Below are 63,697 nucleotides of genomic sequence, written 5' to 3' on the forward strand. Positions count from 1 at the left end.
ATCATGTTTTTTTTTGTTTTTTTTTAGAAAAAACAGCCCCTTATTTTATTCTTGCTTGGTGTTCAGTGCACCTAAATAAGCAAAACGCCCTCACTCCTGTTCATTTACCAAAGATTTGTCGCAGCAGCAAAAGGCCAATTGGACATGCTAAATTGCCCCTAGGTGTGAGTGTGTGTGGATGTATGTCCAGATGTGTATGTCCAGATGTCTGTCTGTTCACCCTGCAATGGACCGGTGACCTGTCCAGGGTGTTTCTTGCCTTATAGCACCCTGCGACTCAGAAGAATAAGTGGTTTAGAAAGTGTGTGTGTGTGTGTGTGTGTGTGTGTGTGTGTGTGTGTGTGTGTGTGTGTGTGTGGACATCATGTCATCCACCCTAATTTAGAAACTCGGGCAGCCTGCTTGCTGAAGCTCTCTGTCAGTATAGTTTGATGTCAGCTATTCGTTTTTAAGTTTGAATGTAAGGGCACATTTCAGGACAAATGAATCCTAGTCAAGACAAAATCACAGGAAAAAAGAATGCAAAACTTCTTATAATGGCCTTAATAAAAGCATTTCCCCTTCCTCTTCCCTCTCAATTTCTTGCAGGAATCCATGAAAAGCTGTTATTGAAACCTAAAGCTGCAGACTCACTGCGCACTGAAAAGGTCCCTCGAAGTAGCGGTGAGTACATTCCCATTTCTCACTGCATTTGACCCCCGATGTCTGTTTAATCCCACATTTCACGCTGTGAGTTGAGGGTGAGATACAGTATAGGGTTGAGTGCAAGCTCACGTCCCTAATCAATAGCCACGTTTCCATGCAGCCTGATAATCTGTTAATGATCCAACTAATAGCTCAATACATCCATGTATACACTACATTCAGAATAGACTAGTCCGATTGAGGCCATTTGGAATATCATTTCTATGCCATTGATTGAGGCGGGTAATTCTGTAAATAATCTCTTAAATAGAATAATAACCGTGTAAACGCCTCTATCTGATTACATTCCCTATCAGAAAGTTTAAGTCTGTTCTGCATGTGCGACGCGTCATAGTGAACGTTTATGACGTTCAACATGGTGGGAGTAGAAACTGGTCTACAGAGGAGACGAAGTTCATGCTCTGATCTTTAGAAGTCTATCGTATGTGTCTCAGGAAACGACGTCTTCATGTTTCCATGTTTCTGAGTCTTACATCATTTTAAAGCAATTAAAAACTCCAGCGTGCCAACTGGAAACTCCTCTCGCTCTGACTGGACCTCACATGATGTTTACTCTAAGTGGTTCTCCAGGCATGTGCGTCAGTTTGCATTGGATTACTTGCAGTGCGCATGTAAACAAAGATTTTCCATCGATTGTTGAATAGAATAAACATATAAACACCTCCGTTTTAATCTATAATGGGAATGTATTCAATCGGATTGGCAAAAATCTTTGCATGTGAACAGCCATGGTTTCGCTACTTGAAGAATTACAAGAATTTGTACATGAACTGAACAGGCTGTTTTTAATTTATTCACATTTTGTAAACAGTTATTTAAATGATCAAAAGCATGTATGAGAGCATGCAAAAGAGGGCGAACATCCTTCATAGAGCCTCGTTAAAATAATTTCCTTGTAAGAGCCAGGACATTGGTTATATCTGATAGTTCTTCTGTCTTCTGTTGTTCTTCTTTAATCTCTTGCTTGCCATGCTGTGAGTTTGTTCATTGACACTGAATCAAGCTCAATATTTGACCTGTTTACTGTTCCTAGCATGATTGTCCATTATATGCTTCACGTCTCTTACTCTCTGTGCGTGTGTATGTTTGTGTGTGTGTTAGTCCTCGACAGGCTCCAGAGTTTTCTGCCTCAGATGGCTCTGGCCAATGAGGCTTTAAAGCAGCAGATGGAGACAGCTCCGGCAGGTCAATTTGACATTCAGAGCGTTGCGGATGCAGAGAAAGTTATTGAGATGGTGAGACCTCTTGACATGACTGGAGTGAAAGTGTTTTTCTCAAGGTTATTGTTAAATAACAGGGTTTGCTTGGAAATGGGCACTCACCTACAGCATAGAGATGAGATGTCTAATCCGGGTCACGGCACCACTTGAATAATCCAAACCCTAACTTCAGTCAGAGTACAGCCACACACAATACAGAATATGACATATAACACAACATTAAACACATTACAGAGCAGAAAATTTCTGCAAAATAAATCTCGCGTAACACATTGACATTAAAATTCTTGTAAATCTTTAAAAATCTTAGTAGAATTGTGTCATGACTCATTTATCATAATGATTGGCCTTTAGAGATTCCCACCCCATTACTGTTATCTGTTACATACACACACACACACACACACACACACACACACACATACACATATATATATATATATATATATATATATATATATATATATATATATATATATATATATATATATATATATATATAAAAAACCAAAAACAAAGGCATTTGTTATCAAGACCCTTAGAATAATAAAACTCACTAATAAATTGTCTCGAAGGTAACAGTCATTTCATGTAGCAGGCATTAATCTCTCTCTCTCTCCCTCTCCCTCTCTCTCTCTCAGGACGTTGCTCTGGTGGAGCTAGAGGGCTCGGACAGCGGTGAGGAAGAAGAGGAATCATCTGAGGACACTAGCTCAGATGAAGAGACTGTCACTGTGCAAAATCTCAAACTACCCGGCGATAAAAAGAGAAAGGCCAACATCCAAGTGGTGGAAGGAGAAGAAGAATGAGATAATAAGGCTTCTGAACCAAAGACTGGGAATTTTTCTCTCTAGATGAGAGACGCTTTGTGCTGATGGGGGCCTTAATCTTCACAGTCTCACATTCACCACTTGCACAGAGTATCGTACAGTTACTATCCTCCTAAGATGGCTGTTCTTGTTTTAGCTATCGTAAATATTAACCTGAACCGGAGGGTAATTGTTATTCATGCATTGCTTAGCAAGGACTACCATGTTTGCTCAGTTTGATGTACTGAGGCGTTTCACATAGCATGGTTAATGCAGTGTATTGCTGTTCTATGGAGATTTTGTATGGGTTTTTTTTGTTGTTGTTTTTTTTTTATGTGCAATAGTGTCTTTTGATATATGGTTACTTTGTTTCTTGTACAGCCCTAATCTGCAGCCATTTACTGATTTGGAGCATTTTGATTACACTAATTGTATTGGAGCCAACACTGGCCATTTTGTGTTCAGAGCATTTGCGATCTAAACCTCAGGAATCCCACACTTAAAATGTTTAAGTAACCAACATACGTCACCATCTGCCTGTTATTAAGATGTTCCACAGGTTTTTTTTTTTTAATAAACATCTTAACATGATAGATTTTCTGCTGTTATATTTGGCTGCGGTTAAAGTTGAGTTTCTGTTTGTGAATCGAATTTGAATAGGAAATTAAATGAATCATTTTTGGCCACACCATTGTTGGACTAACCAACTTACCTAACAGGTAAGAGAACCAGTCAGACTACACGCACAGACATTTATACTTTCTGTTTAATGTCTCCAGGCAGCGATGAGAAGACTTCTTGGGTTTTTTTGATTTACACTTTCTTCATTAATTGAACGGACATCGGACTGTTTTGGTGTTTTTGGTGGGTTTTTTTTTAATTCTGGATTAATACTTCAGGATAATAGTTCAGGATGGCATATGGCCGGTCGTCAAGATTACGGAGGTGGATTGTGGCACATTTAAAGAAGCAAGCCAAGCACAGAAAAGGTATTTCACTTAGTGATTGTCACGGATTTGGTCCAATATTTGGTTTTTTTTTGCTTAAAAGTGTGTTTATTATGCTATGTGGCAGGTTTATTACAAGTATTGACTAGTTTATAACATTGTATTGAGATTGAATGAAGAAACAAAGTCATAAATTTGCCCTTTATTCAATAAATATTACATACGATGAAACACTTTGGCTTGTCATAATGAAGATATTTTGAGGAGACCGGTCTTTAAGCTACACCTCAGCTAACAGTGTAACAAGTGTATCAGAGAGACCACTGGCTAGTTATATTTAAGTGGTACATTCATAACAACGTCTGTATGTGTTGACATATGTCAGTTAAACATCTACAAGCCATCGATTACACACATTACATGCTAGTGAAATGGCACAGTATGAACTATGCGTTATAGTCACCAACACGGAAACCCGGAAGTCAAACTATTCTCTCGTCCGTCCCGCTCCGAGTCATCTCACTTTTTACGCTCCCGTCTGATAAGAAAGAAATATTTAGAGAAAATATGGTAAGTATGTTTTTAAAGAGATCAGCAGATTATATATACATGATAACATTTGAATTGATTGTGAATTATACATTTTTCCACTTTTATAAGAAGTGGGTTCTTCACTTAAGCCTTTAGCCGAATGTTTAGCCTTTAGCCTTTAGCCGAATGTTTAGCCTTTAGCCGATTGTTTAGCCTTTAGCCTCTAGCCTTTAGCCGATGTAGCTAAATTAGGCAAATTAATGGGGGAAAAGCCGTTATTATTCATTAGTGATGTTAAAGCTCTTGCTAGTAGCTCTCAGTGGTGGGACCAGTGGGCCTGTAGGGCCTGGTGAATATATAAATCTCGGATCGGTGTAGGCCACAACAAAGGGTTAGCTTAGCTTAGTGCTCTATGCACATGGGCATACTCATTATAATATGTGCTATATATTTCATTTATAATGTATTTATGATTATAAACTATACAGCATATATTGTACATTTACCATTTAATATTTGATTAGAGGTTGATTGTTGAGCATATCTTATTTTTTTAATCCTGCTAGCTGCTTATTTGCTTTGTGTGTCACATTAAAAGGGCACAGCTGTGATTCCTCGCATGCATAAGGGTCACTTTTTTGACCTGATGTTTGCCGGTCTATGATTATGAAGTTTTGGTGGATAAAATGTGTAAACAGTCTAATTCTAATATACGGCGAGCAGAAATTGTAATAGGCCAGTAATGCTTCACCCTGAATTGAACTAGTTCAAATCGGCTCATCTTTTAGTGATGTCGTTCAGAGTTTTTTTCAAACTATTAATTTTTTGTGTGTGTATTAAGAGAAATCTGATTGTAACATGATGTATATTTTTCAGGCCTGGTTTGAAAACACAGCCGATCTGTCGTCTACTGACACAGATAATCCTCGAGTATGTCATCAGCTGATATTAAACTGAATGTATTTATACTTGAATTTTACATATGAACATGTTTATTAGAATATGTGTTTGTTGACTTGAATTGAATGCATTTCTTATACAGGTTTTACTGAACGTATTTAAGCAGAGGTGTCTTATAATACAGCATAATAGAGTTCCTTTAACGTTACTGAGTTTCTGTCCAGAACCTTTTTGAGGAGTTCTGAAAGGCACCCAGAAGGGTTCGTCTATTGTTACAACTTTGACATCACAACAACAGAAGAACCCGTTTTGGGTGCTATATAGAACCCTTTTCCAAAAGGTTCTATATGGAACCATCTGCAGCATCTCGACATCTCCATTGATCATCAAAATATTCAAAAGGTTCTAGAACCTTTTTCTTTGCTAAAGAACCCCTGAAGAACCATCTATTTGTAGGGTGCACTTGTACCCCTGTGGTGTATGAAATTGTTCATTATAAAATGTGTTTGTAGATTTGATTTTTACGGTTATTTATAACACAACAATGTTCTTTTAATGTTACTAGGGTTCTGTCCAGTGTGTGGACGAGCCAGATGGCCAGCATGGACATGTCGTAACTGACAACCTATCATACAGTCTCCCCTGCCCGAACACAGACCCAGACAATGAAGGGCTTTTAAGTGACTTTGCTGAAGATGAAGGCTTGATGTTGGATGAGAGACATCGAAGCTCTATGCATTATGAAACGTATGGCGATGTCACAGCAGTGCAGGTCAGTAAACTAGCTATAATAACAATAAGGAGGCAGTGCAGGTTTGGCGATGCTAAGGATTTATAATTGTTTATATTGTAACTCCTCATCGTTCCATGTGTAACATAAAAACAGTACGGGGTGCAGAACTCTGGGTGCATTTCAGGCAAAATATCCCTACAATGTAAATATCTTAGCTCTTCTTTATTTTGTTATCCTTTCTGAAGGATAGAGTTTCTATTTCATATTTTTTTATCTTATCTATTATGTTTAGTTTTAATATGTTGTCTCTATAGTAACAAGTAACAAACTGTAAAAAAAAACAAAAAAACATGTTAAGCACTTAAAGTTAATTACTTGCTTGTTCATTCTCTTCTTGTTACTTCTCTGCTGTAACACTGAGAATTTCTCTGTTGTGGGACTAATAAAGGACTTATTTACAATTAATGAGTTAATTTATTAATATTAATCTTATTTACAAGTAATGAGTTTTTATCAGGATTAAAGGGAGGATTCGGCAAAAGGGTAAAATGTCTACACATTCTGATGTATGATGAACAGCCAGTAATTATTCACTATTAAATCGACTCATCCATAATTGTCTCGCCTATTACTTCTATCTTTCTCAGCTTTTGTTTCAAACTGTTTACCTGTGCTAATAAAAATCTTTGATCTGTTGATATTTTTCAGTACCATGCTGAAAATAACAGCGCGGATCATCCAGAGACCAGAAATACAGTCAACCCATCCTCCACGGACACAGATAATCCATGGGTATGTTATCATCTGACTCTAACCTGTATGTGGTTATATATATATATGTATTCCAGATATGAACATGTTTCATTAGAGAGCTTGACTGTAGGCAGTGGAACACATTTCTCATACATATTTCACAGCTGAACACAGCCTTGTAATATAATCATGTAATAGAATATAATGTTCTTTTCATGTTACTAGGTTTCTGTCCAGTGTGAGGACGACCCAGAGGGCCAGCGTGGATGTGTCGTAATGGACAACATATCATACTGTCTTCCCTGGCTGAACACAGACTCTGACAATGAGGGACTCTGACCTGACTTTCTTGAGGAGGAAGACTTGATAGTGGATGATAGTCATCAAAGCTTTACACACTACGAAAGACATGGAGACTCTACAGCAGTGCAGGTAGGTAAACCAGCTATTATGATAATCTGATGCAGATTTTGCAAAGCTTAATTCATATGATTTATGATTTTTATATAATATGTAGTTCTTTGTCAGGATTCTGCAAAAAATCAAATGTATATGTCTGTTCTATACATTGTTTTAGGACAAGGAGAGAATGGTGAGTAAGTCTCTTTTTTCCTAGAACATCCTCTTAATTCCTAACGTGTCAAACTCAAGGCCTGCAGGCCAAATCAGGCCCGTGACACAATCCTGTCCGGCCCGCAAAAGTATTTCAATTTTTTATTAATATTAGCCTGTTTCACAATGCACTGCACTACACTACCCAGCATGCAATGCAATGTAATGTGCGCTCCGACTCTCCTACCCCAACAACAATCTGTGGGACAGCAGTTACACCTTAATTCTACGCACTTCCACACCAGTCACGTCACCAAACACAACAACTGGATTTCAGCTGCAGTTCAACCAGTACATCGATGCTGTCAGAACAAAACCTCGTATCTCCAAAATGCTAACTTCACAGGAGAAGCCGAAAACACACTTTACTTTTAATGTAAGTCCATGGAACCAGACATCATTTTGGGCCGTTTCTTTTTGTCCAATCATCATGAAATTTGCAAAAAATGTAAAGGCCATCAGACCATTCCAAATTAAGTCAAAAACTGAAAAATGACAAAAATGGAGAGACGAGGTTTTGTTCCGACGTCAGCTCAACGGCTCAGAAATGAAGCCCAAGTCTTAATGAACTTGCCGCGAAGAACGCCAGGTGTCCAGCTCAAGCAAACAGATTAGACTGAGCTCCTGGGGACTCTTTAATTTTGAATATGTCAAGTATTTATGTCATATTTCAAGGTCTACTACAAGTGCCTGTATTCTACTGCTGAGGTTTTCTGTGTATTTTGCCTCATTTTGGTTTGTAGCAAAATGTTTATTAAAAACTAAATAATACCTAGATGTTCTCTGGCCCACAGATTTGTTGAGATGTTTTAATATGCCTCTTTTAGTGAGTTTGGCACCCCTGCTTTAACTGAACAGTTTAATACATTTAAATTCACTTTAATTAGCTTGAAGTAGTTTGGTCTGTAGTTTGGCTTCAATAAGAGCCACGTTCCTACAGTTCCTACAGCTTTAGCTTAAAGATAGTGCTCCGTATATATATTGGGGCAAATATATGTGCAATATTTACATTATAATATTAATTTTTTTCTAAGAATGTATTACAGCATTTATATTCTATGATGTCTGTTAATATTTTTCAGGCCCAGTCCAGTAACAGTAGCAAAGATCTAGAAAAATCTTTGATATCTGTTGATGTTTTTCAGCACCATAATGAACACAACAGCATGAACCATCCAGAGACCAGAGATGCAGTCGATCCGTCCTCCACTGACACAGACCACCCTCGAGTAGGTCTTTAGCTGAAGTTAAACTCATAGTTTTATTAGAAAGTGTGCTTATGTGCAATTGAATGCTTTTCTTATACAGATTTTACTGAGTTTGTACTGAATACTTCTGATTTGTACTGAATACTTCTGGTAACATTTCTAGGTTTCTGTCCAGTGTGAGGACGACCCAGAGGGTCAGCATGGACTAATCGTATTTGACAACATATCATATGGTCTCCTCCGGCTGAACGGAGACACTGACGACGTAGGAATTTCAGCTGACATTGTTCAAGTAGACGTCTTGATGTTAGATGATAGTCATCAAAGCTGTATTATGTTGGCTTATTTGGATTTGTTTTGATGACTGAATTAAATTATTGAGACACATTGTGTGGCCTTCTTCCTTCTTTATTTGCTTTCATTGAATTGCTTAGATGTTTTTCTTGGTTTACCAAAGAGTCCAGATAAAGCCCTTGCAACTCTGGAGAAAAGAGGCTTCTAAAAAGCAGACACCGCAACAAGTTAGGGTATCAAACATCGGTGGTCCTAGGTTTGTAGTGAGTGGTGCTGAGAGTGATGAAACTGTGCTGCAACATGACACACTGGGAGCCTCCGTCTCCATCTCTATAATATGAATTGGAAATAGTACCAATCAGACATAACATTATGACCACCTCCTTGTTTCTTAACTCATGATGTGGTGGTGGTGTATTGGTGTGTGTTGCGCTGGTCTAAGTGGATCAGACACAGCAGTGCTGCTGGTGTTTGTAAACACTTCAGTGTCACTGCTGGACTGAGAACAGTCCTCCAACCAAAAATATCCAGCCAGCAGTGTCCTGAGGGCAGCGTCCTGTGACCACTGATGAAGATGACAAACACAAACTGTGCAGCAACATATATTGTTTTAGATTCTGCTATGCTGGTCAGCAGCAATATAATATGCTGATCACCACCAAAGCCAGCCTAAGCTGTGTTTTGATGCTATCATGACTATGCTGGGGTCACCAGCTAAACCAGAACAGACCAGCTCTAGACCAGCACGGACCATCTTAGACTAGCATGAAACGCTTGCTGGTCTGTGCTGCTTTTTCAGCAGGGTTTCTTTGGGCCAGATTCCCATAAGTCTACACTGAAAAGAATTTCCAGTGGTGATTTTCCATTGGCAGTGCAGTGTATCCCAATACGAGGTCTTTAAAACGGGATAGTCTTTAAAACAAAGAATCAGTTTGTTTGTCAAAGTTGGGGGCAGCACTGAGATGTGCTCACTTGATTCAGGAGCAACACTGCAAAACATCAGTGATCTAACTACTGATGCCACTTGGAATCAAAAGATGATCAAAGTGAAAATCTCACTTAACTTTCTGTGAGGGAGCTTTCGTGCTGAGGAGCACAGCTACAATAATGCTAGTTTACAGTTACAGTGTCATGTCATCTTATGTTAGTACCAAGCAAACAGTGGTTTCACCTCCACCGCTGGGTGTAATACTACTTAGACCAGTTTTACACAGACACTGGAAGTTGTAATAGACTTCAACTTGAATGTTACTTTGAAAGGTTTACAGTGAATCCTTCAGTAAAGTAAGTGAATGTTAACTTATTGGCCGTGTGCCAACCTTTCCAGTCTAGACATAGTTAAATAAAACCTTTCACTACAGATATACATATACACATTTACTCCATGTACACACACAAAACTATTTCTTATACTTCACATACATGAAAACTATAATTAAACTGTAATTACAAATGTGCATACAAAAGATCCTTCTGGTGTGGGTTTCCTCTTTTTCAGCAACACCCAAAAGCAGCTCAAGTGGGAATACTTGCCCACTTGTGGAGAATCTTCAGACTGCAGCTTTATAACAACCTGCGGATACTGTCTACCTTTCACACGGCAAGCTAATCACAATGCTGATGAATCAAGAACGTAATTGTTCATTTGTGATTTTTTTAATTGAATATTCAATTTTAATCAGTCATGATAGCCCTAAAAGGCAGTGATGAGGGGCATCAAAAACACTGAGATGGTCTGACATGATTTGTAAAACACAAATAAAAGAACATTTTTATGTAGAAATTGTTCATGCTCCTTCACATTTTATTGCAGATAGAAACAGTTCTGGCTGCTTGGTAAAATAAATACTGTCAGTGAAACCCCCCCCATATACTACCTAGTTCAAAAAGGACCGAAAGTGTTGATCATGTGAGTTTCACTAGATTGCCTATGTTGTTATTCACCCAGCCTTTATGAATGTTATATACATTTGTATGCAAGATTTTGAACGTGCTTGGTCAAATTAAGTAAGTTAACACATCTTCTACAGGGAACAAAGTAAAATATGTCATTTTAGTATGGCATTAGATATTTTAGTGCACTATTTCTACTCATTAGTGCAACATAAAATAAAATATAAAATATGCCATAACTTTTGCAAAATAACAAAATGAACAAATAAACAGTAATTGTGTATTAAAATGTGCAGAAGTGTGTTCTCTGTAGAGGATGTGCGACTTATTTTCACTGAAATCAACAAAATGTCATCTGACTGGGGGGCACAAACTTTTGCACAATAATTTGCAGTATGATTTAGTCCTTGTGTGTGCACAAAGCACACATAACACACTACGTAACATTCAGAAAGATTCTAAACAGCCTTATAAACCTTCCTACAGTAAAGTGTTTACTCAAATGAAAAGACTCACAGTGTGTTTTTGGTAATGTTTCCTTGCAGCTTTCCAGACAGACTAGGCTACATCTAATAATGGATTACATCACTCTGTCAAACTGGAATTCTTCCTATTAACCTCTTTAGTCCAACACTAGGCTTAATCTGTGTCCAGCAAATCCAACCTGAGGAGTTTTGGGGGGAAATGGACTTGAGAGATCCGTGCTGAAGACATTTCCTGCCCAATGTAATGAGTTTCCTTTTTGCTACACTTCTCAGCTCATCCTTATCGCTGTTGAGATACAAAATCTTGTATCTCTGTTTTTTGTCTATTTTCAGTTTTTGACCTAATTTGAAAACGCCTATTCTCCTTTACATTGTGTGTAAATTTCACGATGAATGGTCCGAAAGAAACGGCTCAAAATTACTTGTAAACAATCCGGTTCCACTGATCTACATTAAAACTAAAGCATTTTTTTTTAGTTACCATTTTGGAGATACAAGGTTTTGTTCCGTCAACAGCCATATACTTTACTGATTACAGTCATCCTGTATTTCCTGTGTGGAATGCAAAATTAAAAATATATAGAAGTTTAATGTATCTTGTTCTCTATAAAATATGTACATGTATATTAATGTCAAATGAGATTGGCTAAAAGGGTGTGAATATGAATCACCTACCATTGTGATATACCAGTATAACATTTCCTAAAGTATCAAGCAACATAAACCAGCTTTTGATGATCTTAAGACAAAATACTTTACGTGAACCGACGTTCTGTGAATGGATTGATGTAACAGGCAGAAAGCTTCCTTTTTCACTTCAATATGTTGTCAGTCAGATATTGGCAGTGTCTTGTTGATGACCGTGTTCTGATGCCAAAAGAAAGACCTCAATGATCCATGTTTTTCACATGGTACTATTAGATGTCTTTGAGCTGCCTTGGCACGGAAAACTAACGTTTCCCCTTCCGAGCAGAAAGGCATGTTCTGGAGACAAACTGATAGAAAACGTAGGCACAAAAGTAAAGTCTTGGCAGGGAGTGCTTTTTTTAACCCCCTGATCAAACCAGTTCTGAGCGAAAGCCCAAGCAAGACAGCGGATGAAGTGTGCAAGCAGCAGTTCTGTCCACTGCCCGGCAGTCCAGCCCAAAGTCCAGTAGCAGCAAAGGGTTTTCTCCTAATACTCCACCGTCACTGCTTTGGTCCGGAGATACTCATGAAGAGCTTCCTCACCTATGAAAGAATAAAACAGCCACCCATCAGCACCCATAGGCTAACTGTAATGCTAGAAGTAAGGCCTTTGGTCCCGGCCAATGCAACTGCATGGTGCTTTTTGTGGGGCAGTCGTGGGCTGGAGGTTAGGGAACCAGCCTTGTGACCAGAAAGTCGCCAGTTTGATCCCCTCAGCTGACAGTATGTGACTGAAGTGCTCTTGAGCAAGGCACCTAACCCCCAACTGTGGATAGGGCTGCCCAGCAGGGTTGCACAAGGCTCATGGAAAAATCGGTGCTCTGTCTAGTCTCTAAGTACTGCGTCCGGCATCTGAGACTCTGCCACTTCACGTGTGCAGTCGGTGTGAAACGCTGACCAGTTAACAAATTGCAAGACTTTTAAGAGGTAAAGGAATAATTCAGCAAACAATAACTTTGCTAATTTCCTACCCAGATGTAGTCAATCTGACTATATTTAACTATATTCGGTGTCCAAATTTAGCTTGAAACTGCAAATCTAAAACATAACAAACGCTGAAAGTCAATGGACACCAAATTTTTTTCCATGTACAGATCCCCAAAGCTTCTCTCACCCCACATCCAGTTTGAGAGTAGTTTTAGGGTTGTATCTACAGAAGAGATTTGGGTGACTATAGATTTCTAGTGTTTGTTAGCAACATTAGCTTTCGAGCTCCAGCACCAAACTAAAGAACTCCCAACAAGTTTGGACAACAAACATGACCGCTGACTGGCTACATCTGTGGGAAGTAGAAAATGGTCTAAATGTGTGTAAATTGTGTAAATTCTATATATCTGGCTCACCAAGGTCCTTTCCAAAGCCAGACTGCTTGAAGCCTCCGAAGGGCGCGGCCACATCCGTCTTGTTGTAAGTGTTGACAAACACAGTTCCAGCCTCCAGCCTCTCGCTGACGTACATGGCTTTGTTGATGTCCCGTGTGAAGACTCCAGAGGCCAGACCAAACTCGGTGTCATTTGCTCTACTTAGCACTCCATCCACATCACTGAGAAAGATCAAAAAAGGCCATTTGGAAGCTTTTGTTAGAAACACGGCTAAAGCTTCATGTTTCATGTAGTTTCTCAACAAAGCCAGAACATTAAGCATAACTTACCCATCTTTAAATCTGGATACCACCATGACAGGGCCAAATGATTCCTCCTTAGCAATGAACATGTGATCCTCTACATCTGTGAACACTGTGGGCTCCATGAAATATCCTGCACACATATATCGACAGTGATGAGGACACACATTATGGCAGCATTTGTTTTGTAGTCCTTTGTTTAGAAGGAATGAGCAAGTACACTGAGTGAGTCGCCACTACATGCATTTAACAATCCGATAACTGCAGAAAATCAGATTTTGTCTGTAATCTGATCAACGTGTTTACACGCACTTGAGTAATCAGATAATGGGAAACTCCGGATCTACATGAGTCAGGCAGTAATCAGATTTCTGCTTTGCAACCTGCCAATAGACGAAGACCTAACGTAAACATAATGTAAAACCAAACTTCACGTCACATCCTGAAAAAAACCATTGCGCCACTTCACCTAAAAATATGAGCGTACATCTTCTAGAATATACAGAAAATTGAAATCTCTTATTTCATCAAGCATGTATTGGTTTCAGCCTCGCTCCAAAAGTGCTGCCATCTTGTGGCAATGCCATCTGCTTATTTCTGATACCACCGTCTGTTTTTGCACATGTGCAGACTGAGAAATCAAGGTAAGAGTTTCAGGCACTGAGAAATCTGATTACTGAGCTAAAATCCAGCTCTCTTTATCAGATTTCTTAATCAGATTTCTAGACTTTACTCCAATCTTAGATTTCAGTGTGCTGTTTACATGATAATTTGAATAATCAGATCAATCAAATTATGATCGGATTATTGAGTGTATATAAACGCACTCAGTGGAACTAATAAGCAGCGAGCAACAATCACATAGTGAAAAACATCAAAACGTCAATTAGTTTTTGAATTGCAAAATCAATTTGTTGTGTGTATGGGGTCTCACCAGGTCGATCAACCTGTTTTCCTCCGTAGACCAATGTGGCACCCTCCTTCACCCCAATGTCACAGTACTCAACCAGCTTATCCAGGTGGGCCTTATGGTTCTGGGGTCCATGGTCCGTGGAGCGGTCCAGAGGATCCCCAATCTTCATCTTCTTAATCTCCTCAACCTGGGGAGACAACCATGTCAGTAGACTCAGTTAAAAAGGGTGCTTTTAAATTGAAATGAAATAAACAGTTTATTACGTTTATGGATATTTCATCAGAATAATCTTTTATTATCAGTATCAGATTGAAAAAAAGTGGAGCATTAGTCTTGTTCTGTAGCTGCAAAACTCTGCTGAAAGGTGTGGGTTAAAACTCTTAAAAGCTCAAGGCTTTTTTATTTAGTAAACAGAATATACCATTCAGTGACTTTTTATTTGATACATACATTTACATACTTTTTTCTGCACGGTAGTACATTTATATATGCTATATTTTCCCAAATAAAATAAATGTACTTTAAAATATATTTGGTAAACAAAAAAGTATTTGGTTAAAATATATATGGTTCATATATTCTGAAATGTTAGTGTTTGGAACATATTCAGCATGGATTGCAACGTATTTGACATGAATTTCAAATACACAAAAATATATGTTCATATATTTTTTTTTCACATATTTCTTTCCACATGTCATTAGAGTTTAAGTTTTAACTACATCTGACCTGAAGACCTTCATCTTTTATTGTTTCATATACACAAGCAATATAAATTAAAATAATTTAATGTATTATAAAAATATATTATGTCAATTCCAAAAAATCTGGGACAGTATATGAAATGGTAATAAAATAGAAAGTAGTGATTAGTACCTTTAGTTTCAACTGCATTAAATTGAAAATTATGAAGTTTATTATTATGAAGTTTATTATTGTTGTTGTTTTTTGTATATATATATATATATATATATATATATATATATATATATATATATATATATACACTCAAATTTGATGCCTGAAACACGTTCCAAAAAAGCTAGGAGGGTAGCTTGTGTGTCACATCTCTTTTCCTTTTAACAACACTTATTGATCGTTTGCGACCTGAAGACACAAACTGATCTGAAGTGGCCTGTCATGTGGTAGTCATGTTGGAGGTCCTGAAAAAGACGGCGTCTAAAAGGCAGCATATGTTGCTCCAAAAATTATATAGATGTTTCAGTGTTAATTGTGCCTCCACAGATGTGCAAGTTACCTAAGCCAGGAGCACTAATGCAGCCCCATGACTGTGGCTTTTGAACTCAATCTGGATGGACGTCTATTGTTTCCATAAACAATCTGGAAGGTTGACTTGTCAGATATGCATCACCACTGTGCATCAGTCCCTTTCAGATGAGTTTGAGCCCAGAGAAGTTGGCAGCATTTCTGCATCTTGTGATTATTAAACTCTTATTATTTCTAATAAGACTAAACTGCAATAAAGCTATAAATGTAACACTACCTAAAACCTGAATCAAATCCTAGCAACTACATATTAAGAAAATGTGAATTTACATAAACTATATGTAGATTTAGCAAATTATTTTGCAAATATAAATTATTTTGATAGTATATGCCCAATTTGCATAACAAAGGTTTTTTGTGCATTATTACAGATGATAATGCAATTATTAGTGATTTTTCCATCTAATACAGGTCATAATGAATAAAGCTTAATGCACAGTCAATAATTTGTTAAGAAATGTTTAATTTGGGGTTTATTGAGCAAAAGACCTTTATAAACTCCCAATATATGGTCCTTAAAATAAAGTGATACTGAACATTTCTATTAAATTGTTGGCTTATTCCTTGACGGATTATTTGGCAAGGTGGTGAGCCTCGACCCATCCTTGCTCCTTTCCTGGATGTTCCTTTATATCCAAGCATGTTTGCATCACCTGTTTAAATTGTTTGTTTGTTTTTTTTTAACATTTCACAATGATCCATGGAACATGTTGCAGGCAACTTCAGAATGAACATATATTTATAAAAAAATGAGAATATTAGAAGTAAAAACATCAAACATCTTGTTTAAATACAGGTCAAATTAAAAAAATGCTTTGTTTTCATTTGCATTTCACAAACTGCCTCAACCTACCACTCGCGCGATGAACTCATCATGAATGGACTCCTCCACAAACAGCCTGCCTGCAGCTATGCAGTTCTCTCCCTTGTTGAAGAATACAGAGCTCATGCCCTATAACACACAAACAAATGCGCAGATAAGCCTGTGGTAACTATTCATTCACAGTAAGTACTAATCTGTGTTTCCCCTCTCACCATCCGCACAGCCTTGTCCATGTCACAGTCACTGAAGATAATGAGGGGGGATTTACCACCCAGCTCCAGGGAAACCTTCTTCAAATTACTGACTGCACAGCTGCAAGGAGAAATCACATCACATTAAGAGAAAGCACTTTAATAACTGTCTGTAAACACTGCCATGAACTATACAGTACTGTGCAAAAGTCTTAGGTACCTAAGCACACTATTTAAAACCATTCATCTTAGCAATAGTGTTGCACCGATCAGGCATATCGTTATGACCACCTCCTTGTTTCTACACTCACTGTCCATTTTATCAGCTCCACTTACTGTATAGCTGCACTTTGTAGTTCTACAGTTACAGACTGTAGTCCATCTGTTTCTCTGATACTTTGTTACCCCCTTTTACCCTGTTCTTCAGTGGTCAGGACCCCCATGGACCCTCAATGAGCAAGTACTATTTGGGTGGTGGGCACTGCATTAACACTGACGTGGTGGTGGTGTGTTGGTGTGTGTTGCGCTGGTACAAGTGGATCAGACACAGCAGTACTGCTGGAGTTTTTAAACACATCGGTGTCACTGCTGGACTGAGAATAGTCCACCAACCAAAAACATCCAGCCGACAGCGTCCTGTGGGCAGTGTCCTGTGACCACTGATGAAGGACTAGAGGACGATTAGCTCATAATGTATTGCAAGAGATGAGCTATATATAGAGTGGACAGTGAGTGGACACAATGTTTAAAAACTCCAGCAGCACTGCTGTGTCTGATCCACTCATGCCAGCGCAACACACACCGACACACCACCACCACCACGTCAGCGTTACTGCAGCGTTGAGAATGACCCAGCAAGAATGTAGAAACAAAAAGGTGTTCTTAATGAAACGTGTGTACATATATATGTTTATATGTATATTAATATATGTATACAGGTATATTTACCTTTTCATAATCTGTTTGCCAATGGGGGTGGAGCCAGTGAAACCCAGCTTACGAATGTCAGGGTGATCAGACAACCTCTGTCCTACCAGACCACCTGAGAGACAGAGATTAATTGTCATTATCAATCACCATATCATTAAAGGAGGTAAGATATAGTGCTGGTTATTGTTATTTTCATTATATCGTTATAGTGGAGATGCGCATATAATCTTACGTTATTTTTATCATAATAATGTCAGAAAATATTGTACATTTATCTGTATACATAGCAGAAAAGCCTACAGATGTCCAGATAAGAGGTAAGGTACTTACCTGATCCTGGTATGATGTTGATGACACCTTTAGGAATTCCTGCTTTAACTGTCAACTCAGCAAACTTCAGTGCTGTCAAAGGAGTCACCTGAGCAACAGGAAGTGTTGTACCTACTCATTTCCTTTTCTATGACTGCTTTTGACAAAGTCCATGACTAAGAGAGCTCTTTAGTGTTTGTATGAAGGTGTTTTACCTGTGCAGGTTTTAGGACGAGTGTGTTTCCAGCTGCCAAACAAGCTGCACTCTTCCAGGCCAGCATCATTAAAGGGTAGTTCCACGGGATCACAATAGCACAAACTCTGGTTCAGGATAACAGAGATAGTAAAAAAAATCTAAATGTGATACATAGATGCTTCCATGTGTTTGTATTACATGCAGATATGATTAGAGATATACCCCAGTGGTTCTTTCTTGGTGAAGGTCAGGTTGCGGTTGGGTCTGGCCTGATTGATGGGAATTGTTGTGCCCTATGGGAGACAGTACATTACACATAAGCAATGATATGAAATAAGGTGGGTATTGGGGCATAAACAGCAAAGCACAGGTCAATACACACTCAAGCACACCTGGATCTTGTCACACCAGCCCGCGAAGTATCTGAAGGTCTGAATGGACATTCCTACATGAGTTTTTAGTGCTAATGTATACACAGCTCCTGAGTCAATGGCCTCAATAGTAGCCAACTCCTCTTGATGCTCCTCCATGAGGTCAGCCAGTCTGCACAAAGACATAGCACATTAATAGGCATGACATAATAGGCATGTTTATTTACATACCACTGTCTCTGCACTGCTATATGCTTCATTTGCTACAAATATGTAAAAAGGCCCATATCACTGGAAAATTTTGCTCCTTAAACAGAGATTTAAAAATAAGTTTGACCATCTGCGGTTGACAGCAAACCATGCCTTGCACTCTTTGAGTAGGAAGGTTGGCCCCCCAAACACTCAACACAATGCTAGCCAGTGCTAGATGGGGTGTCTGGCTTCACATGACTTGGAGGAAGCATGTGGTAGCCTTCAATCTACTGGCACTGGCAGTATTGTGTGACTGGGGGAGAGCTAGCAAATGACTAAATTTGGACACAATCAAATCAGGAACAAAAGTTGGAAAAAATGCAAGTAAATAAATAAATAAAGGTATGAAGTCTTTTTTTAAACAATTTCTGAGCCTCCAAACATAATGTTTACTCTCAGCCCATATATGGAAAACATGGCACAAAAACAGCCCGGTTTCAACTCACTGCTTTTGTGATGTCACAAAAAAACCCCACCACATTTGTCCATTTATGCAGCCTACAGCACTTCAACCCCGCCCACTCACACTAAAATTAGGAGAAACGTTTCAGCTTGGATTGCTTTTGGACAAAGCACAACACAGAGCAACCAATCAGAATTTACATCGGTCAGTCTTAAATGCACTATAATAAAAATAGCCTGTTTAATTCTAAGGATAAAGAGCCACTTAAAAGTCACTTAAATGTTGACATCAGGGAGAAAAATACAAGAAAGACAGAATATGGGCCCTTTAGGTGGTTAACAGTGAATGACAACCAGGTTCATGTTGACTTTATATGTTTAGCAAAATGATAGCAGACTCAAAATTTGCAGTGCTGCTTTTTCAAATGCACAATCACACTCCAGCGCTCAAATCAAATCAAATCAAATCAAATGTATTCGTATAGCGCTTTTTACAGCTGATGTTGTCACAAAGCAGCTTCACAGAAAATAAAGATCAAGAACTCACTTGTATAGCAGTCTGCCACGGTCACGAGGGTTCATCTTGCCCCAGGGGCCAGTCTCAAAGGCCTCTTTAGCTGCTGCCACTGCCCTATCCACATCTGCCACAGAGGCAAATGAAACCTTACAGATCACCTACAGGACAGGACCAAAACACAGACGCAAGTCAGACCCAGCATGAGTATACAGGAGCAAATGTGTATATGAGAGACTTACAGAGCCATCAGTGGGGTTGACCGTGTCGTATGTTTTGCCATTTTCTGCATCCTCAAACTTCCCATTGATGAAACACTGATAGGGCATCTTCAGGGTCATGTTATTAATGTCTTTTGTTGCCTGGAGAAAGCAAATAACACAACATGTAACATGTAAGTATCAATGACATCGGCGATATGAGATTATGTTTAAAAGTCTGAATAAAGTGAGAATGGAGTGTTTGTGCATGACACTAACATAGTTGATGACCAGCTCCTCCTCCTGGTCCTCCCCTCTCAGACGTCGTACAAACATCTGGATGAAATCGTGGAAGGAGGTGGCCATGTACACGTCCTCATTCTGCAGCTGAACATCTGCACACTTCGGCTTGATCTCTTCTATCAGCCTGACACACGTATATCAACTATTAACGCTAATCAATTACAGCCTCATCACTCAGTTCTCTCTAGTAATAACTAGTCTCACATGCGTAACATTGATGACATGAAAACATTGAAATTCAAGTCCTAAAGCAGTGGCTCGCATTCCAGTGCTGACAAACATGCAGATGATTCATATCTTTGCTCTGTCTGATCTCCAAACATGCCTGAACTAATCAATGATGGTAAATACATGGTGTAATTGTGTTGGGATAAAGCAAACAAAATGATGCCTGAGGTTTCCCAGTGACTTGTTTGGGAAATGCTGCCCTAGGCAATGTCTCTTATGGGGACTAAACATTTATGGACATGAAGGCAAGGCAAGGCCAGTTTATTTATATAGAACCTTTCAAACACTGCTGTCACTCAAAGTGCTTTACAGATAAGAACATTCAGAGTCAAAGCTGATCAAAAAAGTAAGAGTAAGTAGAAAAAGTAAAAGTAAACATAATTAAAGTAAAGTAAGTAAAACATAATTAAAAACATGATTAAAACAGGATTAAAGCAACACATGTATAAGAGAAGATGATTAAATGAAAAACCAAACCATACATTTTAATTAGGATAGTTATAAAAACTAACAATTATATTAGGTTTTTAAAAAAGTGCTGTGACAGAGGAAAAAGAGGCGAGAAACGCTAACAGTGTTTAAACTGAGCTGTAAGCTGCTCAAACAGGAACGTGTTCAGGCTGATTTAAAGTGTCCAATGTCAGGTCTCTCCTAATGCCCTCTGTCAACTGGGTCCATTTAAGAGCAGCATAGTAGCGAAACGCTGCTTCTCCATGTTTAGTCTTCACCTTCGACAGGACTGACTGACTAATCTCATGCTTAATCTTATGTTTATCTTATGTTTCTATTTATCCATCTGCACATATGGACACCTTGCTGCACATATGGCACTTTCTGCACACCTTATTGCGCATCTTGCACATGTGGACACTAGACACTTTATTCTGGTATCAATATCTGCACATATTTATTTATTCAGTTTTGTCATTATATTCTGTTACGTGTACCTCCTTGTACAGTCATTATTATACTGCGTCTTTCATCCCAGGTTATAGATCTTATTCCAGATTGTTGTACTTTTCTATTTGTAGATATATATATGCCTGTAGATAGGATCTTTTTATATTTATTCTTCCTGTTATATTGTTTACACCCTTATTACTATTATTGCCTTGTATTGTGTGACTGCTACTGGCTGCTAAATTTCCTTCGGGATCAATAAAGTTCCTAATGATCTGAGAGTTCTGCCCGTCTCGTGTCTCTGCAACATGTGAAATAAATATGCTGGTCCTGCACCACTGAGTGATTTATGGACCAGTATTAGCATCTTAAACTAAAAAAATATGTATCCTGAAAAACATACTTTGAGGTAAATAAAAGTCTAGTCAAACACCAAATCTACCTGACCACATCCATAGATGCTGCCCCAGACTTAAAGAAATCAGTTGTGTCCTCAATTACTGGCACGTTGCTCAGAATGCCCTTCCAGATCACCTGTAACAACAAAGAATATATTCAGATGCTTGTGTGTTAACATACATTATATTTCCAAAACTATTCAGTCACCCATCCAAATCTTTGATTTCAGGTGTTTCAATTATTTCCACGGCCACAGGTGTATAAAACCAAGCCCCTAGGCCTGCAGACTGCTTCTACAGACATTAGTGAAAGAATGGGTCGCTCTCAGGAGCTCAATGAATTCCAGCGTGGTACCGTGATCGGACGCCACCTGTGCAACAAGTCCAGCCGTAAAATTTCCTCTCTACTAAATATTCCAGTCAACTGTCAGTGGTATTATAACAAAGTGGAAGTGATTGGGAATGACAGCAACTCAGTCACAAAGTGTTCGGCCACGTAAAATGACAGAGCAGGGTCAGCGGATGCTGAGGGGCATAGTGCACAGAGGTCACCAACTTTCTGCAGAGTCAATCACTACAGACCTCCAAACTTCATGTGGACTTCAGATCAGCTCATGAACAGTGTAGAGAGCTTCATGAAATGGGTTTCCATGGCCGAGCAGCTGCATCCAAGCCTTACATCACCAAGTGCAATGCAAAGCATCGAATGCAGTGGTGCAAAGTGCCGCCACTGGAGTCCAGAGCAGTGGAGACGTGTTCTCTGGAGTGACCAGTCTCGCTTCTCCGTCTGGCAATCTGATGGATGAGTCTGGGTTTGGTGGTTGCCAGGAGAACGGTACTTGTCTGACTGCAATGTGCCAAGTGTAAAGTTTGCTGGAGGGGGGATTATGGTGTGGGGTTGTTTTTCAGGAGTTGGGCTCGGCCCCTTAGTTCCAGTGAAAGGAACTCTTAATGCTTCAGTACCAAGAGATTTTGTTCAATTTCATGCTCCCAACTTTGTGGGAACAGTTCAGGGACGGCCCCTTCCTGTTCCAACATGACTGCGCACCAGTGCACAAAGCAGGTCCATAAAGACATGGATGAGGCAGTTTGGTACGGAAGAACTTGACTGGCCTGCACAGAGTCCTGACCTCAACCTGACAGAATACCTTTGTGCAAAGGGTGAGCCGACATCATATTAAACCCTATGGATTAGGAATGGGATTTCACTCAAGTTCATATGCGTGTGAAGGCAGGCAACCTAATATTTTTGGAAATATAGTGTATCTCTCTCCTCTCTCTCTCACACACATATAATCACTATGCCACATGCCACACATACACACACACACACCCTGATCTCCTCTGCCATCTTCTTCTCCTCCTCAGTCAGCTCTATGCTGGTAGTATCTCCTGATGAGAAGTACTTTGCAGCTGGAATCATCTTCCCATCTTCAAACTGCAGACTCTTCACCTGGAGCTGCACAAGCAAATAAGCATAGATTAATAACAATTGTGGTTGCAGCTATTCATTTACACCAAAGACTCTTTTAACATATAAAGGTTAAAATCAGTGTTAGGCCTGTATTACATATACTACCTCTGAGTGAGACAAGCGATGCGGGAGCATGCAACAGCTCTGCCTGCAGAGTGATACAGCATGCAAGTTCTACAGACATCCTTTTCCAAATAGACAAATAATCATAAGTTAATAGCTGAAAAAGAATTTATATATTTGTTAACCTTGGACAGCTTTCTGACTTGAGACTGGGAAATTGTTATAAGCCCTGTAGAACTAAAGAAAATGTGAATGCAGCATGGAATATATTATTAGAATTTCATTTGATAACAATAAACTGAAGAATCTTCATTTTCTGTTTTCTGTTTTATTTTCATTGATCTTCATAGCATATTTCATTGTATTTGCTGTGTGATGCATGCGACCTACAGTCTGCATTGCTTCTGCGACACGTCAGGGACGTACTGCTGAGCTGCTTCCACTTTGTGATAGCTCTGGCCTGTTAACATCAGTGCCGAAATAAACAGCAAGCTGTTCCTCAGTGCTCATGCCACGCGGAGGTAGTATGTGTGAAACAAGCCTTAGTCAGCAAACAAGCGCTACAGTGATTTACTGACACTGGAGCTCCGAAAAATCACATTTCACAGGTGTGTCAAATCACTGTAATAATAATTTCTGTTATCATTTCTGCTACTGTGTGAATCTTACCGCTTTTCCATCAGAGCCAAAGAGCACGAGGCCTGAGCTGGTGATGAGCCCAGGCTGAGATGCTCCCTCCACTTCCAGCGGCTGACCTGCAGGAACTGGGCTGCTCAGCAGCGATGAGCCATACAGCGTAACCGGCTATGGAACAAACACATGCACACAGTGAAACAATTAACCCAGTGACTTCCTAGAGCAGAGCTCTTCCAACTTGGACTTTCAAACCAGTTTCCATTCTTGGATTTTGTAATTAGTTGTAGGTGGGCTTTTTAGCTACACTAGCTGCATCAACAGTTTAGTTAACTACTAGTGGTGACAAAATCCAGGACTGGATTCAAGATCTGGATTAGAGGACATTTGACCTACAGCCTTCCTAAACCAATGTGCTCTAGGCCTCTGTGACAGTGATGTCACATACAGTACAATCTATTTATTTGTGTAGTTTGTGTTTATTTGCTGAGAAAAGGGTTAATATTTGAATAAACAAAATGTATAAATTGTTAATTAATAATTAATATATATATAATAAATAGTGATTTTCTGGATGTTAGTTTAGTGATACTTTATTAATCCCACAAACGGGGAAATTCCAACTCCGCATTTAACCCATCCGTGAAGTGAAACACCACATACACACTAGTGAATACACACACACACACTAGGGGTGGTGGCCAGCCCTATCCACAGCGCCCGGGGAGCAATTGGGGGTTAGGTGTCTTGCTCAAGGACACCTCAGTCATGGACTGTCAGCACTGGGGATTGAACCGGCAACCTTCTGGTCACAGGGCCAGCTCCCTAACCTCCAGCCCACAACTGCCCCCAGTTTGTTTAACCATTTCCAAGCCTCTCCTCGAGGAAGCCCAGTATTATATGTAGTTAAAAAGCAGCTCCTGGTTTGACCAATCAGTGCTTCAGTAAATTGAGCTCATGATGTAATTGATGATATTAACAGGTCTCTGTGGCGGCTGTGAAGGTGTCAAGGAAAAATATGGACCCAAGAAATTCTTGTTACTTTTAATTGTTTTTATGTTTATTTGAATTATGAATACGACTTTATTCTAATGTGCATTGTGATAAAGTCACTGCTGAGGTCAATTGTTTAAAAATTTGCTTAGATGCCTAAAACTTTCGCACAGTACTGCATTTCTGCAACGACTGACATGTTTTGGTGTTTTAAAACTAGAACTAGAGAAACAGAGAGGATTATCTTAATTTTAAGCACCTTGCAGAATAATATGAAATAACAGCACATGGAGACGGTAAGCGGAAAAGCTGTGGTTGTAGTGTGAATTCATCTTCAAATTGGCCTTGTGTAATAAATCAAACAAACTTTTCTGTCCAGTCTTGTGAAGTCTGTAGCCGCTTAGCTTAACTGTTTTGTCTTGTACACCATATATTCAGATCCACTGAACATCCCTGGAGCCTATCAGTAGTCTGTATGCAATTTATTTCTCCCTCAGGGTCGCTGGGGTTTATGTCGGATATCACACGGCCCAGCATGTTTAACAGTTTAGTTATGTGTACATGACAGTCTTAGTGTTTATGGTTTGCATGAAATAAATGAACATTATTTATTCATAGCCTTTAGGTAAATGTCACGCTGAACTGTTACAAAAGCACAAGTTCTCTTAAAACAATGGATTATTCTGGAGCATTAATAAGCAAAATAATCAATAATTCTGACTGTGCATTTAAGGTAATATTCCTATTTGTCCTGCCCTTTGCGTCTCTAAGTTAACAAGCCACCTTAAGCAACATTCTATTATTCATTGGCACTGAAGCTGATATCTGTAGAAATGTTGAAAATGGGGTTTTAAAAAGTGCCTTCTTAGTGTGTTTAAGCAGGGAAGTCACAAAACCGTGCTGGACTACGGCCCCCCAAGACTGGAGCCGAGTGTGTGATGGATGGTCCATATTAAAGCACGGCTAGTCTGGTATATAATGTGGATGTGAGTTTACACAATTGTCTGATAGGAATTAGACTAAGGAGGCTGTACAGTAGCTTTGTGGAATATGTGCTACGTTCTATTGCTACAGTTGTATGCAAAAGTTTGGGGGTCCCTGGTCAAATTACATGATTTAGTGAGTTTCTAAATGGAAGTAAATTAATACATCATCTACAGAGGACACACTTCTGCACACTTTACTGCTTTTTTGCAGTTTATTTTTAATTAAACATACGTATTTACTAAATTTAACATATTAAAACGTTGCCTGTGCAAACGTTATGGCACATTTTATATTTTATGCTTTATTTTTGTCTATATATTAAACTGTGCAGAAGAATGCCATATGTCAGTGTGTTCTCTCATATTTTCACTCAGAACATCAAAAAGCATCTTTTTGGCTAAGGGTGTTCACCTTTTGCATATGCCTGTATGAGCTGTGGGGTTTTATGTTTAGAAGTGTATCAACACCTGCACGTGTACTGAGTGCACACACCTGCCCATCAAGGACTGCCCACGCTCCTGGAACTTTATCATGGCCACGAATCCAGTTGTGAATAACTTCAGCAGGCTGAGCCATGTTCACCTACAACAGAGAGACACAGACGGGGGTTTCTGGCTTTAAAATGGGGGTGTACACTGCCCCCAGCTACTTTTTCAGAGCAGTAATAAGGTGACAGCTGCTGGCTGCAACACAGCATTCCAGTCCTTGGCCTCATGAACAACTCTAAACTCTAATATACAGGAACGCTGGGCAATATTCCCAACCCTCTGACTCTCACTCACACTGTATTTCTCTCTCTCACACACACACATTCCTGTTCGGGAACTTTCTGTGCCTCTGAACTCATCAACTGATCAAACAGCTCTTTTGTCACTTTAAGTAGGTAATGTTTCCACAAATGTTTCACCAGTGCCTGTTGGCAGTCATGACAGCCTTGACAACTTCTCTCCAAAGCAGCAGTTTCCATCTTAAATGCTAAAACATCAGTGCATGCATTATTAAGTGATTTGGCTACTTGTTCAGAACAAACGAGCCATGTGATACTATGATCTAAAACACCAAACCAATTCCTGCATTTGATTTTCTTTCAGAGTCGATATTAAAATATAGCTTTTTTTTACTGCTGTCCAATTATTTAAATAATTCATTTTGTGCAATAAATCACAATTTCACTAAAGAAAGATTTTCTTATATAAACAGTTGTGCATTTTCTTACAGATGTAGTAGCTACAAATCATGCTTCACTATCTGGCAGTCTGACGGACAAATCTGGGTTTGGCCAATGTCAAGATAACACCACACACTTAAAAAACATGGTTCTTCAAGGGTTCTTCAGTAAAAAAAAATAAAATAAATAAACATTCTATGTAGAACCATGAACACTCAAATAACCCTTTGCATGATTAATGGGTTCTTTGCATGGTGCAGGGGCTCTTTAGATTGATGGCTTATGTAGAATCTTTTTGGAAAGGGTTCTATATAGCACAAAAACCTTCCCTTGTTAGGCTTGACAACAGCAGAAGAACCCTTTTTGGCACCTATATAGAACCCTTTTCAATAAGATCTATGAAGAAACATCAATATAAAGAATTTAGTGATACACAGAACCCTTTAATCATGCAAAGGGATCCTTGAGTGTTCATAGTTCTGTTGCTTTACTAAACAATTCTTGAGGAACATCTTTTAGTGTGTACGTACCGGAACGCACAGTGCCAACAGTAAAGCTTGAGCGCTGTTTTTCAGGGTTTGAGCTTCAGACACACTCCAAATACCTTCCTAGTATAGGGGAAGCTGTTGAGAGCTATATATGGAGCTATGTTAGGGCTATATTAAATGTCCGTGGTTTCGGAATGGGACATCCAACTAGCTCATTTAGATCTAATGGTCATGTGTCCACATACTTTTGGCCATTTAGTGCATATATTGCAAACAGTCAATGCCTCCAACTTCTATATGTCTACATAACAGACCTCTTGCTCTTGCACAGCTCATGCATTCTTGTTACCATGGAGGCTCTGAAGGGGAACTGTGGCTTTCCACTTTGCTATTGCTTTGGTTAATTTCCCGCTTGTTGATTTATCTTCTACAAGCACTGTCCAACACATTCAAATGAAGAGGGTGAACGCACTGATTTAAAAGCCAGGCTGCCACAATCACAGATTCGTAAAATAGCAGCGTACAGCGAGCGTGCAGCTGGGCTTAAGCCTTACTACTTTGGAAGGTTTGAAGGGACCAGTAAAATGCATTACTGAAAAATGTACTGCTGTTAATAATGTATCACCTTATTAATGTGTTAAGCCTAGCCTTAACCTAAGCCTAAAGGGTCCTATACACATCTGCCTACCACTAAACAAAACTCTGTCATGATATCTTGGCCCGTATTCAATCTGGTACCACTGACAAATGTGTTTGCACTCACTGGCCGTAAGACAGAAGTCTGACAGCTTCTGGCCTGTTCAGATTTAGCTGCGTGCATGAGTGTGTGATACCTTGGCATTAGATTTCTTTTGGATTCCCTCGTAACTCGCCCCCTCCTCGGGTTGAGGGATTCTGGGAGCTTTTCCATCTGCAATGAGCTGCACAGCCTCCACCTGTTAAACACATGCAGTATGTACATGTATCCGACTTACAGTCTGTCTACATCACAGGACTATCTGTCTGTCTTGGCTGATGCTGTACCTACCATGGAATTGATTCCCTCTGGGAAGAGGAAGCGGTTGTACAGCGTGTCCACCGTGTCACTGGGCTCCACTGCACATTCCTTCTGCAGCAGAATAGGACCAGTGTCCAAACCATCGTCAGCCCAGAATATAGAGAAGCCGGCCTTCTTATCACCTTCAATCAGAGTCCTGCGTGTACACACACACACAGGCGCGCACACACACACACACACACACACACGCAAACAGACATACGTACAGTCCATGCATGCACAAGAAGATGCACCATTCAGTAAAGTGTGTTTGAAGATGAAGTCTGCTTACTCACTTTGAAATTTTGTCAAAATGATGCATTACAAACTTCCATCAATGTCACATTTATGTTTGGAAATAGAAGTCAGACAAATTTCATTCTGATTTTAATATAATCAAACATTACTGTTGTGCTCTTTTTGTTTTTGAAAGAAAGAAGAAAGTGCTTTACATTAAAGGATGTTTTATCATCAAAAAAGTTGATACTAAAAGTAAATTAAAAGTGAATTTAATTCACGCTTTAACTACGTAACTACTTCTGCTATCACAATTAAATATTACAGCAAAAAAGACAACAACTGTAGAGGAATTGTTGGATTATTGGATGTCTAAGGATTAAGCAGATACAGATTATTTTACACAATATGACCCTACGGAGGAGTCGCAGAATGCAGCTGAAACTGCAGTGACTCTTTGCTCTTATTACAAATCTGCACACTTCATCCCTGTAATATGACTTTCAATGCCCTGTAATTATTTCCTGTAATTATTCATTATCTTAATATTAGCATAATGGAACATGATAAAATGGGATCAACGTCAGAGCAAAGTCTACCGTGCTGCATTGTATCAGGTCATAAGTGGATGAGAAAAGCCTGTTATCAGACAGCGTCGGGTGCATTTCACTGTTTAACACACTACTTCAGGAGAACCACCTCTACCATCATCCAGATCTTACTCTGAAACATGGAAAGTAATAAAGTATTACTACTTTGTTACTATACTTAGTATCTGTACTTTACTGCAGTATTTCTGTCAAGCAATACACAACTTCTATTTAGGCACAAAACTATTAGCAAAAGGAAATCCTACTAGATGAGACACTAGAAGGTGGAAGGTGAAAGAACTTTAGTTAGTTATAAAACAACAATTACTGGCATATGGCTGATATTAAAATTTGGCATTTTCTGTCAATTGTCTTGATTTCAGTGTCAAACTCAACCAGTAAAAGGGCCATATGACGATGAGCAGACCAAAAGAAACGACCCAAAATGATGTGAAAACACTGGTTCCATTGACTTACATTAAAAGTAAGTCTGTTTATTCCTACTCCTGTAAAGTTACCATTTTAGAGATACAAGGTTTTGATCAGTAGCTATATATATATATATATATATATATATATATATATATGTGTGTGTGTGTGTGTGTGTGTGTGTGTGTGTGTGTTTGTGTGTGTATGTATACACACACATATATATATATATACTCTATGGGCCAGAAAGGAATGTGCCATGGGTCTGACATGGTATGCAGGTGTATCATAAAACATTATTCATGCTCAGTGTTTTGGTTGCGTACATCTAATTAACATTCAATAAAGAACACACTGTTCTTCAAAAAATTACTAGATAAGAAACACTTTTACTTTTAGGAGCATGTACTTTTATACTTTTATGTGAGTGAAAAAGGTAAACCATATCTTTTACCAGAGTATTTTTTACGACAGTATTTGCACTTTAACTTAAAGTGGACTTCTGTCACCGCTGGTTACGGAGCGTAGAGGAGGAAACCAGTTGCAAAACCTTTGTTCTGTTGGGCTGATAAAAACCAGTGTATGGAAGTGCATGTCCACGAACGTGCAGAGAATTGGAAATGACAAAACTCCAATAGCGGTGACCAGCCTAGCATGCAAGAGATACTGCATACTCCGTGTGGATGGACTGCCTAAGACTGAGACCACAGAGTAAAGAGTTAGGCAAAGTTAATGTCATAGATGTCATACGTGACTCTCACCAGTTGATGGCAGAGGCTCCTCTGTGTTTCGGGAGGAGGGATGGGTGGTAGATGATGGAGCCGTGTTTGGGGTGGTCGATCACATTCATGGGGATAAACTGGGAGCAGAACGGCAGGACGTTGAGCTCAGCGCCCACAGCCTTGTAAGTATCTACCACCTCAGAGATCGGCTTCCCCTTCACACGCCAGCGGGGGAACTTAAACACCGGCGTGCCGTCTTTCTCCGCCGCCACAGCTGAGGGACAAGGTAACGAAAGTACATTAGGTCAGTTAAGGACATGCAGTACCACTGTCTGCCAGAGAATGTTCATAGCACGAATGAAACTAAACCCAAAAACTAAACTGAAATACCAGAAAAAGTGTCCACTTCCATTCACCAGCGTCTGCACATGGTATGAAAAATGGGCTCAAACTGCATGGCACAGAGGATGTGGAAAATCAAGACTACCTCTTCAGCTGTGTAGCACAGCATGCCTCAGTAACGGATAGTATGCCACAATAACTCCAGCTAATACACTTCAGTAATACAGAACTAATAAGAACTATTAGGCTCGTGGACTAATACTGTACTGAGACACATATACTCATCATCATCATTGCCCGCTTAGTCCAAACAGGGTCGCGGTGACACATATACTATGAACAGTAAATAAGGTTCAGGGTATTTAGAATTAAATAAGGATAGGTATATATATATATATATATATATATATATATATATATATATATATACACACACACACACACACACACACATTATTATTATTGTTATTTTGCCTTTAAGATTGATACGTCAACAACTTGCATTCTTACTGTCCTTTCTTGTCTGTCCTGTAATGTTCCTCATTCCAAAAACCAGGAGAAATACTTCTTATAATATCAGTATAAACGGCTGGAGCTACAGCACTATACGCTGAATTGGTGGCTGTAGGCCAATGTGTTGGTTTTTGTGACATGACAAAAACACTGAATTCAAAATGGGCTGTTTTGCTGCTGAGTTTTCACACAGTGGCAGGAAAAAGTTTGTGAACTCTGAAAGTATGTGTAGAAATTGCCTGCATTTACATATTAAGGGTTGGGCCTTAATTTAAGTTACAATAAAGAACAAACTAAATCTGTTTAAACTGCACAACACACAAAAATAATGTACTGTTCTTGTCCATGTTCAACACTTTAAACATTTAAACATTGACAGTGTGGTTGGAAAAAATATGTGAACCCCTAGGCTAATGACCCCAACAAAAGTTAATCCCTTGAATGGTCAGGTCCTGCCAGCAAGTCCAAAGTTTTATTACACACTTCTATAACTTAAAAATAACTCAACTAGTTCGCAACGAAGTCCCTGTACTTACTGAATAATAAGCCTTAGTTTTTTTTTTATGTATATATATTTATTGGAGTGAATGTATCTGTCTGTCTGTCTGTCTGCCCTGCGATGGGACTGGCAACCTGTCCAAGGTGTATCCTGCCTTCTGCCCGATGACTGCTGGGATAGGCTCCAGCTCCCCCCGCGACCCAGAAGGAGAAGTAGTAGTTTAGAAGATGTGCGTATGTGTGTGTGTGTGTGTGTGTTTGTATTTATTGGAGCCATGAGTTAGCAAACCTGGAGTTTGGTCAGTGAAATGAGATTGGAGGAGTGGGTTAGAGTTACTTCGGCTTATAAAACCCACAATTTTACTTTGCTAGTCTAAGAAGCATCTGCTAATGTGAACTATCCCTCACAAAAACAGCTGGAAAGGCTTACAAAGTGGTCTCAAAGAGTTTATTCATCAGTCTACAGTTAGACAAATTGTCCATAAAAATGTGGACGATTTAGTGCTGTGTCTACTCTCCCTGGAAATGGGTGCCCAATGGGTCACTCCAAAGACACAATGCAGAATGCCCAAAGAAGCAAAAAGAAGACGAGGGTAGAAGAAACCATTGGAACTGATTAACATCTCGGTTCATGAATATGCTTTGGGGCAGTCGTGGGCTGGAGGCTAGGGAGCCAGCCTTGTGACCGGAAGGTAACTGGTTTGATCCCTTCAGCCGACAGTTTTTCCAACACCTAGTAGCTTTGGATCATTTGGACTTCTCAAGACGTCTGACTGCTGCTACATCAAGATGGCTATGAAAGTAGCATTGGCTGGATTACAGTATGTGCAGGTATGCAGACAGAGCTTACAGCTGGATACCTGTGCAAATTAACATCTGCAACATTGTTTATCTATATATGTATTAAGTAGGACCAATTTTAACCAATTTTAACTTAGGATGTAGGATGTACACCGATCATTCATAACATTATGACCACCTCCTTGTTTCTACACTCACTGTCAATTTTATCAGCTCCACTTACTGTATAGCTGCACTTTGTAGTTCTACAGTTACAGACTGTAGTCCATCTGTTTCTCTGATACTTTGTTACCCCCTTTTATCCCGTTCTTCAGTGGTCAGGACCCCCATGGACCCTCACAGAGCAGGTACTATTTGGCCAGTGAATCAATCTCAGTACTGCAGTAACACTGTGTTAGTGTGTGTTGCGCTGATACAAGTGGATCAGACACGGCAGTGCTGCTGGAGTTTTTAAACACTGTGTCCACTCACTGTCCACTCTATTAAACACTCCTACCTTGTCGGTCCACCTTGTAGATGTAAAGTCAGAGACAATAGCTCATCTGCTGCTGCACAGTTTGTGTTGGTCATCCTCTAGTCTTTTAACAGTGGTCACAGGATGCTGGATATTGTTGGTTGGTGGACTATTCTCAGTCCAGCAGTGACACTGAGGTGTTTAAAAACTCCAGCAGCACTGCTGTGTCTGATCCAGCACAACACACACTAACACACCACCACCACATCAGCGTTACTGCAGTGCTGAGAATGATCCACCACCCAAATAGTACCTGCTCTGTAAGGGTCCATGGGGGTCCTGAACACTGAAGAACAGGGTAAAAGCGGGTAACAAAGTATCAGAGAAACAGATGGACTACAGTCTGTAACTGTAGAACTACAAAGTGCAGCTATACAGTAAGTGGAGCTGAAAAAATGGACAGTGAGCGTAGAAACAAAGAGGGGGTCATAATGTTATGCCTGAGCGGTGTAAGTGTTCCTCTTCTATTCAGTTCACTGCAGTAATCCTGGCTGTTTTGCAATCATGCATGCTCAAAACCACGCACAAATAAAAGGATAGTTGGGATCTGAAAGGATCTGAAACACTGCCTGTGGAGACTTCACAGACAGCCGAGCACAATCCATGAGTATCAGGCATCCTTCTACACCAGCGCACAATGCTGCACAACAATCGCTTCATTCAGGTCTTTCAGTCTCTTGCCATGCTGGCTCAGAGGCTGCGCCAGAGAATAAATATAAAGATGGAAACCTTTCTTGAGCTCAGCAGACTTTCCTACTCTCTTAATAACGCAGCCATATCTGTCCTTAATAACAGAATAACAGGCTGGTGCCAGTGACTGTGGTGAGTTGAGGACATCGGCAGGGCTGGGATCAGCAGTGGGTTTGAATCGGCTGCAAAACAATCACCATGCCTTGTGGGACTGGGAGCTGGTCAACCTGTTTAACCCTATCATAACAATCAGACATAAAAATGAGGTCCCTTTACACTCATTAAAAAACGCAACCAGACTAGCTGCAATGTGCGCAAAGTGCATTCTGGTCACAGTCGAATGCATCAGCATGTGGAACTGCAGCTTTCTGTGTGCTCCTATGTTTTCTATCACTGTGTAAAAGAAGCATGACGCACTGTTCAGACTGCTGTTACTGATCTGTTTCATCACAGTAACCAAAAAACAAACAAGTGTTAAGTATATTACTATTTATATGGTTTTGCTTGCTTACATAGCAGTTTGTGACACAAACAAAATAAACATCTATGATTTTAGTTAGACCATGTTCTCTGAATATCATGGTAAATGCAACAGCAGCACTGAGGAATCACACTATGGTGGAGAAGAACAGATTAAAAGGCAGAAATGGTTACTTTTTTGGCTTGGGAAATCTTTTATTTATCAAATTTACTGATTTTATTAACCAGATTTGTGAAAATGCATCAGAGAATAAAAACCAGTCTGGGAAGATTATTGTTTACACTGTAAAAGATGAGAAGTCTGCTCAACTTAAAATGATAGTAACTGATTACATGGCTTTTCTTCAGTGTACTCAACTTGAGGACACCAGAGTTCACACAACTCAAACTCTTTAGTTGAGTCAAAAATTCTCCCAGCTGCTGTTTCTAGCTCTGCATCTCAGTTAGATAAACACAGCTGAACTTGTGGGCTTTTTAAAACTTAATTTATCCACTAGCTGGCGCTCTTTCTATCACACAGTCTCATCTGGCCAAGTTTCTTCTTGGGCTTCTGGATATGGACAGCTGTGGTATTGCTGGGATTCAAACTCACAACCTCCTGACGTTGAGATGAATTATTAGACAGCTGCACCACATGAAACGATGCCATCCTTTAAATTGAATACAACAAATATTTTCTCCAATATTTGTAGACACCTCTGAGTTGCTTCATGTGCTCTGGAGTGGTGCACTGGATTAAGCCATCACCCCAGCAGGAGGTTGTGAGTTTGAGCCCCAGGGATGCCACAGCCATCCATAAGTACATACCCAAGAGGAAAAATGTCTAGCAGAATTGTGATGGAGAACTGTCTAGTGGGGAAACTGAGTATAAAAAAACAAGCTCATTTTTTTTTGACTCAACTGAGATGCAGAACTAAAATTTTTAATAATTTTTGACTCAAGTAAGACGAACTTGTGTGAACTCTTGTGTCCTCAAGCTGAATCAACTCAAGAAAAGCCATGAAATCGGTTACTATATCATTTTATATCATATTTGTATCATTTGTCATTCATTACTGCGATATTGGCCCTTGAGATGCTGAAATCACCACTAACTTGAGCATGCAAATAAACCACAAACCAATCGCTATGCTTTGTCCTGTGTGCTGTAAATATTGAGACAAATTACATAAGTTCTAGATGAGTGTTTCTCACTTGCGTGGGTGATTTGACGAATCGATACAGTCATGTAGTCCAACAAAGATAAATAAATTGGGTCAAAATGATACAGAGTGATCTTTAACTTTGTCACATTAATGGTTCACCAGTGCCTTTTTAAAGCACCACAAGGTTTCTCACAATTACAATATGTAGCAATACAATCATCGTAGAGGTATTCCGTTAATACCACGCAGCCCAACAAATAGGAAATGCTTTATTTTTCAAGTCGAAATGGCTTAAGTCACTTCAGACATTTTCTACTCTTTGTGGAATTAAGTCCACACAGGATACAGAACACATTCAGCTTTAAAGCAATAAGGATGTGTGCGTTTGTGCCATCAAAGACTCAAGCAGGTACGGGATTTTTCCTCTGCTCTTCTGTGAAACAATGAGGTCATTACACATGACCAGCTGGTCAAAAGACTTACTCTGACCCCACTGACCCCAACCCCCTTCACACTCACCTCAAACACCCACACAGACTCTCACATTTGTCTCATTCCCATGGTCACAGTATGCACAGAGCACTTTAACCTCAGGAAGGCAACATTAACCTTGCATCTCTAGTTCAGGGGTCCTCATTTGCCCTTTATGAATCCCCTCCCCCTTCCTGTCACTCACCAAGTGGGTCTGCCTTTCCATCCTTATCTGGAACGGTGAACACCCCCACCACTTTATGGCCTTGCTTCCGGAGGTTTGTGTACACTTCCTGACCAAAGAGGCTCTGGCCAATCAGGGCCAGCTTCAGTTTATTTTGGTAGTAGGCCTGTGAGAAGAAACATGAGATAGGGCTGGATCACTTTCACCCAGCATGCCAGAAAGCTGGACGAATACGAAAAGAGTGGAATGAACCGTCCTGCAGGCAAAAAGAACCGCGCTTAGATGAACCTGCAGCTTTATGAAATCTAGCAGGCCATATGAAGCAAATTCAAGTGTAGTAAAGTCTGCGATACTGAGTAACAGTGGGGTCAGACTGAATAAAGTATACTGAACTGTATAACTCTGGTGTCAGATTGAATGATGTTTATGAGCATAGCGGTGCTCCTGGACTAAATGAGGCGTACTGAATGCAGCAGTGGTGGTAGATTGAAAGCAGCATGAATATCGAATATAACAGCGGCCTTGAATGAAGTTGAATGAAGAGTGTTGTCAGACTGAATGAAGTAAGAATATTCAATATAACAGTGGTGTATAATTGAAAGAAGTATCAGTATTGAGTATAACAGTAGTATTAGATGGAAGAGTAGTATTACTGTAGTATTACAGAATAACAGTAGTATTACAGTAGTATTACAGAATAACAGTAGTATTAGATGGAATAGAGTAGTATTACTGTAGTATTACAGAATAACAGTAGTATTACAGTAGTATTACAGAATAACAGTAGTATTAGATGGAATAGAGTAGTATTACAGTAGTATTATAGAATAACAGTAGTATTAGCTTGAATAGAGTAGTATTACAGAATAACAGTAGTATTACAGTAGTATTACAGAATAACAGTAGTATTACAGTAGTATTACAGAATAACAGTAGTATTAGATTGAATAGAGTAGTATTACAGTAGTATTACAGTAGTATTACAGTAGTATTACAGAATAACGGTAGTATTATATTGAATATAGTAGTATTAGAGTAGTATTACAGAATAACAGTAGTATTACAGTAGTATTACAGAATAACGGTAGTATTATATTGAATATAGTAGTATTAGAGTAGTATTACAGAATAACAGTAGTATTACAGTAGTATTACAGAATAACAGTAGTATTAGATTGAATAGAGTAGTATTACAGTAGTATTATAGAATAACAGTAGTATTAGCTTGAATAGAGTAGTATTACAGAATAAAAGTAGTATTACAGTAGTATTACAGAATAACAGTAGTATTACAGTAGTATTACAGAATAACAGTAGTATTAGATTGAATAGAGTAGTATTACAGTAGTATTACAGTAGCATTACAGTAGTATTACAGAATAACGGTAGTATTATATTGAATATAGTAGTATTAGAGTAGTATTACAGAATAACAGTAGTATTACAGTAGTATTACAGAATAACGGTAGTATTATATTGAATATAGTAGTATTAGAGTAGTATTACAGAATAACAGTAGTATTACAGTAGTATTACAGAATAACAGTAGTATTAGCTTGAATAGAGTAGTATTACAGAATAAAAGTAGTATTACAGTAGTATTACAGAATAACAGTAGTATTACAGTAGTATTACAGAATAACAGTAGTATTAGATTGAATAGAGTAGTATTACAGTAGTATTACAGTAGTATTACAGTAGTATTACAGAATAACGGTAGTATTATATTGAATATAGTAGTATTAGAGTAGTATTACAGAATAACAGTAGTATTACAGTAGTATTACAGAATAACGGTAGTATTATATTGAATATAGTAGTATTAGAGTAGTATTACAGAATAACAGTAGTATTACAGTAGTATTACAGAATAACAGTAGTATTAGATTGAATAGAGTAGTATTACAGTAGTATTATAGAATAACAGTAGTATTAGCTTGAATAGAGTAGTATTACAGAATAAAAGTAGTATTACAGTAGTATTACAGAATAACAGTAGTATTACAGTAGTATTACAGAATAACAGTAGTATTAGATTGAATAGAGTAGTATTACAGTAGTATTACAGTAGTATTACAGTAGTATTACAGAATAACGGTAGTATTATATTGAATATAGTAGTATTAGAGTAGTATTACAGAATAACAGTAGTATTACAGTAGTATTACAGAATAACGGTAGTATTATATTGAATATAGTAGTATTAGAGTAGTATTACAGAATAACAGTAGTATTACAGTAGTATTACAGAATAACAGTAGTATTAGCTTGAATAGAGTAGTATTACAGAATAAAAGTAGTATTACAGTAGTATTACAGAATAACAGTAGTATTACAGTAGTATTACAGAATAACAGTAGTATTAGATTGAATAGAGTAGTATTACAGTAGTATTACAGTAGTATTACAGTAGTATTACAGAATAACGGTAGTATTATATTGAATATAGTAGTATTAGAGTAGTATTACAGAATAACAGTAGTATTACAGTAGTATTACAGAATAACGGTAGTATTATATTGAATATAGTAGTATTAGAGTAGTATTACAGAATAACAGTAGTATTACAGTAGTATTACAGAATAACAGTAGTATTAGATTGAATAGAGTAGTATTACAGTAGTATTACAGAATAACAGTAGTATTATATTGAATAGAGTAGTATTACAGTAGTATTACAGAATAACAGTAGTATTAGATTGAATAGAGTAGTATTACAGTAGTATTACAGTAGTATTATAGAATAACAGTAGTATTAGATTGAATAGAGTAGTATTACAGTAGTACTACAGATTAACAGTAGTATTATATTGAATAGAGTAGTATTACAGTAGTATTACAGTAGTATTACAGATTAACAGTAGTATTATATTGAATAGAGTAGTATTACAGTAGTATTACAGTAGTATTACAGATTAACAGTAGTATTATATTGAATAGAGTAGTATTACAGTAGTATTACAGTAGTATTACAGAATAACAGTAGTATTATATTGAATAGAGTAGTATTACAGTAGTATTACAGTAGTATTACAGAATAACAGTAGTATTATATTGAATAGAGTACTATTACAGTAGTATTACAGTAGTATTACAGATTAACAGTAGTATTATATTGAATAGAGTAGTATTACAGTAGTATTACAGAATAACAGTAGTATTATATTGAATAGAGTAGTATTACAGTAGTATTACAGTAGTATTACAGAATAACAGTAGTATTAGATTGAATAGAGTAGTATTACAGTAGTATTACAGAATAACAGTAGTATTATATTGAATAGATTAGTATTACAGTAGTATTACAGAATAACAGTAGTATTATATTGAATAGAGTAGTATTACAGTAGTATTACAGAATAACAGTAGTATTATATTGAATAGAGTAGTATTACAGTAGTATTACAGAATAACAGTAGTATTAGATTGAATAGAGTAGTATTACAGTAGTATTACAGTAGTATTACAGAATAACAGTAGTATTAGATTGAATAGAGTAGTATTACAGTAGTATTACAGAATAACAGTAGTATTAGATTGAATAGAGTAGTATTACAGTAGTATTACAGTAGTATTACAGAATAACAGTAGTATTATATTGAATAGAGTAGTATTACAGTAGTATTACAGAATAACAGTAGTATTATATTGAATAGAGTAGTATTACAGTAGTATTACAGTAGTATTACAGAATAACAGTAGTATTGGATTGAATAGAGTAGTATTACAGTAGTATTACAGAATAACAGTAGTATTATATTGAATAGAGTAGTATTACAGTAGTATTACAGTAGTATTACAGAATAACAGTAGTATTAGATTGAATAGAGTAGTATTACAGTAGTATTACAGAATAACAGTAGTATTAGATTGAATAGAGTAGTATTACAGTAGTATTACAGAATAACAGTAGTATTAGATTGAATAGAGTAGTATTACAGTAGTATTACAGTAGTATTACAGAATAACAGTAGTATTAGATTGAATAGAGTAGTATTACAGTAGTATTACAGAATAACAGTAGTATTAGATTGAATAGAGTAGTATTACAGTAGTATTACAGAATAACAGTAGTATTAGATTGAATAGAGTAGTATTACAGTAGTATTACAGAATAACAGTAGTATTATACTGAATAGAGTAGTATTACAGTAGTATTACAGAATAACAGTAGTATTAGATTACATAAAAGCATTTTGAAATTCCACAGTTTAGTAAGTGCGAACAAGATAATTAAGTTGTGGCCACAATTTTGTAAGGCATGGTAACGAGATTATGTCTTATTAAGCCGTGTTCAAGGCTTAATTATCTCATTCCCGCACCTTACTAAGTCATGGTTATGTATTAGGATCTTGGTCCGTACTAAGTCGTGGCCTCGATCTAGTTATCTCATTCCCACACCTTACTAAGTTGCGACCACAGCCTAATTAACTCATCCCCAGGCCTTACTAATTCATGGCCACGCATTATTTTTGTTGATACAGGACGGAAGACTGTCGGACTGAGTGAGGCGCGCTGAGTAGACCAGCGGTTTCATGACCATCAGCACCACAGGTTTCCATGAAATAACGCCCATGATAGGAGCGGAGCGCCTGATAAAGCCAGCCTCCCAGCACCAGACGGCTAAGCCGCTCCGCTGAGATAACAGCGCTGTGGGAAGAACAGCCAAATGTTACAACCGCAGGCACGCCGTTTCCGGCCACCGCCGTTCTGAGGGCCACTATTTACATGAAGATATGTTGGATGTTGCCACAGCAGCTAGGAACGCCTCTGGACCCGCAGGCTTGCAGGCAGGCTTCTGTAACCCGACACGGCCCGAGCTTTTCGCCCCGTGCTGATGCAACTCGCCGAGGGGGCTGTCTACTGGAAGTAATCCGACTGCAGGCTTCCCGAGTCCGGCAACGTGGCGAGCGGCGACAGCGCCGTGGAAGCCACGAAGCTACGAACTGAAGCGCGGTCTGCTCCACTGCTGCTGACGGGGATTCAAACCCAAATGCCCCAAACTGTAACGAACCGGACTCGGCTTCCTATTCGCCAGCTTCTTGCTCGAAGTCCCCCGTTCCACCTTAAATGGTGCAGCAGTTAAAATCCGGTCGCCTCAGGTTGCACCATTTAAGGTGGAACGGGAAAGCCGAACCAGGAGCGGACGGAATAAGGAAGCCAAGTTCAGCCTCACTCCTATTCATTCATTCAGCTCTGAGATTCCGCCTTTTCCATTCCCGGCTACCAGAGACAGCGCCACGTCAGGCGCCAAATACTCACGGAGCTTGTCGAAAAGGTCCTGCGGATCGTGTTGGCCGCCCTCAGCATGGCTAAACCCCTGCAAAACTCCTGCAAAACCCACAAATCTGAACGAGCCGAAGTCAGCCGCGGGCTCCGAGACGCGCACACCTGCTCTCTGAAGAGCGATGCCCGACTCGCCAACGAATCGTTCGTTTGAATCGATTCTTTTCAATAAGCCGCTCGAACTCATTCACTTGATTCACCACGTTCACATGGATCAAACAGCTCTTTCGTAAACCTGCTCACTGTCTGCGTCTGGTTCTGTAAGGGTTCTTTAGCCAGGCCAATGGTTTCATTTAGAGCCACGAGTTCTATACAGGAGCATTTCAGGCTGAAATGGCTCTTCGCATTGCTGGAGCTTTTGGAAAATGGCTTCATGTAGCGCTAAGAAGGGCTCTTGTACTGTGTCAAGCTTGACATTGCAACAATAGTAGAACCATTTTTGGTTCTATATAGACCCATAAGCATCTTCGCCGTAAGTCTGAAGAACCATTTTTCCATGCAAAAAGACATTTAAGCACGAAATGGTTCTAACTTATGGTTCTGTATGGAACCACTGGCTTTTCTAAAGAGCCCTCGAAGAACTTTTTTAAGAGTGACCAGAAAACGTTTAATGCACAATGCACCGTTTTAGCTGAATTTAACGTAATGGAAAAGAAATAAAACACAAAACGTGGCCTGTGTTAAAGTTATGGCACCTTTTGGTATTTGTTTTTTTTCAATGTTAAATTCAGCAGATGAATGAAATTATGCACTAAAATGGGCATATTTAGGCCCTGTTTGTCCTGTGTAGAGGGTGTCAATTCATTTTCACTTAGAAAATCAACAAGAAGAATAGGATAGTAATGTTAGGCTGACGACTTCCAGTGAGACTCGCTGGAATGCAGGAGGTAGAATCGGGATTTCCAGGCTGAGGTGAAGAAGATGAAAGGTCGACTCACTGAATCGAATCTAATTGTCCATGAAGGAAAGGAGGATTGTAATTGGCTTAATTTGTGAATCAGTGAATCAGTTAGACACCGTGAATCGGCTCGTTCGAGAGACACGGTTGACCGAATTCAGTCGAAGTGAACTAGTTCTGATTCAGAGTGGATGACGGACGTCGCGCCAGGCTGTGCGTGCGCGCCCCCGCGTCGACTCCATAGCATACATACATTTAGCGGGTAAAATGTGCTTTATATAGTTTTCCTCTGTACTGGTGCGCACAATAACGCAATATCTTCAGTTTTTCTGGGCGACAATTAATTAAAAAGCAGGGCGCTTATGCAATCCGCGTGACCTGGAGGCGAATGCGCGTAACCGCGCCCCTTGGTTCTTCAAGGGTCAGTAAAGAGAATGGTTCTGTTTAGAGCCACGAGTCCTATATAGAACCTTTTCATGCAGTTCTTTGCATAGTAATGGTAAAATTGTTCTTCAGATTGACAGAGGAAACACCGATCAGGCATAACATATGGTCAATGACCATAATGTTGACCAGTCCTTGTTTCTACGCTTCTACTGTAGTCCATCTGTTTCTCTGATACTTTGTTAGGACCCTTTTACCCTGTTCCTCAGTGGTCAGGACCCCCATGGACCCTCACAGAGCAGGTACTATTTGGGTGGTGGATCATTCTCAGCACTGCAGTAACACTGATATGTTGGTGGTGGTGACCTCGTCAGCTCTTACAGCCTACGACAAGTGTGAGACTATCGCAGTAAAAAAAAACATTTAAGAGCGTTCTTAGAAATATTCTTCAGAAAAAAAATGAGAATCCCTAAGTTATTTGAAGAATAGCAATTTTTCATAACTTTTTGTTTTTTCATAACGTTTTGCAGATTGTTTGCCATAAATCATAGGGTTCACCCCAGGTATGCAGGGCAGCTTTTCACTGGTGACAGCTTTATTGATGCTGGCTGGCTGTCTCACTTCGCATAACTGGAGTGGCCAGAAGGGTTGCCTTGCTCTTCTCTAGGACAGCCCTGGCCACCCCTTGGCCACGCCCCTGGGACTGTATCAACATAATCTTTAACACAACTGCTCGTCTAAAAGAGCACGATTTGATGTTAAAACACTGGAGGGTTATTAGAAAACTTGAAAGTGATATTCTTTTCTATGGAGCTCGTGGTAAAACCTCTGGAATCAGATACAGTAAGTGCACCTGTTCTGACTCTCAGCACTATAAATACCTCAAATCAGACAGCGTTCTGCCCTCGGTCACACCAAGCTGATAGTCAGGTTCTCACAGTGCAAAGATTAACTGGGGTCACGATACTGCCACCAAAGAAGTGCTAGACTTGTTCTGGGATAAATACAACATTTGTGTTCTGATTTGCCCAGTTTTGGGCTCTTGAATCGTGTAAAGCTGTTATGCATTGACCTTTTCACATTTTACCTTCTTCAGCATACACTAGGCTCACTGGGCCTCCTTCACCAATATCTCACACCACGCTTTTTCATAAGCAGGTCCTAAGAAAAAGTCTACGTCAGATTCATGACGTGTTCTTAAACCGCAGAACTGGTTGCACCTTTGTGCTCTGGAGTGTGTGTAGATTCTGTTCTTACTCAAGAACAAATCCCAAACAAGAAAATCAGTTCATGGAAACTGTGTAAGAGGGTTTACAGAAGAAGGTTCATAAGAACAGTTATTGAATGAGGCCCAATGTATTTATGCATGACTTTTTTTCTGGCCTTCAGTGTCTTTGTATGAGTGTGCATTATTCCCTCCATGTGGCATAATGTATTTAAAAATCAATAGTAATAACAATAAAATATCAACCACAAACTTAAACCCACAAAGACAGCCTTCAAGGCAGAGAGTTTTCTTCCATGCTCCAGAGCAATGGCTCCCTGAGGATTGGATTGGGAACCACCACCCTGGGGAATGGTCCATGGTGCTTAATGGTGTACAAATCAACATTTTGTCGTTGGAATGGTCTAAAATGCTTGGCCACCACAAGCTGCCAGAACAGCTTCAGTGCACTTTGGCATAGATTCTACAACCCTCTGGAACTGCGCTGAAGGATGGAAAACTCTGCTAACAAAAGATATTCCCTCACTTGGAGCTTTGATGAGTGTGGTGGAGTGTGCCAGAACATTGGTCTGTAACTTCCAATAGGTCTTCAACTGGGTTGAGATCTGGCGACTGAGAAGGCCACAGCATCAATAATTAAACCATTCAGTGACCAGTCATGCCCACTGAATGGGCAGTGTCATCATGAAGAGACTCCCAGCAGGACAGAAATGTTTTTAGAGAACACATAAATAAATCTGTTCAGTAAGAATAACTTCGTACTGATTTGAATTACCTTTCCTTTAAAGGGGACAACTGGACCCAAACAATGCCATCAAAATGCCCACCCGCAGCCTAACAGAGCTATCAGGCTCCTCGCTGTAGGGGTGATGGTGTTCAGGCTTGTACTGTTCTCTTGGTGTATGCCACACATGCACCAAGTACAGGCACTTGTACAGGTTATGGTGAAGGATGACGTATCTGACCAGATCATCGCTCTCTGCAGGCCAGTGCCGATGGTGTTTACAACACACACACACACACACACACACACACACACAAAAAGCCGCTTCTACCTCAGGGTCATGGGGGTGGTGCTGGAGCCTATCCCAGCCGTCATTGGGTGGAAGGCAGGATGGTTTCCCAATTATCCATTCTTCTTTGTAGGGAGGGTTTTATGCACCAATATGCTATAAATAAATACCGATATATTCTCTTTGTGTAGTTGTGGTCAAGTATCATAGTCACCAACAGTTTACGGACATCCCACAGATGTCACTTTAGTCACTGTTCCTAATGAAACACTAACTGATCAGACTTTCTCTGTCTTATAGGGTTTTTCCTCTTGCTATTTCATCAGCTCCATTAACCATATAGGTGCATTTTGTAGTTCTACCATTACAGACTGTTAAATAATTTGTCTATTAGGTAAGACTCATCATTTTAAACAAGGTCAGGGAACAAAAGTATTTTATTCCTGTGCACAAAACAATATAATCAGAGTTCTGACATTAAAAAGAGGACTTACAATAAGAGCACTGCTGGTGGATTTCCAATAGGGCTTTGAACTCCATCCCATAAAGGCTACAGAAGAAAAAGAAAAACTCTTGACCGATAAGACTAAAATACGGACGTCTGGAGAGGCCATAAGCTGTTGCTACAATTTTCTGGATTGCTATATTGAGATAAGTGTCTTACGATCTCAAGAGAACAACTTCGTTCACAAAATAATTCACAAAATAATTACCTTATGGCCTCTCTGGACGTCTGTACTGAAGTCAGCCTAAGTCAACTCATATGTAGTGTGGCATGAGAAGAGTGGACCACTTCACTCACAAGGAAAAAGGTGTTTCCATTAACTCGCAGGAACACATGACTACAGGAGAACTGCAGTAGGTTTGGAAAGGCTACGTTCACATTACCAAGTTAAAGTGGCACAAATCCAATTTTTTGCATGAATGTGACTCAGATCTGATGTTTCCAGGGCTGTGTGGACGCAAATCTGATCTTTTCAAATCCGACCTGAGCCACTTTCATATGTGGTCCTAGACTGGATATGTATTCGATTCATGGCTGTGTGACCTTAATGTGATGCTCAGATCGGAATTCATGTGCTTCTTCCCCACTGCACGTGCGCCATCATTCAGCGTTACTCTGGCAGCAGCACCGAACAGAAGTTAAAGCCTGCTAATGGTGGAAAAGAAACACCTCACCTTGTTCGTCTTCATCTCGCTCTAATAATGAGGCTGAGAGCTGATCAGAGTTAATGATCTTCTCAGCGAAGCTCGTTCTGACCATCAGTTTGTGCTGATGATGCATGTGGTTCATTCACGTGACGTTGTGTGAACCATCGTGCCAGAGAGATCGGATTTGAGCAACGAGGCTTGTAACGTGAACGTGGTCAAAGTGCGACAGTCCCTCGTCTCCCTTAATACTCTCCGTCTACGCGTTCAACTGTCAGTACCCGATAGGTGGGTTTCAACACGACTAATGTAGTGTATGTAACAGGGACGATGGAGCCAACTATGGCTGATATAATATTGGTGAAGAACAGGAAAAAAAGAACTGAATATAACGGAATCTCAGGCGCTTTACAACAACAAAAAAGTGCAAGCACATCCCTCAAAGACATAACGGATCTGACGGCCTGTAGATAACGCCGGTTACTATCTATTCACCTCTTATCACCTTAAAGTCCAATCTGAAAGGTATGTTAGGAAACCAAGAACTGTGAGGTCATCTTGTGTCCTTAGACGAAGAAGGTAGAGCCCCTCAAATTGTGCATGCAGGAGGGATCCTCACATTCTAGCATACTACACACGGCTTGCCTCCTATCCCACAACACTTGGCTTCAGAACCAGAGCAGCAGCTGAGGACATCACAGGAAACGGATCCCCGCTCCAAACTGCACGCCGTCACATATCCTTCACATGGAAATGAAATTACATTAAAACACAAATAAGGAGTGGAAAAAGGAATAAGACTAGCTGCCAAGCAGGTATATTAACAAAACAGAAGGCAAGACAACAAAACAACCAATGAGCAAGTGTGCACCAACGTTAAATGAACTGCCAAATTAACGGAAACACTTGAATAAATTACATAAATGATATGATATCAGGTGCTTCAAAGTACATTAAGTAAACCACCCTGTCCCCCTGCTGACAACGGAGTTATGACTGTTAAAGAGTCATGACTGAATAGAACAGTAGCTTACAGCATTTATAAAATCAGGTGCTTCAAATATTTAATACACTTAATAAAATGTACATAAATTCAAAGTACATTAAATAAACCACTCTGCCCTCCTGCTAGACTGATGACCGAGTTATGACTGATTAGAGTTATGACTCAAAATAATAGCACATAATTACACAGCCATCTAAAATAGTAGGACTTGAGGCTGCGCCGGTACACAAATTTCACGATATTATACGTCATTTTTGAGTTTGTAAAGAAATGCTAATATAACTGACATTTATTGATTTATTTTTTGGTAATTCTCCTAACTTTTTCCTTGTAACTCCCACTGTTGTCCCACTGCTCACCACTTCAAACAGCTTGACTAAATCAACCACTGAAATTAAGATAACGAATATAACCAAACCAGTTTAAAAAAAAAAAAAAAAAGATTTTATATATATATATATATATATATATATATATATATATATATATATATATATATATATATATATATATATATATTTGTGGTTATTACTTGTAGGAATATCATTGAAATCATTCCTGTCTTCACATGGTATATTGCATGGAATCTAACTGTTTTTGATCCATGGCTCGTATAATCTATATCGAAAATTATATCAACATACGTGTGGTGACGCCCCTAGTAGGACTACATATAAACCTGCTTATAATTCCTTCACTGTTTCTGTGAAATAGACGAATATACCCTCAAACTTCATTTAATTCCACATCCAATGTGCTGGAGTACAAAAAACAAAAACTGTGAATAGTCAATTACCTACAGACTGCACTCTTACCTGTCTCCACTCTGGACACCCATGGGAATACAATAATTTAGCTCTAATCTTGCGATGTTCCCCAGCCGAAGTATGATGCCTGCCCCGTAGGACCAGCGGATGCATTCTGCTAGCTTCTGCAGGTGTGCATGTGGACCCTCCCCTGAAGACACAAGCCAGAAATGTATATTTCATCAGTGCAAAGCAAAACAGGCCTTCAGGCAGCTTATAAGAGTCTCTTACTTCCAGATTTTCATACAACTTACCACCCGGTGGTCTTTCAGTACGCCACATAGTTCTGAGTGCTTATGCGTATGCAAATGCATATCGTCGCTGTCTAAAGATAAACATGTATTTCCAAAATAGTAACTTTACAGGAGAGGGCAGAGCATCCTTTACGTTTGATGTTAGTCAACCGAAAGAGATTTTTTTCTAAGCAGTTTTGCTGCATTTTAATTGGTCCATTCATCATGAAATTTCTACACAGTGTAAAGAATAGCTGCTGTGTTCAAATAATGTAGAAAAGTCAAAATCACAAAAACATTTTTTTTCTGGACAGCGACCCACTGGTCAAATTACATGTGTTGTTTTTGTAATTAAAATTAAACATTTCCTGCTCATTTATATTCATTTTAGTTTTCATTTACAGAAAAAAAAACATAAAATACAAAATGTGCCATAATGTTTACACAGGTAACATTTTAGATTTTATTTTTCCTTCCCAATATGTTGAAATCAGCAAATAAGCAGTAACTGTGCATTAAGATGTGCATAAGTGTGTTCTCTGTAGAGGATGCGTTCATTTATTTTCACTTAGAAAATCAACAAAATGTGTCATTTGACCAGCGGTGCCCGAACAACTGTTTGAACTGGTATAGCATGCCTTAGCAACGTGTGTGCAATACCAGGCCTAGGAGTTTAGAGACACTGACCGTAGTCAAGATTGCAGAGGTTGCCAGCATTCAGGAAGAAGTGTGTTCTGAAGAGGTCAGCAAGGCCGCCCCGAGTGGACCGGAATGGAAGGGGTGTATACAGATGGAGCCCACTGGCCCAGTATGCCTCTCCACCCAGATAGTCACCTGATCAGGTAAAGAGGCAGTCATGCACAGATTTATAAACAGGATCAGGCCCACCGACAGTGAATGGTACATGACAAGTGAATGTACATTAACACAGCAAATGAAGAAGAACACTCATCACAAACAGAGCAGCTGTCAGAGTGTCAGTCTAGACTCTAGACTGACTCAAAATACTTTAGATGGAAACACAAGGCCACAAACTGACCTTCATTTTGAGGGCCAATACTGTACATGCCAAATCCTCTCACACTGGTTGGACCACCCAAGTAAAACCTGACAGAAATAAGCCAAACAGCACTGAATGTGACATGTCCACAAATCAGCCATCACACATTTTTGCACCAGCTCCAAATAGGCCTGAGCCAGACAGTCAGCATCCTACAGCACTTGACTACAGCTCATATCTTTAAAAATGTAGAAAGTGGAAAAGTACACAAGTCTAGCCACTTCTTTATGGTCATTATGCTACGGTATTTTACATATACCTTATGTTCGCATGTTCAGAAATATGAATAAAAGGAGAATTCCACTGTTGTTTAAAAATTTGTGCATAAATAAACAATGCAGTCATGCAGAATGCCTTGGTGTGAAATGCTCAGTTGTAGAGAAACTTAGAGTCAGAATTATCACCACAGTCCGTGCGTTTACATGCACTCAATAATTCGATCATAATCTGATTTCTGCATTTATCTGATTATTTAAATGGTCATGTAAACAGCACACTAAGATTTTTCTGATCGGAGTAAGATCTAGAGATGCGATTAAGAAATCTGAGATAAAGCCTCTGATAAAGAGGCTGGATTTTAGCTGAGTAATCAGTTTTCTCAGTGCATGTAAACTCTTACTCTGACTTCTTTTGGATTTCTCAGTCTGCGCATGCGTGAAAACGGACCACGGTGCCTGAAATAAGCAAGCAGCGTTGCAGCGGGACACAGCAAAACACTTTTGGAACCAACTAGGTGCTTGAGGAAATGAAGGATTTAAATATTTTTTATTTTCTAGATGATCTATGTTCAGATTTTCAGGTAAATTGGTGTGAGGTTTTAAAAAAATCCATGGCATGAAGTCAGAAATCAAAGCAGAAATCTGATTACTGTCTGACTCTGGACCTGGAGTTTCACATTACCTGATTACTCAAGTGCATGCGAACACATTGATCAGATTACTGACGCAGTCTGATCTTCTGCAGTCATCTGATTATTAAGTGCATGTAAACACACGCAATGATGGTGATAGAAACCAGACATCAGCAGTGTCTAATGCCTCTATAATAGGCATGTCAAACTTGGTGCTGCGCTCTGAATTCAGATCACGAAGGCCTTGCTAATTAGCTGCTGAGCTGAATCAGGTGTATTGAATGAGGCAGGGTGCTGAAGTCTGCAGTGCTTTGCCCCGTGTGGACCGGAGACTGGTGCTTTTTAACTTCTCACAGAAAGTCATTACATGAAATGGTTGTGAATATGCTGCATCACTTGTCTGAAATAGTTTTCTGATAGTTATGTGATCAGACTTTGGCCTAAAATGCATTTTTATTTATTTATTTTTGGTTCTTTGGTACATGAAAGGCGTTATAAGCTTTACTATTTTACCATCAGCAACATTACATAAAAACTCTAAAGACACATTTAGGTTCACTGGTCAATTTGTATAGTAAATAAGGTACAAATGCAGGATACATCTGCACCATAGACATGGAGACCCCTGGTTCCCATCACCACCACTATGATGGATTACGGGTCAGCAAATTTCCCTACAATGACCACTTCACATCAAACCACACAATGATTTAGATGACATCCTGAAAATTTAATTATGCAAACATTTGGATTCCCTTTTAATAAGGTTTATTTTTGTTCTAATGGAACTGAATATGTGAGCATACATTGAATAAACAGTACACTTATAATACATAATCTACTTATCCTGTTAAAAATGTAAGCTTTTAGTTTACTAGTGTTTCATTACCAATCCAGACCATCAGACAATCAACATAAAACACTTTGACGTTGTAATTATGATTAACATATTAGTATATACTGAAAAATACGACCCATGGCACTGGGGAATGCAACACTACACAATTACCTGTCAGCAATTGAGGTCGGTCGACCACCTACAGGAAAGATCATTCCTCCCCATAGAGATGCAGAGAGCACCTGAAAGACAACACAAACCATGCTGAGAACTGCTTTACAAACAGATTTCAAGACTAAATAACCATAGCTCAGCAATGTTCTTCACAAGACTGACTCACAGAGCCCCAGAGGAACGGTCTGTTCAGCTGCAGCTCAAAGTCCTCCTTTAGAAAGCTGGCATCGCCCCCTGTGTAACCCGCCAGCTCCTGCACCAACACAGCAAACACATCCTCAGCTCAGTCACACAGCTGAGACACTCACTGACAGCCACATGTGTTTCAAAGAAGCTGGCATAAAGAAAGAAAAAATCATAAATTATCATACTGGTTTCAGCAGGTCTCTTAAAGGGAAACTTTTCCACCATTTTCTCAAATTAAGTTTAAGTGACCCTTAATAGTCCCAAAGTGGGGACATTTCACCTCTGCATTTTGACCCATCCATGCAGTGAAGCACCACATACACACAGTAGAGGGCAGTGAGCACACTTGCCTGGAGCGATGGGCAGCCCTATCTACAGCGCCCAGGGAGCAGTTGGGGGGGTTGGGTGCACTTCAGTCACGTAACGTCTGCATAATTAACCCCTTAAAATTCTAGGCTTATTTCATATAAAGGGTTATTATTCATTAACTACAGGGACTTCAGTGCAAACTAATGGAGCTTTTCTTATGTTATAAAGGTGTGTAATAAGAAATTGGCTTGGTAACAGTTTAAATCATTAAGATGCTAATAAAATGATTCAAAGTGGTTTAATGTCCTCTGTTCTAGAGAAGCTTACGGAGTCAGAACTGCTCACAACGGTGGTGACAGGAGCTAGATATCCAAAGTGTTTAATGCCCCTAATGCCTCTCTCTCATAGAAAGTTATTGCATGAACTGGCTATTATATCTCAATGATTTAATCATTCAAACATTTCAGAAGACCTCCCTTTAGAAAAAATATTCACATCAAAAACATGCTCAGCCTGGGCCATTATTTCAAAAATGATTTTTGATAACATATTTATGCACTCAAGAAAGGCAGAATATTTAGATGATGCTGGGGTAACTTTTCTAAACTGTCTGCATTTTACTCATTTTAGTGCTTTGTAACTGTATAGAAAGAAACCTTATATTTAGATGTTTTCCCAATTTGTACATTTTACAACAGTTTTTATGCTTATATATCAGGATCAATATCAGTACATAAAAATGATCAGATACTGGCCCACAGTTCACAATCATATACATATACACACACATACATATATACATACATACATACATACATATATATATATATATATATATACATATATATATATATATATATATATACATACATACATACATACATACACACACATTATATATATACACACACATTATATATATATACACGTTATACACACACACACACACACACACACACACACACACACACACACACACATATATATATATATATATATATATATATATATATATATATATATATATATATACATACATACATATACATATACAGTTAAACAGTTAAAACTCTACACTGACCAGTAAACTCATCAAAGCCGTCCTCACGTACCTGGTTGATCCGCAGTAAGGCACCTTTTCTTGGAAGGATGGCAGAGTTCCTGGTGTCTAGTACCATGGCGTGCTACAATGAAATCAGCAGGGGACACAGATCTTTAAAGACATTAAGTATCTGTAACCTCAGACGAGTCAAATGAGTGAATACGAATAAAAAAAAAGGAAATATTTTCTCGTTAGGATAACATGTTGTAGTCTAAAATATTTATCATTTGCAAGAGAAAACTTTATCATTTTTGGGAGCACTTTTCACCTCTAACTTGTTTCTGACTCGAGTGAACAATTAAAAAGGCATAACATACTGAGAGAGCAGATTTGAGAGTGTGGCCACTTTCTTCTCGTACAGCGAAGGAGGCACTGCGAGCAAGACAGCCCAGCTCCCGCCACACGCCCTCCCACTTCAGGGTGTGATCGGTCATCCACAGCGGGAACTGACGGAGAGGAGGACAGAGGAACAGACCGCCAGTAAAACCTTTCAGACTGCAGAATCAAGGAGCTACTTAACAGCTGTTTTTGATACTTGCATTAATAATAAAGAGAGACTGTTAAATGCTTACACTGAGTTCTGTGGAAACTCCTCTGTCCGTCTCCTTCAGCGAGCTCCATGGAAACTGGCCAGTCACTTTGTATAAGTTTAGCGTGAAACTGCATGAACAAGAAGAGCATTCGTTTTCCAAAAAAACTTTCTTTTCGATTCTTAATCAGAACAACTTCGGATATCATACTTGCGCTCGTAGTAGCCTGGCTGAGGTTTAAAGAAAGACAAGCCGTATGAGGTCTCCTTAGTCCCGTATGAGAACTGGAAAGTGAGCTTCTCCCCACGACCAAACATGTTGGGGAGCTTAATGCCAAGCACCTACACAAGGAGTAACATAATACATTAAATGGGGAATTCCAGAGATTTTTATTTGTTAAGATAAACAAAGTCATACACAGTGGTTTTATGTGAAATATGCCATTATAGAGGAACTTATTGGATCTGAATTTGTCATAGTGCTGGTGCTTTGTTGCTTTAATCCTAAGACACTGTTTAACAATAGTTTCCAGATAAAGACAAAGGAAGCATGTTTTACCTTAATTTACCATTATTATATCATTATTAACATTACAGAAGACCCCTTAGGACAGGGGTGTCCAATCCTAGAGGGAGACTGGACATTCCGGGCCGGAGAGCGCCTTGTGTGGCTGCAAGTTTTCATTCCAACAAAGCAGGAGGTCACCTGATGAAATGTTTGAAGACTAAGACCGACTGATTAAACAAGCAGAATCAGATGTGCTTCAGCTTGTTTGGAGTGAAAACGTTCAGCCACACTGGCCCTTCGCGGTTAAGATTGGACACCCCTGCCTTAGGAGATCTATGTAGGTTAACTGGACAGTAAATGAAATGGTTATGTTTGTTCAGATACCATCACACCTGCTTCCTCTCACTACCATTGTAAAGAAATCCAATATATAAAATTTGAAACAATTCCCTTTAACAGAAACAACCACTTTTGTTGACAAAGTGAGCCATAAAACCATTTGATGAGAAGTTACCGCAGGAGTATAACAATACACAACACTGAGTGACTGTGTCATTGTGTTTATGTAAGATAAATAAAGTGTGGGTGCACTGCCTCTTACCATGCTGCCCTCATTGTTTCCAACCATGGTGTTATAACTGCCAGTCACTCTCTTCAGCTCTGTCACCTCAAACGTCACATCCAGGCCATTGGGCAGGGCGTCATCTCCTGAAGATCACAGCATTTAAAAAGTGTTAAGAACAGAACCCAAGGCCCAATCCTATTTCACCCCTTGCCCCTACCACTTAGCCCTTACCCCTCTATTTTGTACATTCAGACCTAGAGGCAGTATATACCAACCCGGAAGGCCACTAGCATTGTGGACGACCCCTTCCGTCCCTTACACTGACTTTTTTCATCGCTGGCAGAAGGTACCGGAGCAACTGTGCCACCACTGCCAGACTCTGCAACAGCTTTGCTCCTCAAGTGATCAGGTTTTTAAACTCACAAGGACTGAACTAACCCCCCCCCGTCCCCCACCTCCCCTCCCCTCCCCTCACACACATACTCTACACACACACCTCTTTTGATGCTCTACTTGCACTATCTGGAACATTGCTGCCAACACTGTTCACTCAAGTTTTACCACCTCAGTAACTGCTGTGTGACTGTGTGACTCACAGATCACAGCATGTTAATATCTCTGCACCTTATTCTCACGACCTCATGTCCAGAATGAGTGCTGTGTCGTTTACTGTGTCTAATGTCTGTTTAATTTATATTCGTATTTAATGTTTCTAGCTTAATTTTTTGTTTGTGCACGATGTCTGCACGTTCGCACTTTGTACTTTCTGTTCCTTGCTGCACCGTGATGCTCCTGGTGGAACGTAATTTCACTCCACTGTGTACTTGTACAGAGATGGAATGACAATAAAATCATCTTGACTTGACTTGATCTGTGCTGGTACAGAGGGGTAGTCAGAAGTATTAGGGCTCCATGGTACTCCAAATGGAGGTTTTTCAGGGACACTCTCCAAACAGAGTGTTATGAGGAAAAAACCCAGCAAGATGGCTTCTTCTTCATAACAACTTCTACTGCTAAACTTCCCGTCCCACCCTAAGAGTCCAGCAGTACTGATGCCTGAAACGGCGGAATATAACTGAAGCTCCATTTAAGGTAAAACAGGAAAAGTCGAACAAGAAGTTGACTTCAGCTTCACATCACTGAAGAATTAGCGTTGAGCGATAATAAATAATTGCCCCCCTCTTTGTAGCACATGAGGTCCTAAACGTAACTAAAGCCCAGCAGCGAGGAGCTGAACTTTCCCCTCCTTTGCTGTCACTGCAGACAGGCAGGGTCGCCTAGAGCAGCTCTAGTAGCTGTTAATGAAGTGATGCTGTTTTTTATTTGAGGGTGCTGTTTCACAGGGGAAGATTTCAACTACCCTTATAACACTGTTCCAAGGGGCAACATGACACTCAAAAACAAGGGGTGGAGGTAAATAATGAGAAATGGGATTAAGCGCAAGTTTCACAGTAGGATGTGCGTCTGTTTAACAATGCTTGGTTTAACAATGTGGGTGATCAATGACGAAGCAAGCATCTATCATGCGCAAAAAAAAAAAAACAAACAAAAAAAACAATACACTTTTGGTCGTGATAATTTGACTGTGCATTAAACTCAAATGCAAACAAAAATAAAACAGTATACAAACTCTACCTTCTGAGATGTCAATGAGGACCTCCACTTCCTTGAATATGCCCAGGCGGAGCAGCTTCTGTCTGGCTTCATGTGATTTCTTCATCACCTGCACAGAAAACACAACCCACACTTTCTCTCGTGACATGTGGAATCATCACCTGAGCAGAAAACAAAATTCTTTTCTTCATCAACTCACATCGATGAGGTTTTTGGCATTGAAGACATCAGAGATCTCATAGCCCAAATAATCCTCTTTAGTTCTTCCTAAGCCTTCAATGTTGACATGCTGTACAACAACCTAGAGGAAAGCAAAAAGGGTATAAACACTTTCATACAGCGATGGGCAACACGATAGCCCACAGAAAGCTCTGATTCTATGCGCTATTTTGGAAACCTCTTACTCTCCAGGGTATATTTTGGTTAGTCCATCTGAATTTACATGTCCAAATCGTAAGACAAATTATTCAATAAACTGCATGAAATTAATGTCAATTTTTATTTTATTTATTTATTTTGTAAAAGCTCCCCTCTGGGGGCTCCCGAGTGGCGCAGCCGTCTAAGTGTTGGCCCTACCATCAGGAGATCGTGAGTTCGATCCCTGGTGATACTACAGCCGTCCGTAGCCAGGAATCCGAGAGAGCACAACTGGCCTCGCTCTCTTGGGGAGGGTAGAATGCCCAACGCCCAACGCCCAAAAATCCTCTCAAATTAACAAAACATGTGTTTTATGATCTACACGTCTTTTTACACGTAAGCCAAAAATCTTAGGACGCTCTTTGTATTATTTTATAAAAATCGTTTTTACAGAGCAGATCACAGAAGAGACGGCATCTGTTTATAGTTTACAGCCCATATTTTTGCGGAAAAATTGTTCGACTTTCAGTAGGAAAAAAAAAAAAACAGAACAGTGAGTTCAGCTTCTTTTATTATAAGGGTTTAAAATGACATCATCACCGGGTATCTGACCGGAGAGAGGAGTTACAGCCTCATACGACGCCCAGCTTCTGAAAGTAGCTTATGAAATATGAAAGTTATGAAGAACATGACGAAGTGCGTTTTGAGGCCACCGGTGGTCCCAAGGAGTTGAAGAGGTTAATGTTTGGAATCAAATATGAATAAAAATTCAGCCCTCAGGTATTTCGATATGGTTCAATCTGGCTCTCAGTGAAGAAGGTTTGGACACCTCGCCCTAAGGTGATTCTTTTTAGCAAGGTGTGGCCACAAATTACTATACTGAGACCACCAAATACTACAGTATAAAATAATATAGTAATTCCCTGCCTGAATTTATTAATTTGAGGCCACATCTTACGAAAGAATAATAATGTCACCTTAGGGCGAGGGTGCCCAATCCTGGTCGTGGAGATCCACCACCCTGCACAGCCCTAATCAAGCACACCTGATTCAGGTAACGAAGACCTTCAGGGGCATCTGAGCATTAGAGCCAGGTATGTTGGATCTGCACTCTCCACGGTGGTAGATCTTCAGGACCAGGGTTGGGCACCACTGCCTTGGGGGGGTCAGTACTAACTCACATCTTTATTTTCCAGGATCTCTTTCTTGGTTTCTTGCTCTGCCTCCACCACTTCCAAGTCATCTGGGTTGACGCCCAGGTCGCGCCCGTGCATCGGAAGAGGGTCCATACTCTATAACACAGGATCACAAGCGTCAGGCACTGAAGTTGTGAATATTTTCCTAATTCTCACAACTACAGTTATCAACATCTGAGCGGCAGGACTGAGGCGAACCAGCGCAAATAGATGACGCTGAAGCCGGTTTCCTATGCGAATGTTCCCGTTCCACCTTAAATGGTGCAGCAGTTACAGTCTGGCGTCTATAGCTGCTGCACCATTTAAGGTGGAACGGGAAAATCCCAGCACGAAGCCGAGCGCACCAGGGCTGCACACACAAGAGGTCACGGACAAACACACACAGCCCGTTTTCCCACTTGACCTTTACGAAATGTAATTACCCTCGCGTGGACCGTCCCCATGTTCACGTGTTCCCGCTTTAACTCCTTTATGTGAGCTGTGGTGGGTCAGGGCCGCCGAGCAGAGGCTGCTGGTGGTCTCGTTATTCAGCATTCAGTACCGAACCCAATCCCACTTCAAGGAAAACGCCATGACACTCAGCCCTTGTCGTAGATCCCCGCTCTGATTGGTCGGTGTGGTGTGACGACATGGCAAAGTGGGCGGTACCCGACTGCCGTCCAACCCAATGACCGTAAAGTGACAGCGGGGAGCTTCGGCTGCGTCCCAAATCACATAGTACTGTATTACATGCACCACACTGATGAATGGGCTTCTGTTGGTGGAGCACTATTTGTGGCACACTATTTAGTATGATGGTATGCGGTTTTGGACGCAGCCTTAGGGATAGGCGGAAAGGGGAGCCCCTGATAACCCAGGAGTTTGTTTTTTAATTGATCCAAATTCATTAGACAGTGTTTTAGACTGTAGAACAAAAGGATAGCAAGAGGAATAAGAAGTCAACGGAACAGTATTTTGTCAATATGTGTGTTTTTTTGTAACAATACTTGTATTGAATTGCAGAGACACAGTTCACTCTGTGGTGGACACTAACACTGACACTACTACTACTACCCTACAGCACAGGCCGACGCAGTAAAGCAACACATCAGCACCTCATTTTGCCAACAACAACAACAACAACAGCACATGACTGAGGTGTCCTTGAGCAAGACACCTAACCCCCAATTGCTCCCCAGGCGCCGTGGATAGGGCTGCCCACGCTCCGGGCAAGTATGCTCACAGCCCCCTAGTGTGTGTGTGTGTGTGTGTGTGTGTGTGTGTGTGTATTCACTAGTGTGTATGTGGTGTTTCACTTCACGGATGGGTTAAATGCGGAGGTGGAATTTGGTTGTGGGATTAAAAAAGTATCACTTAACTTACCTTATTAATAAGAAATATGTCTCCTACTCCTCCTGAGAACGTAGCCAGTCTGCATGGCCATGACTCCTGTGCTCACACGGCAGTGGACCCACATCGGGATTACATAAAGCTTCTCTTTGTGAGATTTTATTTGTTAATTGTTATTTCTTTTACTTTTAAAGTACTTTTATCTACAAACATTCGTCTACATGACATGACATCTTTCTGTTCATCGCTCAAGAAATGTTAAATGTAGAGAATCAATTAACAGTTGATTCTTTATGCAGCACCTAAATGAGCACTGAATTAAGTATTGGTTGTATTGTAGTGTATTGCACTGTTCTGTGTTCAATTCTGTTGCTTTTCTTTCGGTATCAACAGTGACTTTTTGTTTCTAGCAGTATCTGAGCTCAGGACTGTCCTTCTCTCTAACCTATTGGTAACTAGCAAAGATACTTTCTCTAGATAGACCAAGTCGCTCTGGATAATAGTGTCTGCCAAATGCTGTGAATGTAAATGTAACAATAACTGAATATTCAGAATTGGCAGATTTTTCCTCCAAACATGCAGCTGGCAATTGGCCAACTTATTTATTTATTTATTTTATTTAGTATGATCATTGCTGCACTTTTATGACATAAATAATGTAAGTCAAGTCCACTCGAGCTGCGTTTGCGTGCTGCTGCTGCACACGTATTAAAATGGCACAGCATAATTATGCGTGATTTATTGTGCTAAACAGTCAGTTGATTCTTACTTTCAGTGTATCCCTTTATGTGATTCATGATAATTAATCAGGCCACTGATTTTTAAAGTTTCTGCATAATTAAATAGTTCAGATGTAAACAGAGTCGTTTCAATGTGGTTTGGTGTGAAATGAGTCAGAATCGTTGTCAGTGCTGGTGATAGGAACCAGACGTCTGAAGAGTTTAATGACACTAAAAGCTCCCTCGCAGAAAACTGCCAAGAAATCTTAACCATAGTTTTAAGTTTGGCCTAAAATATAGATTTTTCAAAGCAATTTTCATTACATATAAAATCTCAGAAGACCAGATTCAGTGATGTTTTTGGGGAATAAATAAAATACCTGTATTTGGGTTATAGACACTGTGAACTCTGGTTCTCTACAGTGGAGATGACAGTAGACTTCATGAGAAGCCCTCCAGCCCTGCCAGCACTCACCATCCTGGACAGAACTGAGATGGCACTAGAGTCCTGCAAGTTCCTTGGGCACAACGATCACCAGGGGAGCTGAAGTGGGACAGCAACATCAGCAGAGGACGTACCTCCTGCGTCAGCTGGGAAACTTCAACCTGCCCCAGAAGCTGATGGTGCGGTTCTCCACAGCCATCATAGTCTATCATCACGACGTCCATCACAGTGTGTGGCGGTCAGCCACCAAGCATGACCTCCACAGACTGCAGCGCATCATCAGATCCGCAGAGAGAACAAAAGGCGGTGAAAGGTGCCCACATTGTAGGAATTGCCTGCCTCCAGAACCAGGAAGCGTGCAGAGAAGATCCACACTGACATGTCCCACCACCTGTTCCAGCTCTTTCCTTCAGGCCGGCGCTCCAGCCAGATGAGGATCAGGACATCCAGGCTACAGAGAAACTTTTTCCCACAAGCCATCACTCTCTTAAACAGTTAACTATTACACATAAACAATATTCCAGCTTCTAATCTGCACTTCTTAATATACTGGTGTATATCATACTTAACATTCCTTCTTCTGAAACTACCATCACAGACCAACGTTTCTTCTAGCAGCTCACTTACCAGCCTTATTACCCCACTTATCTGACTGTCACCTCACGGATCCCTTTCTTTGCCACTATACACCCTTCAACTGCTGCTGCAGTTTGACTTAAGACACATACTTTGCACATTGTAAGGTTTACAGGTATGACCGTGTGTGTGTGTGTGTGTGTGTGTGTGTGTGTGTGTGTGTGATAATTGGAATGCATGTTTTATTTTATGTCATTTTAATGTCATATATTGTCATATATTATTTATTATATGTAAATGTCTGTCTGTTACTGTGCACTGCGAGCTCCTGTAACCAAAACCAAATTGCTTGTATATGTAATACCTCGCCAGTAAAGCTTGATTCTGATTCCGATGATCCATGAAATGAGAACTTGGAATGAAATGAATTGCACTTTTTAAACAACTAAGTTTGGAACCAGGAACGTCCATTTAAAATACCAGTTTCTCCAATTAAACAGCAGATCATCTTATTTACATTGCAGCTTTGGCCAACAGAAACTGGACGTGTGCCAGTGTGTTTCATATGTTCATTTAACCCTCACAGCTTGAGCTTTTGATTGAAAAAAGGCCAATTAAAATCAGAATCGGCAATGAACACAATGAACAACGTTTCAAGTGACTTTGAGCTAGAATATAAATAAAGCTTGACATGGAGGATATTTCAAAACAACAATCTTGGCTAGATCAGTCTGCTCAGGGTGTGGGCAAGCTGCTTACAATTACATATTTAATCTAGAGAGGACTCCAGTCATACATAGTCTGGACTGGTTGGTATAGTGTAGTGGGTAACATCTCTGTAGACTAGATTTCTGTCCCCTCCTTGGATAAACACCCTACACCATGCCAATAAGAGACCTTGGGCAAGACTCCTAACACTACCTTGGCCTACCTGTGTAAAATGATCTAACTGTAAGTCGCTCTGGAAAAGAGCGCCAGCCGAATGTAAATGTTACAGTACTATTACTGGTCTATAAATCACTTAATGATGTAGGACCAGCTTATTTATCTGACACCATTAGGAACTAATCAGTTAGTCCTGCCTGAGGTAAAGGCTAAACATGGAGAAGCAGCATGTAGCTACTTGGCTGAGAGCATTATAACCCTGGACACTCTTAAATCTGGGCTGAAAACGTTCCTGTTTAAGCAGCTTTCAGCTCAGTTTAAAACAGCTCGACTGCACTTCTCTCCTCTAACTCTGTTATCCTAATGCCATTTTTCTATTTGTGCAATTATGTTTTAATTTCTCTTTTCTCTTATTTAATGTTACTTTCATTTGAATTATTGTTGTATTTTCTTATTTGTAAAGCACTTTGAACGACCGCAGTGTATGAGAGGTCCTATATACAGTGAAAAAGCATAACATGATGAGCACCTCCTTGTTTCTACGCTCAGTGTCTGTTTTATCAGCTCCACTTACTGTATAGCTGCACTCTGTAGTTCTACAGTTACAGACTGTAGTCCATCTGTTTCTCTGATACTTGGTTACCCCCTTTTACCCTGTTCTTCAGTGGTCAGGACCACCATGGACCCTCACAGAGCAGGTACTTTTTGGGTGGTGGATCATTCTCAGCACTGCAGTGACACTGACGTGGTGTGGTGTGTTAATGTGTGTTGTGCTGGTACGAGTGGATCAGACAGAGCAGTACTGCTGGAGTTTTTAAACACTGTGTCCACTCACTGTCCACTGTATTAGACACTCCTACCTTGTCAGTCTACCTTGTAGATGTAAAGTCAGAGTCGATGGCTCATCTGCTGCTGCACAGTTTGTGTTGGTCATCCTCTAGTCCTTCATCTGTGGTCACAGGACGCTGCCCACAGGACACTGTTGGGTGGATGCTTTTGGTTGGTGGACTATTCTTAGCCCAGCAGTGACACTGAAGGGCTTAAGAACTCCAGCAGCATAATGTTATGCCTGACCGGTTTAAATAATCTCTCCTTGTCTTGTGTAGCTTAGCAACGCAGTGTGATTTAAGGCGAGCGTACGATGATTTAAACTTGCGGTGTGCGCGATGCTAACTGGTGAATATAAGATTCCATTACTTGTTAACAACGTGGGCCTTTGAAACAAATTTCTGACACCAAACATCTTTGATGATGGACTACATTTGGGAAAAGAGGATGACTGCGTAAATTCGATTTTTGGCTGAACCATTACTTTAACAATGTTTTACTGAACGGTTAACCGCAGTCTAAATACTGACAGTACAGATTACTGGTATTACATCTGGCTCTTGGCATGCTTTCGTTTTCCACTTTAAATTACTTCCACACTGCAGATGTTAACTGCTTGCTCACTTTAAATGTACCTCACTACTGCACGTTGTGGATAATGTCTGTTTATATCACCTCTGTGACAGTGCAAAGGATAAAAACTCCAGCAGCACTGCTGCGTCTGATTCACTCAGACCAGCGCAACACACACTAACACACCACCACCACGTCAGTGTTACTGCAGTGCTGAGAATGATCCACCACCCAAATAGTACCTGCTCTGTGAGGGTCCATGTGGGTCCTGACCACTGAAGAACAGGGTAACAGAGTATCAGAGAAACAGATGGACTACAGTCTGTAACTGTAGAACTATAAAGTGCAGCTATACAGTAAGTGGAGCTGATAAAATAGACAATGAGCGTAGAAACAAGGAGGTGGTCATAATGTTATGCCTGATGGGTGTAGATAGGCTTCAAAATGATGTGATACTGAGGGACATTTCTATTTTTCAGCCAGATGTTGGCTGGAAGGTTCAGTGGTGGCCACAGGCTGTTGGTCAAGCGCAGCACGGATGGAACAGCTCATCATGCTTGCCAATATCCCTACTGCGCTCAGGCATTATCACACACACTGAGAGAGGCGCATAAAAACGGCTAGATGGTGACTATTGTCCGGTCAGAATCAGGGCCCAGGGTCACATGCAGAAACTGCCGCAGGAGCAAGGATGCAGCCCAGGGCGAGGACTGGTAAAGAGAGCACCCTGCAGCATTCACGAGGGCTGGGACTGCTGGAGCAGAAGAACTTGAGCTTGAGGTGCTGTGTCGCCAAGAGGGTCGACCTATGTCGTGACCCAGTACTGGCTTGGGAAATGTGGAGACATCCGAAGAGGCTCATGTGAGGTGCACACTGCCTGTTAATGTTATTGTCCATTAGCTTAAGTTGTGTTACTCTGTGTCAGGGGCATGAGTGTTTGGTGTTGGGGGTTGGTCACTATGGGGTGGAAGCCTAAAG

At 39.8% G+C, this 63,697-nt stretch overlaps 3 protein-coding genes and 1 long non-coding RNA gene across 4 annotated transcripts in view; 2 read left to right on the plus strand and 2 right to left on the minus strand.

Moving 5' to 3' along the window:
• c1h12orf45 (chromosome 1 C12orf45 homolog) overlaps positions 1-3,325 on the plus strand; it is a 4,405-nt gene extending 1,080 nt beyond the window's left edge. Inside the window, exons 2-4 of the mRNA XM_017698901.2 lie at positions 589-663; positions 1,807-1,940; positions 2,567-3,325. Of these exons, the coding sequence (XP_017554390.1) occupies positions 589-663; positions 1,807-1,940; positions 2,567-2,734 (377 nt within the window). The 3' untranslated portion in view covers positions 2,735-3,325. The remainder of the gene's footprint in view (positions 1-588; positions 664-1,806; positions 1,941-2,566) is intronic.
• A 4,874-nt stretch (positions 3,326-8,199) lies between these two features.
• LOC108428145 lies at positions 8,200-8,806 on the plus strand. Its single transcript, XR_001857906.2, has 2 exons — positions 8,200-8,439; positions 8,582-8,806. It is a non-coding gene; the product is annotated as an uncharacterized LOC108428145 (long non-coding RNA).
• Positions 8,807-10,352: 1,546 nt separating this feature from the next.
• aldh1l2 (aldehyde dehydrogenase 1 family, member L2) lies at positions 10,353-41,495 on the minus strand. Its single transcript, XM_017698900.2, has 23 exons — positions 41,339-41,495; positions 36,098-36,242; positions 30,478-30,712; positions 28,452-28,617; positions 28,258-28,359; positions 26,261-26,350; positions 23,825-23,959; positions 22,952-23,077; positions 21,663-21,754; positions 20,069-20,216; positions 19,832-19,951; positions 19,623-19,750; positions 18,443-18,593; positions 18,273-18,343; positions 18,070-18,175; positions 17,876-17,963; positions 17,564-17,657; positions 16,637-16,736; positions 16,455-16,553; positions 14,336-14,501; positions 13,429-13,534; positions 13,121-13,320; positions 10,353-12,320 (listed from the first exon to the last, which is right to left on the minus strand). The coding sequence occupies exons 1-23, from the start codon at positions 41,384-41,386 to the stop codon at positions 12,265-12,267; spliced, it is 2,772 nt and encodes a 923-aa protein (XP_017554389.1). The 5' UTR covers positions 41,387-41,495; the 3' UTR covers positions 10,353-12,264.
• Positions 41,496-45,301: 3,806 nt separating this feature from the next.
• samm50l (sorting and assembly machinery component 50 homolog, like) lies at positions 45,302-57,967 on the minus strand. The gene is made up of 15 exons (XM_017698899.2): positions 57,787-57,967; positions 57,350-57,460; positions 56,011-56,112; positions 55,833-55,920; positions 54,234-54,340; positions 53,336-53,466; positions 53,168-53,255; positions 52,913-53,041; positions 52,606-52,677; positions 51,165-51,251; positions 50,996-51,066; positions 49,116-49,183; positions 48,764-48,910; positions 47,853-47,994; positions 45,302-46,772 (listed from the first exon to the last, which is right to left on the minus strand). The coding sequence occupies exons 1-15, from the start codon at positions 57,805-57,807 to the stop codon at positions 46,727-46,729; spliced, it is 1,410 nt and encodes a 469-aa protein (XP_017554388.1). The 5' UTR covers positions 57,808-57,967; the 3' UTR covers positions 45,302-46,726.
• Between the last annotated feature and the right edge of the window lie 5,730 nt (positions 57,968-63,697).

The sequence above is a fragment of the Pygocentrus nattereri genome, chromosome 1 (assembly GCF_015220715.1).
Source record: "Pygocentrus nattereri isolate fPygNat1 chromosome 1, fPygNat1.pri, whole genome shotgun sequence".
Taxonomy (NCBI): Eukaryota; Metazoa; Chordata; class Actinopteri; order Characiformes; family Serrasalmidae; genus Pygocentrus; species Pygocentrus nattereri.

What these genes read in the sequence shown, in the direction of transcription:
- aldh1l2 (XM_017698900.2), bottom strand. Translation starts at nt 41,386, where the DNA reads ATGCTGAGGGCGGCCAACACGATCCGCAGGACCTTTTCGACAAGCTCC. An exon ending in TTGGCTCTGATGGAAAAGCG is followed by an intron (nt 23,078 to 23,824) that starts GTAAGATTCACA and finishes TTGCTTGTGCAG; the next exon opens with CTCCAGGTGAAGAGTCTGCA. An exon ending in TGGCTTTGGAAAGGACCTTG is followed by an intron (nt 12,321 to 13,120) that starts GTGAGCCAGATA and finishes ATTCTTTCATAG; the next exon opens with GTGAGGAAGCTCTTCATGAG.
- samm50l (XM_017698899.2), bottom strand. Translation starts at nt 57,807, where the DNA reads ATGGGGACGGTCCACGCGAGG. An exon ending in AGATCCTGGAAAATAAAGAT is followed by an intron (nt 56,113 to 57,349) that starts GTGAGTTAGTAC and finishes GCTTTCCTCTAG; the next exon opens with GTTGTTGTACAGCATGTCAA. An exon ending in CCTCTGCAATCTTGACTACG is followed by an intron (nt 47,995 to 48,763) that starts GTCAGTGTCTCT and finishes TTGTGTCTTCAG; the next exon opens with GGGAGGGTCCACATGCACAC.